Source organism: Schistocerca piceifrons, chromosome 5, assembly GCF_021461385.2.
Source record: "Schistocerca piceifrons isolate TAMUIC-IGC-003096 chromosome 5, iqSchPice1.1, whole genome shotgun sequence".
Classification (NCBI taxonomy): Eukaryota; Metazoa; Arthropoda; class Insecta; order Orthoptera; family Acrididae; genus Schistocerca; species Schistocerca piceifrons.
This window is the reverse complement of record NC_060142.1, coordinates 10,760,117-10,832,205: the sequence shown is the minus strand read 5'-3', so window position 1 is coordinate 10,832,205 and position 72,089 is coordinate 10,760,117.

Sequence of the window (72,089 nt, the reverse complement as noted above, 5' to 3'; positions counted from 1 at the left end):
ATTGCTTTGACACCACTCTGGGCCTAGCACCAGCAGCAGTACCTATGCTCGCTGTCTTCTTACAAATCACCAAGTAAGTCGTGCAGTCGCAATGGACTACTCTGCGTTTGCTGGCACTTTTGGGATCAGGAGCTCACAAGCCCGTATCGAAAACTCGAACGTGAGCTGCTGAGCACTTTCAACTTTTCTCGATGCCTGTCAGGGCATTCCGGGAAGGATGCCCTCGAAATCGTCGGCGTCCCGCGGTATCCCGCCATTAAGTGCACCACAGTGAATTCACACACCCTTCATAAGAGGGCACAGTATTTGGAGACAGTTAGTGTGATATCTCGAGGCGATTCAATCGCATTGTGGTTCAGAACCTTTGTTCAGAGGGTCATACTACGCGATTCCAAAATAATGGAGGAAAGAGGGTCGGCTAGAGCACACAGCCGTGTTCTCCACCTTGACGTATACTCCCTTATCTTTGACCCACTTAATGGGGGTCCAGTTTCATTTCTCATCTGAAAGACACTGCTGCTAAGAAATCATGCATTAACGTCCAGAATCTACATAAGAGAGATGGATATTGCTTCGAAAGGTCGCTTCTGTGTATCAATAGAATTTACCGTACAAATGAAATGCTTATGAGTACCTAAAATACATCTAATGTCCATGGGCATTACAATTTTCAAGGCAAGGCATCTAATTCCCTGTAGAACTCCAGAACCTTAGAAATTTCCAGTGGGAGATCTAGGATGTTGATGATGATAGCAAGTCTGAAGATGGAGAATAATCTGAGCACACTGAGCAAAACAAAGAAGTCGAGCATATTGTTTTTTGACGCCTCTAGTTTTCAAAGTTAATTGATCTGCGCCATTAACCTGTAGATACGTTGCTATTTTCCAAAGGTAATAAGCTACACTACATGTCTATCAAAATCATGTCTCGCCTACTTTTCTCCAAACGCAGTACAAGAAAATGTGCAAGATATTTTTGCCACAGATGTCTGAACTCTTTTACCAAGACTGAGTATCTAGAAATGTATCTGACTGTTTGCTCTAGCCAGGAAACAGTACGTATGAAAATGCCTACCGAGAATAAGAATTCTTACAGTTTACGAATACCCACTACTAGGAGCGATATCCATTCATCACGTGGCTCTTAGCCCCTGTGTCGCGTTTTCAAGATGACCCCACTGTCCCTTACTACCTCCACAGAACGACAATACCGTAAAGGGTAACTCTTTTTTGAGTCATCTGTCTTCTGACTGGTTTGACGTATCCTGCCACGAAATTGCCTCCTATGGCAACCTCTTCATCGTGGAGTACCACTTGCATCCATGTCCTCAATTGTTTTCTGGATGTATTCCGGTCTCTGTCTTCGTCCACAATTTTTACCGTCTACAGCTCCCTCTAGTACCATGGAAGTTTTATCTATTGTCCTACTATTCTACCCCTTCTTTTTGTCAGTGTTTTCCGGATATTTCTTTCCTCACCGATTCTGCTGAGAATCTCCTCATTCCTTACCTTAACAGTCCACCTAATTTTCAACGTTCTTCTGTAGCACCATATCCCAGATGCTTCGAGTCTCCTTTTTTTCGGTTTTCCCACAGTCCAAGTTTCACTACTATACAATGCTTTGGTCTAAACGTACATGGACGGAATTTTTTTCTCAAATTAAGGTAACGCATCAACTTGTATACTCATATGACTCCATTCTCAGCAAATTCTAATCAAACGTCGGCGATAATACTACGAGATAGATGTTCTCCGGTCTCGATAAACTTGCGCTACCCGAAATAACCACATCATCCAGTGAGTCACCAGGTACTGCCATAACAGGTGCGAAGAATGAGTATGTGATGAATGTTTAGCAGGAGTCCGGCATCCGTGATTTAAGAGACTATGCAAGATTATACACGAACACCAATATTCGCGTGCTTGCCGACATTTTCGAGAAATTTGGCAGTGTTTGCGGGGGCACATACTCCCTCGATCCTGCCTTCAATTTCACCGAGCCTGTGCTTTTGTGGGAAACAATGTTACGAAGAACATGTTTTGGAGGTATGTTCTTCATCATGAGCATGGCGACTTGCCCCTGTCTCTGGAGCGCATAGCCCCACAAAATTGTTCTGTCCTTACCTGCTGACAATGCTGGGGAATAAACAGCGATATGTTCTGCAATACAGACATCTCCAGCAATTTCTCAGGCTGGGGACGTAAGTTGTTAGTGTTAGCTGCAGCATCTCCTTCAAACAACGTGTTGGTTCAGTGAGTAAACTTTGATGTAAACACTAAATAGAGGGCTCTCGTGACTTTGAAGAAGAATTTTTATAAGTTAATTAATAATTCAGTTTTCTGATAATCAATGGAAAATGTAAGAAAATATCACGAAATTCATTTAGTTTGCTAGTGGGTTGCGCATTATGGGTCAAGAAATTACATTGATCGGCCAAATTCAAAGTGGGCCACCATCTATAATGAAGCACTAGTCAAATGGTTCAAATGGCTGTGAGCACTATGGGACTTAACTTCTGAGGTCATCAGTCCCCTAGAACTTAAATCTAACTAACCTAAGGACATCACACACATCCAAGCCCGAGGCAGGACTCGAACCTGCGACTGTAGCAGCAGCAGCGCGGTTCCAGACTGTAGCGCCTAGAACCGCTCGACGAAGCACTAGTCACTGTGGAAATGGCCTAGGTTTCAGAGCAGTTCACGAAGCCTGTCTATATTGGCATATGCGTTCTGGACTTCTCCAAACTCCAGATGTGCCACTTTCAGAATGAGTTTGCGAAGCCCAACTTCGCCGAAACCAAATAATTTTATACATACACAGTCAGTTTCATATGCTGGGCGAAAGGCAGCAAAAGAAGTAAATAGCTACAATCACAAAGAATCCGTCAGTTCTGGATATGCGGCCGATAAGCCTATTGGAATGTCACCACAAAACAAGAATGTTATCAGCCTGATGAAAGACGAGGTGAGTGGTTCGCAGACTTTTGTACAACTCAGGTCGAAAATGTTCGCAAGCCGCATAGATGCAGATACTACCCAATGCCAGGGTAAGGGTCTGAATCATGCGACCTCAAAGGCTATCTCCACAAAGGATTACAAGAGATGCCTACTCGAGGGCTTTGGTGCTGCTCCACATACGGCGTGTCAAGCAGTCTTTCTATGGAAAGGCCATGTTGTACATAGGGCACCGCAACTGAAAATAGGTCTGTCGCATCATGACGACAAGAAGTTCATCTCTCGGGATACGACTGACAGCCTACCGTACTCACACTCGTCTTCTTTCTTCCCAGTACCTCTTCATTCTCTCGCTTCTTCTGTTTCTTTCTTCTTCTGTTAAGAAAACTTTGATTTTGATATCGGGCCACCTGTGACCATCCACCAACCCTTTATACTTCTCCCTGTTCTGTACGACTGATTGCAGATTCCTTTCTTTTATTCCTGCAGCCCTCCAGTCATCTCTGACTTCCTTCACCCAGTTGTTTCCCGTACGGCATGTTGCATTACGTATCTTCTTAGTCAACCTCTCCTGCCCAGCAAACCGTAAGCTCCTCTTCCGTGTCTCGGTCGATATGGGTTTTCATACAGTTCCTGTCGTGTTCTGTGTATCCAGACATCCCTATGTTTTTGTGCCCCATATGTCTCTCAAAATTTTCCGCTCCTTCTCCAACAGTATACAAGCTCTCTTACCAAGTGTGATCGTTTCCGATGCGTACAGAGCAGCATTTCTTACAGTTGCTGTCTAACGTCGCAAACTGACATTCCGTGATAGATTTTTCTTGCCATATTTTGTTTTCACCGCATACCGAAGCTTCTGTGTCCTGTCTACTTCGCTACTGTTGCTCTGTATGCCACGTTATCTTCTCCCCCAAATAACGAAAACTTGAATTTCTCAACCACTTGGCCCTCTATCTCCCAGTCAAACTCAGTGTACAATGTCTTGGTCTTCATATATGCAATCTTCAGTCCGACCTTTCCTGCTGTTTCGGCTAGATGTTTAGTGCTGTCTTTGCCTCTTCTTCTGTCTCATTTAAAAGTGATATGTCATCTGGGAATGCCAGGCAGTCCACTGTTGCATTATGTTTGACCTTGTACCCTATTTTCACACCTTGATCTTCATGTTACTCTTTAGTTGTCTCCACTGTCTCACTACTTCGTCCAAAACCAGGTTAAATAAAATTGGTGACAGTCCATCCCCTTTACGGACTTTGAAGCTGTCTGACGGTGTACAGCGATGCCTGATCCTGGCAGAAGTGTCGCTTAACGTTTCCTTTATTATTGCGTGTGTTGTAGCATCCAGTCCTCTACCTTCTATCATATGAAGCAGAGTACTTCTGTTAACTGAATCGTAGGCCTTTTGGAAGTCCACATATGTCACTATTACCTTTTTTTCTTTCCTGTGTCCGTGTTCTGTTATCCTTTTTATTCCAAATATCTCCTATTGTCGGTCCCAGTTGTTCTTCAACTCTGTTCAGCAAGATTCTCGATAAAACCTTGTACGCAATGTTTAAGAAAGAGATGTGCCTATAGTTATCCAGTACTTTCGTCCCCTTTCTTGCGTATACTTGATCTCTTCAGCACAGATTACAGGATTGCCATTTCATCCATGCTTTCCTCCTGGTCTCTACTGCATTCTCACATTCATCCGTCCACCACGTATGCTTCCCTTTCTTGTTGTTAGTAGCCAGTCGCACTGCCTCTTCTTCTATCATGTCTCTCACTCTCTTGCATCATTGTCTGATGCCTGTTACTTCTGCCGTGGTGGGTGCATTCTGTAGACTATCATGACTTTTTTCTTCCCTAGAGCGTAAATGTGTCTGTCGGTGCTTCTGCCTTCAGCTAATCCTTAAAATACCTAGCCATTTCCTCGCACACCTCTTGCTCTCCAATTTTTATTGTGCCATCTTGTCCAAACACGAAGGGTTATTTTGCCTCGAAGCCTTTAATTCCCCTCTTCATTTCTCTGAAAAAGACTTGTGGTTTGTATTTCTCGAAGGCAGCGTTTACTTCTTCAAGTTTCTAATTCCGTCTACTTCTCTTGGCATTTCTGATCGTTTTGCTAGCAATTTTTCTCACATCTTGGAAGTTCGACCAGTCTTCTTGCTTTTTACGGGATTGTCATTTCATCCATGCTTTCATCCTGGTCTCGACTGCGTTCTCACATTCATTCGTCCACCACTCACGCTTCCTTTTCTTGTTGTTAGTAGCCAGTTGCACTGCCTCTTCTTCCATCATATCTCTCACTCTCTTCCAATCACTCTCAACTACCTTTCTATTTGCATACTCTGCTCTGTGTTTTTTCAGAAGATCTAGGTCGATTCTGCGAGTGTTTGTGGTCCTACATTTCCTTGCTCTGTTGGGTATCCATCTGCATTTTATTTCGACAAGGTAGTGACCTGATTCCATCCTGCTATTTTTCCTCACTTTCGTGTTAACAATGTCTCCGTGATTCTTGTCACGGATTGCTACATGGTATAGCTGTTTCTCCGCAATCCGTTTCCAAGGCTAACCCACGTTGTTTTCTTGCTTGCCTTAGCTTTGTAATGGGTGATAATTGTTCTCATCTTGTGTCTCCTACACAGGTCCACTAATCTCTCACCATTCTTGTTTGTTCTCTTGTGGGCTGGATAATCTCCCACAGGACCACTAAAGTTCCTTTCCGTGCCTGTTTGCACATTAAAATGTCCTAGCAAAATAGTGAAATCTCTTTTGTCCACATCTGTCACTACCTTATCCAAAGTGGACCAAAACTGTTTAGTTTCTGCTTTGTCTTTTTTGTTCTTATCATTTGTTGGTGCATGTGCATTTACTATTGCACAGATTTTCTATCCTGTTTTGACTGTCAGACATGACAGCCTCTCGTTTATGCCCTTCTACGCAGTGATACTATTCAGGTATCTCCGATCTACTACAAAATCTGTGCCAAACATAAAAGTTTGTTTTGGTCCCCCAACACCGGGTTTCCCTTTCAGAGTTACATACCCCTCTGATTCCGTCGTGCTTTCGTCTCTGAATCTTGTTTCCTGTAGTGCCAGTACGCCCATCCGAAGCTCTCTCATACTTTCAAGAACTTGCTTTAGCTTGCCCACCTTCATCATTATGATTCCCATTTTAAAAGTCTGGTTCGGTCTAATTTTATGTGCGTGACTTATATTGGATTTCGAGGTACTAGTAGGTCCTCTGTTTTGTTTCACACATGTTGCAGGATCCCCAGAATTCGACAGCCTGCTTGCGTCGACCTCAGTCAACGAGGGATTAGCCTCCTGGGGTGTATTTGTGATTACCACATGCATCATGAGTGCTTCACATGCCGAAGTTTCGACTTTGCCTATCGCATTTGCAGAAGTGTGGCTATAACTGAGATGTTTAGCCCAAGAGGATGTAATCAGGCCGCCCCACCGGAATCAGACGCCTTTTGTGGACACACCATTGGAGTACAGTCGACACTCTGTGATGAGAAGGGTCACCCGCCATGATAACCGTTATATTGGAACAACGTATGAACGAGCACAAAGTACCGTTACCCAAGATGGCGGCCGTGAAATCACAGACACACTCCCAGTGACGTCACGCAAGACGGCGGACGTGACGTAAGAGACACACCCCAGTGACGTCAATCAAGATGGCGGATTTTGGTGGGAAGTTTGAATTTTGGTGGGAAAGTGTCACGTCCCCTCCCCCAGAAAATTGGTGCGAAGATAAAATTCCACAAGATAATGCACCACACCACTCTTATCTCTACTAAGGAAAGAAAATGGTGGAAAATAAGCACCTGTCTTTATTATTTAACCAATTTCAAGCAGGTATGTTCTCCACTGGTACTGGACTCCAACTGACTTAGTACACAGCGCTCGCATCTGTGACGTAATCCAAGGTGGCGGATTTTGGTGGAAAGACACTTGGCCTACCTCTACCAATCTAACCCCCCCCCCCCCCCCCCACCCCCCCCCCCTCCGTAAAAGATGGCGCCAAGTTCAAATTCCAACAGGATAATTCGTCACACCTCTGTTATCTCTAACAAGCAAGGAAAGTGGCGGGAAAAAAGTACTTGTCTTAATTATTTAACCAATTTCAAGCAAGTAAGAAAAGGGGGCACTGTACTTTCAACTACCTAGATCCAACTACTTTTCAAGGTCCAGACCGCCACCTCTTCCCAGGAACCGGCGCCGAGTTTGAATTCTGGCTGTAAAGAAAGGTCAGTTCTGCTTTCGCTACCAACCTAAGAAGATTGTTGCAAACGAAGCCCACCACCACTAACCTAAGCCTCCAGGGCACAACCTCTACCAAGGGGCTGCTGGTAAAAGAACTCAGCCCGCACTAGGCTGACTGAAAGAGGAAGGAGTGTACTTGGTTTATTTGGGGGGTGGGGGGCAATTTATTTAGGGATGGAGTCTATGTATCACAGAACACACGCTCTGACATGCTCCACAGCATACACCTGCAAACGACTCCTACATAACTCATGTATAAGGCTCTACACACACGCTTGCTAATTGTAAACCGTCAAAAATAAAGCACTGCAAAGCCTACAGACATGCGAACCACTCATAAAACATGCAATGCATTTACGTACAGATAGCCAAACACCTCGTAAATTGCCAATATTTATAATCAATGTAAAACACTCTGATTGCTAAACGTCAACTGTCGAAATCATTCACCAGCCTTTATTTAAAGAATTATAGGCAGCACCACCACCCAGTGTATTCGCCACTGAGTCCAGATCCCAACTGACTTAATTCATATTGATGCCACTAGAGGACGCTGTAGTGACGTCAGGTGACGATGCAAGTAGTGCAATCGAAGAAGGTGCCACCTAGTGGGTTCACCACGAGATCCAGACCATTTCGTCGCCGCCTGAGGAAGCCTTCGTGACGCCAGCTTATGACGCAAGTACAGTTATCCACGATGGCGGCAAACAGTGTGTTCTCCACGAGGTCTAGTACTCAGTATCACCAGCAGAGGCCACTGTCGCCCTTTTCGTGACGTAAACCAAGATCGTGAGGGAAAATGGTGGGAAAACAGCCTGATCTTGGCTGCTGGGGGGAGTAAGGAAGGAGTGTACTACATTTATTTTTAAACAACTTATTTTAGGATAGATTACATCTATCTACAAAAAATCCATCCTGATGTGCCTGGAGTCATGTTGCACAGCCCACGGACACGCAACCAACTCCTAATTTCAGTGCACAATAACAAACTGCTCCTAAATAATTCTTCACACTGATGTGTAGACACGCTCAGTACTCGTAAACTGTCCAAATAGAGCATAGCAGAGCCTACAGAGCCACTCGCAAAATACATAGGAGGTAGCGACAAGTGATGCATCCATCAGATGTCAGACCGCACACAGCCCCTACTCAGCTACCGCAAGCATGAGGTGGCGGCACCCCCATTCATACGTAACACATGACAAATTCCTATCTGCTAGAGACCAATGATGACACGATTGCACGTACAGTCGGTGCAGCCGTCAGCTGCCAAACCACACACAGGCCCCACTCCCAGGTTCCGCAAGCATGAGGTGATGGCACCCCCATTCATACGTAACACCTGAGTAATTCCTATCCAAATACGTGTTCACCTACATACACGTGCTGACGTGATTGGGCGAGCTGCAGCCGAACGCAGGCCAAAGTTGTATGTAGGGGCCGTTAATGACCGGGGCCTTATTTACAGAGCGTGCACTCCAAGCAGAGCCGAACGCGTTCGCCGTTCCTCGCTACCCCCACTCTAACTACGGTCCGGCGAAGACGCTGCAGGATTCCGTTCCACAATAGCAGAGCCTCCTTTCTCTTTAGCGGTTCTAATGGACCATACGTCACGTTTGTTTCATGCTTCACTGCGTGTAGCTACATACCATCGCAAACACATCTAGCAACGTTATCAATCTCATACTCAAGTCTCATTGCTATCTAAAATAATAACCAAGTCTAACTCTACTAAATTCCATAGGCCCCCAGAAATAGTTAACGCTCACTGTCTTGTTACCTCAGTTTGTATGCGCCAAAATTCCTGCCCTAACAGAACCTGTTTACCAGAATATTGCAGAATCCAGTCTCTCTATCCCGGACATAACGTGATAGCTTCCTGGCAGAATAAAACTGTGTGCCGGACCGAGACACGAATTCGAGACCTTTGCCTTTCACGGGCAAGTGCTCTACCATCCGAGCTACCCAAGCACGACTCACGCCCCGTCCTCACAGCTTCACTTCCGCCAGTACCTCGCCTCCTACTTTCCAAACTTCACAGAAGCTCTTCTATATACACAGAGAAGCAGAAAAGAGAGCAAACGCTCCCCAAATGTGGAGCTGACAGGATACATTCGAGTACATTACGCTTCCCGATTAGTGCATTTGGACTACGTGTTGGCAGCTGTGTTAAATTTACAGGCAATTTTAGAACCCAGTACGAGCGGTTACGTCGTTATCGCATGGACATATCTGACATAAAATCAATAGAATTGTGGAAAATGTCTAGTGAATAGATATAAATTGATCGGATGTACACTGAAATGCGGGGAAATTGATGAAGTACTTGTGTACGTTCTTTTTCGCGCCGAACAGTTTGTACATGGGATCAAGCATGCGCCAAGAAGAGGAATGCGAGAAAACGTTGACATCGAAACGAAGGGGAATCAGGGAGGTAGTCAATTTTTTCCCGTTGAGTCAGTATCATACTGTATGTCTATTGAAGTATCAGTGATACACGCGAGCTGACTTCTGTATTTCGTACTTTTGAGTAGCACAGAGATCGTTTCACCCCTAAACTTACTTGCATCTGCGAAATAGGAAAACAGAGTGTGGGGAGGAGTTGATCGATTGAGAAAGAGCTGTAACGACGTACGATTTAAAGATTGACTAATTCATTCTAGAGAAGGAGAAGTTGGTGCAGGTCCATTTTTTTTTCTCCAGTGTTCTATCCGGATGCATGAGTCACGTGACATAGCCTGCGTTCTACTCGTTTACAGCTACATGTTCCGTATGTGGTTTAAAGCAGTGTCTACTTGCAATCGTTATTGGCAAACCTGTCGGTCATCAGAGGACTTCCATCTCATGTGTGATGAAACTTGACACATTCCTCTAAACGAATTTTGATTTTATGCGATCCCCCTGTCGCTTCTTGGGTCATAACTAACTTAGCGGTAAGACCTTGTGATGCGCTGCAATCCCTGTGTACAGATATGCCTGACATGTGCTGTTTACAGAGTTAGTGACGCAATGACTTGTAATTTTCACATGTTGTACGCTGCTGCTATGCGTTTATCTGTTTTCTTGTAGGATGTGTCCCTCGCTACTAACTATCATTTTATATATAGGCCTAATGTAGGCAATTTATAATTTCTGAACTGTGATCGGATGTGAACAGTGGACAGTATAGATCTCTGCAAAGCTATATTGTGCCCGTATCATGCAAGGAAAATGTTTTACGATTCGATAAGATAGTTGAGCGTAGAGAAACAGGGAAGAAGAATGTGTGTCTGACAGGTTGGAAACGTATGCGATCTAACATTATAGCCTGTTTTTCAGTGCAGATCGTTGTAGTCTTAAGAGTGCGTGTGTTTATGTCCTCTCTCTTAGGAATACCTTCCAGGTGCGGATCCTAGACTCTAGAACAATACTTTGGAGTTGATAGCTTGGTTGATTTAACTAAAAATGCGTTGAGCTCCATCCGTCTGGGGCTCCATCTCGTATAAAAATCAATCCTTTGTTGTTCTTATTAACTGCCTGCTATTATATGACCGTACTTTGGAATCTGTTACTATACATCGCTAAGGGGTGCTAAGCTCCTCGACATGGTCGCATCTCGAGAAATCTCGTGCACTTGGACGGGTTAGGACTCGGAAAGCTCAATTCATTCACGAGACGTGGAGTGTACAGGTCTTCTTATGGTCGGTTGCAGATTAATTCGGTAACTGTGTTGGTCAATGACAGTGTGAGGATGGTCTTTTACCCTAAGACGGCGAGAATGCTCTGTGACTCCCATACGCTAAGAGATAGATCGTAAATTAAACTTTATGCTCGACCTGATAGAAATATGTAGAGCGCTGTCTCATATACTTTGATGATTTATGTGTTCGAGAATTAATAGTTAATGGACTTACTGCTCAGTCATCTATCGATGTTCGCAATGATACTTGCAACGTGGAGAGGGCATGGTTTAGCTATGATACTCAAATTGGGGAAACATGCTGTCACATCATTTGCCGGTGCTGAACTTAGTGTAAAATTCTTCGCGCTATTAAATCTGTTGCTTAATATTACAGTACATGGACGGTGTCTTTTCCATCACATCCGCACATTGGTTGCCACATAATGATTGAGTGACATGGGTTGTTTGAGTTGGGGAAGAAGTTTTGTGGATGGGTGACAACTTTGGGGGTTGCTAGCAGCTAAACAGCGATCGCGTACATGAGTGAAAAATTACGAATAACTCGAAATGGAACGCAGAGCCATCATCTATTCCGTCACGGTGACATATGAATTTAAATATAGAGGTCATGAATTGCTTTCGGACGGTAGTTTGGAAACTCTCCACAACGCTGGCAAACTCTTCAAGGTTCCTTATGTTGTAAGTGTGTTTTATTTAAAAATCATCCAGTGTTATGCTATCCGCCGTAAGAATATGATTTACACCGTGTGACGTCTAGTTTTCTGTGAGAGGTCGCTGATCAGAGCGTCTTAATGTCAGTTTAGAATCTGACACAGGCCTCGAAGTCGTGGCAGAAAACGAAATGTTTGGCAATGTACAAAAGCGTGTTAGAAAACAGTGTTTGAATCAGTACCAGAGGGAGCGTCTCATACGATAATTCGCTTAGAGTATAGGTGACGAAAGTTTAAAGACGTCTCTGATGTTTTTGTATATTTAATATGATCGTCTCCACTTAGGTAGCTGCGGTTTGAGGTGTCGGACTTGGTGAACTGTTAGGAATGCCTGGATGGTTGCACGCTACGCTATTCTGCGGAAGTATTGTGAAATGTCTTTCTCCGCGCTGGAGGCCCACCGTAGCTACACGTGATTTGCGCCCGCATCGACGGTTAGGTGACTTGTAAGTGGGATGAGCTTTTATAGTTCGTAATTTTTCTGTGTTGTGGTGGGTATAGAATGACGAAGATAGCATGTTGGGGATCTGTAGCACTCGTATCTAGTTTGGGTACGCACCACATTGCACGCATTTCCACCGAATGCTCTAAACACGGTCCTGTTGCAGTAACTCAGCTGTTTCTACACGGGTTGCAGAAGATGTTGGATATGTCTTTCTCCGACTTAAATTGGAACTAACACTTGTGGAAAGCTGTAGAAATGGGTGTGTAGAGGACGTGTAGGGTGTGATTAAAAGGAGGTCGTAATTTTACTGTAGCAGACAGATTCGAGGAAGGTGACTCGTTTAGAGATATGGGAGTGTGTAAAATATGATTGACGCAATTTCTAACATATAGTGTAATGCTAGAGATCTGAGAAGTTAGTGTATATTTTTCTTCTTAGAACCTCAATCAGCACATCATCTACTACTACTGTCTGTCATCGCCTATAACTCAGCGGATATATCGCAGAACGTCTGATATGCTCTCTAGACAGGATGCGTTGAAAAAACTAATGAATTATGTAGTTGCGTGCGGTGTGATGGAGTCGCAAATAGCGCTTGCATACCACGTTCCTCAGCCCAATGACTTTCAAAGTTCATTGAGTTTACCGCGAGGTTGCATCGTTGGCTCTTAATATAAATATTTCTACAGTCACCATCACGGTATTTGTCCGGAAAACATCACCTCATTCAGTGGTAATGTCGTACCTCGATTAGTAAAGCGGTTATAGGTTTTAACATGGATACTTGGGTGCACCTATAGAACGAAGAGCGCTTGTGAGAGACACAAGCAGTAGTTGTTGGGATCGGGATTTTTTCTTTAACATGTGCTCGACTACGTCTATGACACAGTGGTATGACTCGCAGGAAGAACGTAAGAGACTTACACACCCATCGTTGGTTTTCGGTCAGTATCATTTGGTGTCGTATGCATCCAGTTATCGAGGAGGTAATATTATACTTAGTATTAGTCCTGGGTGTGTGATATTTCCACATTTGAGGATCAGGTTTATAATGTATATCTGTGTAAAGGAAATGTCTATGTGCTGTTGTAGGGAGGGTATGGATTTGACTTGGAATACTGTGATAGCGAAAGGAAGAGTATGTCCATTGGTAACGAAGGTTCAGGTATTTCCATAGCCACAGCGGTTAACAGAGTGTATTTCCGATAGTTCGCTCATTGCTGAATACCGTTCAGTTGAGACCTAGATCGTAAGATTTAATTGTAATTATAATGATAGAAGATATATGTGAGGCGTTTTCTAGAATGTGATCGTGTATGCAAAGTCTGTGGTGGAACTGATTCGCGTTCCCACGTTAATGGTAGCGGTCTTCCGAATGCAAAGGCCTGTTGGAGTGTAGGAATGTATGATAGTTAACTTTACCATCTTCTAGACGACCGAATAGCGAACTAAGTATGTGCTAGGCGGCTTTCTGATCAAGTGTAACTTTGAGAAGATGGTGCGTTTGCGGTGGAGCGTTATTCCCTCTGATGTAAATTGTTTGGTCGACTGCTTCTGCACATTTGGTGCCTTTGTTTAGTTGAGGAAATATCGATTGTGGTGTGTTGGACAAACGTTTTCCCGTTCTCTAGACGTGGGAAAACCCTAGTGGGTTTGTATACAAAATTGACCACCTGGAATCTGTTACATGACCGATTTCGGTATTCGAGAGTGCAAATACCATTTTCCTCTATTTGTTTCTAGTTAGTCAATGGTTTACAGCTCGCTTAAGTTTGGTGTTTGTGGAGAAATAATTTACAGTCTGTGTCTTGTGTATTATGTTGCGTTAGCGATCGGGAGGCTACTGCTGTGTGCTTGATATCGAGAAGTACGGCGAAAATTGTAGAATATTATCGTGAAAATATGGTTATTCTTTTAATGGACGAGTCTGGAAATGTCTGCAGAAATGCGAGCAAGAAACCGGAAACAGTAACGCGTTTATGTTGGGGGGAAACGAGCCTGTCTTTCACATCAGTTCTTAGAAAGTAACTTCGGTTCGCTGATGTAAAGGGGATGATTTGCTATGGTGGGGGATATAAATTGTATCTTCAATAGATTGAGACAGTACTTGGTGATATATTCCCTGTTTGGAGATCAGTTTGACGCTCCTATATTCTTGCGAGTATCGTATGTTTTCGATGACCTGTAGTCAACTTTGCGATGTTTAGTTGTCGGTGCAAAATGGTGGTCAGTGTAAAATAGTTTATTACCACTGAATGTAGCATCTGTAGGAAAAAAGAACAGGTGGGGGGTGTGTAGATTGAGGGAACTGTCGGTGCAAAGTAGCAATCTTTGCAAACTAATGACAGAAATCCCCAGAAAGAAAATGCTCGAAGGATTGTGGTGGGATAAAGGAGCACTGAGAACATTTGCGTATGTTGAGAACAGGAAGGCTATCACGTTATGTCTGAGGGAGATTGGATTCGGCGGTATTTTTGTAAACAGGTTCTGTTAGGACAGGAATTTTGGCGCATACAAGCTGAGACAACAAGACAGCGAGCGTTAACTATTTCTGGGGGGCTATGGAATTTAGTAGAGTTAGACTTGGTTATTATTTTGGATAGCAATGTGACTTGAGTATAAGATTGATAACGTTGCTAGATGTGTTGAAAGGGTCCTGTAGCCACCTTTCATTGCCAACTCTCGTAGTGGTCAAGTCGGCAAAGAGGTTTCCGCTACTTGTGAGAAATCCACCTGCGTTAGGTTGGTGGCGGAAATGGCATCCTGGGGTTTTCCGGTCCACGCGGAGCGTGGAAGAGGCTGGAGAAGCGGGAGGAGTCTGCCGCCGGTACGGGAAGCGTCCACAGCTGTGCTCCAGTCGAAGAAGGGTGAGTTGGACTGACCGCGTGGCGTGTTGTCACATAGAGAGGGGAGCTTTTAGCTTTTGGTCACGAATTTCGTCTTATAAAGATTTACTTGCTGGGTTGCAGCAGGGAATGCAAGGCTTTTGTAGACTTTCAGTTTGATTCCCAATGCAGTCTTGACTTTGATCCGTGAGAGGAACGCAGCACAAAGGAGTTGCATATGTTGAAGTGCCCTCGGTTCAGTGTGAATGTTTATGTGCCTACAACTGTGTGTGTATGCTTCTAATCTTTTCCGGATCTTGGTAATTTTTGTGTATTTGTGAATATTCTTTGTCTCATGTGATTAAAATTTGGCCACGGTCCATAGAAATTGTCTCCGCGGACCGAGTGGGCACGCGAGTCTGTTATGAAACGTATAGTATTTCACAAGCAATTGTACATAGTTAGCATGCAACAGCAGTCTATAGATGCACTACATCAATGTTTTAAGGAATAAATAATTTTGCCTTCAATCTTATCTTGTGTACCGATGTTACGTCGCCGTTACCTTCGCCATTTACCTTGTAGTTTTCCTTGTTGGCCCACCTATAGCGTTTCCATGTGCACAGGTGTAGTGATTAGTGTCCCTTTTTTTATCTGAAACAAATGCTCTGGAATAGATCGTGTTTTCACGAATCTTGCTGCAGGCTGCACTTACACATGGCTTACCCTGCTCACGGATTTCGGTAAACCAGAGATCTTCTGATGCGCAGTGAGGATTAGTTATTTTCGGTTGGATGTGCTAATTGGTATATTGTCTTTCTGTGATACAGAATTTATGTGAATTTATGATATAGGTGTCCATTTTATTACATGTTTTATCTTGTATATGTATTACTGTATAGATATTGTGATTTAGTATTCAATTGTGTTACAAGTGTGGGTTGACTCTTGTCCTGTGGCGTGTATCGGTGTCATATAGTAAATCTTGGGTGCTTTGTGGGGACTGTGAGTCCATTAGGAGACTTTGGCATTATTCTTGTTGTATTTTGGAGCACGGAGTAACTATCCTTATGATGGAGACATGTAGCTGTTCAGGGAGCCGCGATCGGAAAAACCTGCCAGACAATAACCCTGAACAAGGACGAGGTCAAAACGTCGAGTCCGACCAGGAACGAAACGCGGAAAACGCAAGTACAAGTGTTGTCCATCTTGAGCCCGCCGTAGTGATTTTGAATCATTCGATAGTTGCAAATTCATTACAGGCTATGCTACGACAATTACTAGACAGTAATAGGAGACATATCGAGGAAGTGAATAAAAAACAAGCAGAAGAAAATAGGAGGCATATCGAGGAAGTGAATAAAAGATTGACTAGTGAAATAGTACAGGGTGTTGGGGAGAAACTGGCGTTCATTGACCAACGCATCTCCGCCTTAGAAGAGGGGCAGCAAGTCATTAGCAAGCAGGTGATGGAGCAAGAAGAAAGGTTCGCTGGGAATATACGTATACTAGCAGAACAATGCCAGAGTGAACAAGCGGCTCTTGTGTCCCGAATAGAGGACACTGCGGCCAAGTGCCCGGTCCACCTCAGCGCGCAGGTAGAAACCCTCAGCCAGGCGATAATAGCTCTCGAGCGAGAGCAAGGGCTTACGCAAACAAAACAAGACACGGCCCACCGAGAGATGCGAGAAGAAATAGCCAGGATCTCAGACGCAGTGGCGCGTAAGTCTGACAATAATAGGGAAACGATTACCTCGTCCTCAGCGGATGCAGACGAAATACGGTCGATAACGAAATGTCCGCGTGGACAGTGTGAAATAAAAATACAACAAAGAGGGGTTACCGAGGGAATATGTGAGCGCATGGCCCGTTTAGAACTTCACCTAAAAGGGTTAAAGGCCCATGAAGTTGAAAGAAATGAACGAAAGGGCCATTATTCCGACGATGATTCCGGGAACGATGGCGAATTTGATCATCGTCATGATCACGGATCTCGTACCAGGTGGGAACGGCGCGGATACCCTCAGGAACGTTCGCCAAGGGAAACTCACGAATTTGACTTTAAACATTTTCTGACCGTGAGGAAGTTTGAAGTCTTCCGTAACTCGGCTACGGGGATTCACCCGCGGGCCTGGTTACAGCAGTTCGAGTTCTCCCTCCCTCCTACGTGGCCCAGTGCGCACAAAATAGAGTACATGTGCGGCTACCTCGAAGGTGAGCCAGCGGCGCGGATGAGGTCAATTGCACGCAATTGCTACACTGTTGGGGAGTTTCGTCAACACTTCCTGTCGATATATTGGTCAGTGGCAGCGCAAAGTCGTGTAAAACACGGACTCATTATGCTACCAGAGTTAAACAGGTCAAAATTCTCCAGCCCTGTGCAGATGTTCGAGCACATGCTGCAGGCGAATGAACATCTTGACGATCCTTATGGACCTGCAGAAATTATTCGTATTTGCCTGGGAAAGTTTCCAATGGAGTTGCGGCACGTTATCCTTGCAGGATGATGTAAGGATGACGTAGAGGGGTTTCGCAATTTCCTTTTAGAGCTTGAGTGCGATGCGAATGGCACCACGCAGAATTACGGTCAGAGCGCCTACGAGCAGCGGCCGCGCGAGCGAAGCCGCAGCCGTAGAGACAGGTGGCAATACAGACGTGACGGGTCGTCTCGGAGTTACAGGGCGCGCGAGCGTTGGCAGCGTCGCGACTCCTCACGGAACGAGGGCCGAATGAACGATGCCAATCGTCATCATTCGCCGAGAGTAAATCAAAGACACCCCCGGGAGTTTTGAAGATACGGTAATGGGCAGAGATTTAGGCGCAATTATAGTGGACCTAGGAACGGTAGTCGTGACCGACCACAGAATAATTATCGAACAAGCAACAACAGGGGTGCTGTAAACAGTACGGTTGGTCCGCCAGTGGGTGTTGACATTCGTCCCGCAAACCCGCGGCACATTCCGACAAATGCCCCTAATTCAAAGGGATCAGTGACTATTGGATGACTCGGTTGGCGCAACTTAATGAGGACCCGTGCTATTGAAGATATTGATGTGCATTTGATAAAGGAAGACGTTATTATGGAAGATTTGTTGAGGGAGGGCCACAGTATTGGTGTGCCCGCGGTGAACCCAGTCGCCTCTGTTTCGTAAAATTACAGTGTATATTTTCCAATGTTTCGATTCACTCTGGTGTGATTGAAATTAAAGTTTATATTTTCTATGAATTGCAAAGGGTCCCCCAATATGTGTGTAGTTATTTCTTCTTGTCAGCAGAAAGGAGTAGTGTTGTGCAGCTTCAAAACATCTGAATGTGAATGATTATGAGGCTCATATGAAGCGTTTCCTATTACAGTAAGATGGCTTTCGTTCTTTGATGACTAAAAAGGTATCGGGTGTGTTGGCGTGGCGAGTCAATGGTCGTAAGGTAATTCTTGATGATAAATTACAGTTGTAATATTATTATTCCCCTTAGGTGAGCATGATTCAGTGAGATTTTTCAAATGTACTGCGATGTTAATGAAGCAACTTGGTGACTTGTAGGTGAAGGACTTGTGTATGAAGGGAGATTAATAGTGTTTGGTTTTCAGAGTTGCCATCTTATAAGATATTTGGAAAGTGTAACTTGCCGTCACATACTACTAGGTACGGTTGAGGACACCAGGGTGTGAAACCCCAGAAGACGTATATGGAAACAGCTTATAAACTCAAGTAGCTTTATATTTAATAGAGAATCAATGCGACTACCTCCAACATGACGGTAGGTGAGGACCCCTGGGGACATGTGGTGAGTAAGTGTGTAATCATTATGAGTATCTTATGATAGCAATAAGTTGGGTACTCATGGCCCTGGACAATGGATTTCTTTTGACAGTATTTTTTTATGTACTTATAGGACGAAGTGTTTATGTGTTTGCTAATAGGATAGGATGATTTTTATTTCCATGTTTATGCCCACTGACCTTTTGCATTAGTCTGATGAATAGATGTTGAAACATTTACCATTCCAGGTGTGACTTGAATGAACCTTCTGTGTCTCATTAATCATAACTTTTATTATGCAATGTCCATAGAAAAGAAGTCTCGGAAATTTTTCACAGATCAGCAAACATGTTCTGCAAACCTTGGAGGAGCAGTCAATGAACAACGATATGGGTATTGGTGTTGAAAGGAATATTTTGTTTATATGTGGGAATTGTAGTCGGGCTATATGGTGATGGTGACTAGTACGAGCTGTGTAGATTGTGTGTGAGAGCGTAGTTAGGAGCAGGTAGAGTTTTGTGTCTGTAGCTAGCAGCGGCGCCAAATCCTATCCAAATCCTGACCAAACCTTGTACAAGACCTACCCTGAATGATTGACAGCAGATGTAATGCTGGAACTATATTTTATAAAAAGGATTTTTTCTTGTTTGTGTGAATATTGGTTATTTAATTTTCTTCATTGTTTTTTTATTAGTAATGTTAAGAAGGCCCTTTTTGTCAAGTTAATTTTGGGCACTATTCCATGTATTGATCAGGAGTGAGAAACTCCGAAGATTTTGTGGTAATCTGTACACATGATATTTTGTAACGATCCCTGTGAGCGCAGTTCTTAAGTGGGTGCAAGGCCGCCTAGGGAGCCTCCGCATCAGAAAGCACAGGGCTTGGTCCACCGGTAGGCGTTGCCGAACCCTGGTATCAACGGCGAAGCAGTGGTGCGGCGAGCGGTCACAGCTGTTTCCCCGTCAGAGGGGAGGGGATGCTGGTCTTCCCCCAGGCGCAGGCTCACACCGGAGCCCGCAGGCGTGTCACCACGGCAGCGCCAGCTGATGGCCGGCGTTCCACCCCATGCGCTAGTCATCTGACAAGCGAAAGGGAAAGTATGACGCACACCAGGCGAGGCCGCCGATCCCTGAGCGCCGCTAGTCCAGACGGCTGCTGCGGTGAGGTAACGCCCACTGCCCGGAGGGACGCGGGTCCCACCACTGACGCATCAGCTGAGACGGTGCAAAGAGGTGATAAGCGGGTCTCAAGCCCGACACCCGCACGAGTTTACGTCGACCTCGATGCGACGCAGAAGAGCGCGTGTCTCTCCATTGACACGACAGGAGACGGGGGCGTGTGTCGGTAAAACACATTCCTCCACAACACACGGGCGACGACCGCCAAGCCGCCTTCTCGATGATGAGGCAGGGCCCACAAGTGGCCATGTCCCGCAAATCTGCAACGCCGAACCATCCCACAGTATGGACGCAGAGGGCTGAAACGGGCACGAGGCAACGTCGCGGGGTGCTGTCTAGGATGAACAACCTGGGTTACAACGGACGTTACAATCAACGCCGCTGCGAACTCCCCAGTTCAGTGTTGTGGTCCCCTAGTAGCTTATCCTCCAAGTCGCCTTTAGAAGAGACGCCCACCCCAGCACCTAAAGAGAATACTCAGTGAAACAACCATGTGGCGAAACTGAAAAATGACAGCGTGTCAACGAGTTGATTTCTGGATGTGTTTTTGTACTCATGTCTTATTTTCCATAGGTGATTATTTACCAGCTGTCATACCATTGGGTTCATTAATGATTTTGTATCACTGTATTTGTTGTGAATATTGTATTTTGCACTTTCACTTGCATGTTTTTATATATGTCAGCACCAGCTGATACTGCTTTGGTTCGTGATAATGATTTTGCATCATTGTATTTGTTTATATATTTATATATATTATGTACCTGTTCACCTATGTCTCTATGTTAACTTTTGATAGTTGGTTAAAGCAATTTTAAAATAATATCTCATGGTTGTGGTCGTAGTAGGTCAGATGACGTGATGTTAGCGTAGTATATCACGCTCAATTTAATTTGTTCTGTTTGCTTTGTGGACCGCATGAGGTCACAATTATTGACTAAGGTCAGATAGAGCTCACTTGGATATAAGAGATTAATCAACTCCTTTGTGCTGCTGTTTACTGTTGCAATTGTTACTCGTTAGGGTATGTTTGTTTCGAAGACTGTTGGCGAATCTCCTAGCATGGCGAGAAAATTCGCGGCACAGTCTTCTCCGGGACGTTTGGGGTGATGAAAGGGTCCTGTAGCCACCTTTCATTGCCAACTCTCGTAGTGGTCAAGTCGGCAAAGAGGTTTCCGCTACTTGTGAGAAATCCACCTGCGTTAGGTTGGTGGCGGAAATGGCATCCTGGGGTTTTCCGGTTCACGCGGAGCGTGGAAGAGGCTGGAGAAGCGGGAAGCAGTCTGCCGCCGGTACGGGAAGCGTACACAGCTGTGCTCCAGTCGAAGAAGGGTGAGTTGGACCGACCGCGTGGCGCGTTGTCACATAGAGAGGGGAGCCTTTAGCTTTTGGTCACGAATTTCGTCTTATAAAGATTTACTTGCTGGGTTGCAGCAGGGAATGCAAGGCTTTTGTAGACTTTCAGTTTGATTCCCAATGCAGTCTTGACTTTGATCCGTGAGAGGAACGCAGCACAAAGGAGTTGCATATGTTGAAGTGCCCTCGGTTCAGTGTGAATGTTTATGTGCCTACAACTGTGTGTGTATGCTTCTAATCTTTTCCGGATCTTGGTATTTTTTGTGTATTTGTGAATATTCTTTGTCTCATGTGATTAAAATTTGGCCACGGTCCATAGAAATTGTCTCCGCGGACCGAGTGGGCACGCGAGTCTGTTATGAAACGTATAGTATTTCACAAGCAATTGTACATAGTTAGCATGCAACAGCAGTCTATAGATGCACCACATCAATGTTTTAAGGAATAAATAATTTTGCCTTCAATCTTATCTTGTGTACCGATGTTACGTCGCCGTTACCTTCGCCATTTACCTTGTAGTTTTCCTTGTTGGCCCACCTATAGCGTTTCCATGTGCACAGGTGTAGTGATTAGTGTCCCTTTTTTTATCTGAAACAAATGCTCTGGAATAGATCGTGTTTTCACGAATCTTGCTGCAGGCTGCACTTACGCATGGTGTTCACGCTCTATTTACTTTACTCAATATTTGATTCACGGGAAGAATGCCTGGATCATATTAATAACTACATCCCATTCTTTATCAATGACTTTACAATGAATGTTCCTTTGTGAGTTTTTCTTATTAATAAATTAAGTAATTTTCCGACTCAGTGCTACCTCTTCTTTGTCGTGTGGCTAGAGTTGGTGGCGACCCTATTTTTATATTGATTTCAGTGTCAAATAGCATTTTCTTATTCAAAGTGCGCGTGCCTCTTTTAACTATCAGGATACATTCAAAGGGCGCTTCATGCTTCTTGCACATAGCGTCCTTTTATTCACGCTACTTGCAGTGTTTGCGATGGTATGTAGCTACACGCAGTGAAGCATGAAACAAACGTGACGTATGGTCCATTAGAACCGCTAAAGAGAAAGGAGGCTCTGCTATTGTGGAACGGAATCCTGCAGCGTCTTCACCGGACCGTAGTTAGAGTGGGGGTAGCGAGGAACGGCGAACGCGTTCGGCTCTGCTTGGAGTGCACGCTCTGTAAATAAGGCCCCGGTCATTAACGGCCCCTACATACAACTTTGGCCTGCGTTCGGCTGCAGCTCGCCCAATCACGTCAGCACGTGTATGTAGGTGAACACGTATTTGGATAGGAATTACTCAGGTGTTACGTATGAATGGGGGTGCCATCACCTCATGCTTGCGGAACCTGGGAGTGGGGCCTGTGTGTGGTTTGGCAGCTGACGGCTGCACCGACTGTACGTGCAATCGTGTCATCATTGGTCTCTAGCAGATAGGAATTTGTCATGTGTTACGTATGAATGGGGGTGCCGCCACCTCATGCTTGCGGTAGCTGAGTAGGGGCTGTGTGCGGTCTGACATCTGATGGATGCATCACTTGTCGCTACCTCCTATGTATTTTGCGAGTGGCTCTGTAGGCTCTGCTATGCTCTATTTGGACAGTTTACGAGTACTGAGCGTGTCTACACATCAGTGTGAAGAATTATTTAGGAGCAGTTTGTTATTGTGCACTGAAATTAGGAGTTGGTTGCGTGTCCGTGGGCCGTGCAACATGACTCCAGGCACATCGGGGTGGATGTTTTGTATGAGTGTGATAGATATAATCTATTCTTAAATAAGTTGTTTGAATATAAATAGAGTGCACTCCATCCTTACTCCTCCCAGCAACCCAGAGCAGGTTGACTCGTTTTCCCACCATTTTCCATCACCACCTTGGTTTACGTCACGAAAACGACGACAACGTCCGATGCATGTGATACTGCAAGCAGAACACACTGTTTGCCGCCATCATGGATAACTGTATTTGAGTCATCAGCTGGTGTCACGGAGGCGTCCTCTGCAGCGACGAAATGTACTAAGCCAGCTGGGGTCTGGAGCTCGTAGTGAATCTACTAGGTGGCGCCTTCTTAGATTACAGTACTCGCATCATCACCTGACGTCACTACAATGTCCTGTAATGGCATCGATATGAACTAAGTCAGTTGGTATCTGGACTCAGTGGTGGTGGTGCTGCCTATAATTCTTTAAATAAAGGCTGGTGAATGATTTCACCAGTTGACGATTAGCAAGCAGAGTGTTTTAGATTGATTATTATTTTGACAATTTACAAGTTCTTTGAGTATCTGGATGTAAATGCATTGCATTATTCACGAGTGGTTCGTATGTCTGTAGGCTTTGCAATGCGTTATTTTTGACGGTTTACAATTAGCAAGCGTGTGTGTAGAACCTTATACATGAGTTATGTAGGAGTAGATTGGAGGTGTATGCTGTGGGGCATGTCAGAAGGTGTGTTCTGTGATACATATACTCCATCCCTAAATAAATTGCCCCCCCCCCCCCCCCCCGCAAATAAACAAAGTACACTCCTTCCTCTTTCAATCAGCCTAGTGCAGGTTGAGTTCTTTTACCAGCAACCCCTAGGATGAGGTTGCACCCTGGATACTTATGTTAGTGGTGGTGAGCTTCGTTTGCAACAATTTTCTTAGGTTGGTAGCGAAAGAAGTGACCTTTCTTTACAGCCAGAATTCAAACTCGGCGCCGGTTCCTAGGAAGAGGTGGTGGTCTGGGCCTTGAAAAGTACACTCCTGGAAATGGAAAAAAGAACACATTGACACCCGTGTGTCAGACCCACCATACTTGCTCCGGACACTGCGAGAGGGCTGTACAAGCAATGATCACACTCACGGCACAGCGGACACACTAGGAACCGCGGTGTTGGCCGTCGAATGGCGCTAGCTGCGCAGCATTTGTGCACCGCCGCCGTCGGTGTCAGCCAGTTTGCCGTGCCATACGGAGCTCCATCGCAGTCTTTAACACTGGTAGCATGCCGCGACAGCGTGGACGTGAACCGTATGTGCAGTTGACGGACTTTGAGGGAGGGCGTATAGCGGGCGTGCGGGAGGCCGGGTGGACGTACCGCCGAATTGCTCAACACGTGGGGCGTGAGGTCTCCACAGTACATCGATGTTGTCGCCAGTGGTCGGCGGAAGGTGCACGTGCCCTTCGACCTGGGACCGGACCGCAGCGACGCACGGATGCACGCCAAGACCGTAGGATCCTACGCAGTGCCGTAGGGGACCGCACCGCCACTTCCCAGCAAATTAGGGACACTGTTGCTCCTGGGGTATCGGCGAGGGCCATTCGCAACCGTCTCCATGAAGCTGGGCTACGGTCCCGCACACCGTTAGGCCGTCTTCCGCTCACGCCCCAACATCGTGCAGCCCGCCTCCAGTGGTGTCGCGACAGGCGTGAATGGAGGGACGAATGGAGACGTGTCGTCTTCAGCGATGAGAGTCGCTTCTGCCTTGGTGCCAATGATGGTCGTATGCGTGTTTGGCGCCGTGCAGGTGAGCGCCACAATCAGGACTGCATACGACCGAGGCACACAGGGCCGACACCCGGCATCATGGTGTGGGGAGCGATCTCCTACACTGGCCGTACACCACTGGTGATCGTCGAGGGGACACTGAATAGTGCACGGTATATCCAAACCGTCATCGAACCCATCGTTCTACCATTCCTAGACCGGCAAGGGAACTTGCTGTTCCAACAGGACAATGCACGTCCGCATGTATCCCGTGCTACCCAACGTGCTCTAGAAGGTGTAAGTCAACTACCCTGGCCAGCAAGATCTCCGGATCTGTCCCCCATTGAGCATGTTTGGGACTGGATGAAGCGTCGTCTCACGCGGTCTGCACGTCCAGCACGAACGCTGGTCCAACTGAGGCGCCAGGTGGAAATGGCATGGCAAGCCATTCCACAGGACTACATCCAGCATCTCTAAGATCGTCTCCATGGGAGAATAGCAGCCTGCATTGCTGCGAAAGGTGGATATACACTGTACTAGTGCCGACATTGTGCATGCTCTATTGCCTGTGTCTATGTGCCTGTGGTTCTGTCAGTGTGATCATGTGATGTATCTGACCCCAGGAATGTGTCAATAAAGTTTCCCCTTCCTGGGACAATGAATTCACGGTGTTCTTACTTCAATTTCCAGGAGTGTAGTTGAAACTAGGTAGTTGAAAGTATAGTGACCCCTTTTCTTACCTGCTTGAAATTAGTTAAATAATAAAGGCAAGTACTTTTTCCCTTTTTCCCACCATTTTCCTTGCTTATTAGAGATAACAGATGTGTGATGAATTATCTTGTTGGAATTTGAACTTGGTGCCATTTTTTTGGGGAGGGGTTAGGTTAACGGAGGTTGGCCAAGTGTCCTATCTTCCCACCAAAATTAGCCATCGTGGATTACGTCGCAGATGAGAGCACCCTCCAGTGGTGGCGCTGTGTCCTAAGTCAGGCTTTGGTTGCAGCAGCTTTTCGTGAAGTACCCCCCAGATAAGACAGTGAGACAAACATCCTGCTGCCGCTGATCACTGCACACTGGTCTGAGGGGTTTCTTCCACCGAACGTAGCACACACTCCTCCATGTTAGGTGTGCGGGCTGTGCGGGGCCTTCCACTGTCAGTGTTCCGAGGTGCAAGGGTACCTGTGTCCCTTAGAGGCAGGAAAAGTCTGCCAAATAGCTTATCACTGGGCACTCTGCACCGTGGGTATTTTTCTATGTCGAGGGCATTAGCTTGCAGGCTACACCAATTTTATAAATGATGGCAGAATATCATATCCACCGTGTCACTTACCAAATAGTAGGGTTCCATTGATAAGAAGTGGTGGAAGAGAAAAAATATAGATGTGTTACTCCATTCGTTCGTGCAAACAGCGCAATAACAGTAACCACATAAGTGAATTCGCAATTGGGAGAAGGTAAAACACCACGATACATATCCATGGTTTGTAAGCACTGTGCAATAAGGCACACAAACACGAGTCAAACCATACAAGTGACTGCAGACCACTTAACGGTAGGCAGAGTACTGTGAGTAAGACATCATAATACCTGCCAACACATTTGACGGATCAGCAATCCAACGACTGTGCTAATATCTGGAACCAAGCATCGCGTAGCTATTCCTATAAACACGTATTTATTTCGGGAAGTATGTGTTTCCAGACCCATGTTTACTGGACTTACGACACTTTTTTTTAACACCTTGTATATGTAAGAAACAGTAGCTGTGTAAATACACCGACAAAACAAAGGTAAATTATTCTATACACGAAAAATTATTTGTAAAAATGAATTGTGTGTATAACAAAGGAATTTATAAGTAAAACAAAGACATGTTACCAAACAAGAACAAATTAATGTAAAAACGTATTGTATAAACAACATTACTAGTAATAAATTATTAGTTAATTTCTTTTATCATTAGGCTGGCCGGTGTGGCCGTGCAGTTCTAGGCGCTTCAGTCTGGAACCGCGTGACCGCTACGGTCGCAGGTTCGAATCCTGCCTCAGGCATGGATGTGTGTGATGTCCTTAGGTTAGTTAGGTTTCGGTAGTTCTAAGTTCTAGGGGACTGATGACCACAGATGTTAAGTACCATAGTGCTCAGAGCCAATTGAACCATTTTTTTGTTATATCATTGTTATTATTTTCCAGTTCTACCACTGTAGAACTGTTGTTTATAACAAACCTAAACCTCTCCCCATGATGCACAGATCTCAAATGAAGACGCCTATACAACTGAAGTAGTTACAAAAGATGACAAAGCGGAGTGAAATGCTTGAACTTTATAGGTTCAGGTGGAAGGGGAGGTCTCTCCCGCCATTTTAATGTGCTCCCATTGGTACCGGGCTGTACTGGCAATTTTATATAATGTTACCAGTACAGAGTTACACCATCACCTTGTCCACTTGCCTGAGGTGTGTAGATAGGGCAGGGTTTTCCCCTGAATGATCTTGAACAATTGCTGGCGGTTTCCTGGGGGAAGGGGAGTGTGGGGTAACCTTGAATATAAGCCTCTCAAGTGTGTAACCTGGCACTGGGTGTCATATCTCTCGAGACCTACGTCATCTGGAACTGCACTGATAACTCACTGTTTATCACTGGAAATGTGTCACCTTAAACCATGTATCTTTAAATAGTGTCCCTCTAAATTCTGTTACCTACAGGCAAGTGTTCTGTTAAATATAGAACTCTCCCTTGTACCAAACTGATGAATCACACTTTTTTGAAATTGTTTCAAAAACTCGTACTTAGAAACGTATAGAAAACTCTTTCACTATTATACAAAATGATACAAATGGGTCTGAGCACTATGCGATTTAACTTCTGAGGTCATCAGTCGCCTAGAACTTAGAACTAATTAAACCTAGCTAACCTAAGGTCATCACACACATCCATGCCCGAAGCAGGATTCGAACCTGCGACCGTAGCGGTCACTCGGTTCCAGACTGTAGCGACTAGAACCGCTCGGCCACACCGGCCGGTACACTATTATACATCTCGAGATGGTATTAAGCATACAAGGTGCATATGAAGGCAACGAGGAAAAAAAGAAACTGTTCGCCGAGTAGAGAAACGTAACATACTGGCTGACAGTAACTTTAAAAGCGCAGATTTATTGAAACAGCTGTCGCACTACAAACTAAAATATCCAGTTTGCCTTGTGGATGAAACGCGAAAGAAAAAGGACGAACATAAAGTTCACAGTTTGTAACCCTATCATTGCTATTACATTCGAATAAAACTCATGTGGGGACAGGTCAAACAACATATTATCATAGAAAGTAAAAAAAATTGCACTAACTGTAGTTTTAGTTGAAAAAGTGACGCCCAGAGACGCGATACGTAGTGAAACGTGTGAAAGTTAGTAAGCAATCGCGCTAGTGTTGTTGTCCTAAGTATAAATTGACAGAACATTCAAAATGGTGTGTTGTTATGCTGACTGACTTGGAATACGAGCACCAGTCCAACCGTGACTCCAGAACCCAAGACTTCTAACATGGAGTGCAAGATGGCGATCACGGGCTACTGGCAGAGCTCTGTGACGTCGCAATCCAGTTGAGACCTCTCTGGCTGTTTACATAACTGTGCGGAATTCTGGCTACTGACTCAGAGCTGGAATATTGGCTATGGTTCTATTCTGCTCAGACCTGTCGAGCTATTTATAACAGTGTGGAGTTCCGTCATGCTGGCACGAACTTGAGATACTGGGATAGATTCCGCGACATCGGAATTCACATTCGGGAATACTGGAACTACGATGTTTGGGACGAAGGACGTTTGTGCAGGTGCAGCCCTTTGACAAGTTTTCCCTGGCCGCTAATCACTGAGTGGTGCGCGTGCAACTCTTCTACTAAGCCGAAGTTTGGTTCTTTCCACTTTATATCATTAACACTACACCATGCGCGAAGGGCTCTCCCTCAGAGATGTGTGGCAACTTATAGAATTCCTGTATGCTGCTTCTCCTAACTTCAATTCCTCTAACTCGCCCAGGAGTCACACCAGTGGCAGTTCTGCACGAAGAGATGTCACACGTGTACTGTCGATTCAACCACGTCACACAAGGAGTGGGATAGCAATACACCCAAACCCCTCACCCTAAGTTTAACTTCGCATGTGCTTTGTTTAAAACTACTACAGAGTGTAGGACAATAACAATTCATCTTTGTTTAAATAAACAAATACCAGGCCAGCGAGAAGTCCTCTTCCTGTGATCTCAAAGTTCGTGATGGAGAAGTCCGTCCACGGCCGCTAAGAGCTGTGTCATTGTGCACCACTGCTGATGTCAGAAGACAGGGCAAAAGGGACGCAGGACGCAGGATCTGCCGCACTGTCTAAGACGTGAGGGTGCTCACTTAAAATGGCAGGAAACATAAAAAAGATTGTACTTTAATCCATGTGGCAGTTATGGGGTAACAGCGGTCAGAATGAGAGGAATGCAGGCATTGAGAAACACCAGAGGGTTGATCCAGCCAAGTCTACCCCATAAGGAATGTACTGGGATGGTCACTACTGAGAAGTACAAGAGAGTTGCTCAGCCAAGTCTACACAATAGGACTGAGAGAGGGATGCTGGGACTGATAGTGAGAAGGACCAATAACGTTTAACCCCCCCCCCCCCCTCCACACACACACACACACACACATACATACATACCATCTGGATGGAAATTGAAAATCAAGAGCTGCACATTCATCCTCCTAACAGTGGATGCTTGTGCGTAGGCTCTGCAGCTAGGACAAAAAAAATTGCTACTGTGTTTGTACATTTCATAACATAAATGTGTGTGGGACAGATGGCAGTAGTAACATAACCAACCACCACATAGACGATTTCTTTCTGTACTGCTATTTCATTCATCCGATCCCATATGGGTGGGGAGTGGACTGTCAGCAGTATAATATTCCACTCTTCAGCCGAGACCATTCACAGAGACTTAACAAAGATGACAGAAAAAAGGTGAGGACTGTTTACACACTAAATTAAAAAGATTAATGATGGAGAGCAAAAAGTACAAAAAATATGCAATTTAAAAAATACCGTCGCAAATACTTCTATGTAAAAAACACTGGAGCAGACTTTCACTTAACATCTGAAGGACCTGCATTGGTTGAAAAATATCGTCGGAGGAGATAATATGTTCCACAGAGATTGAGGGATGTGAGTAAAGAGATAGAGGTCTGTTAGGTGGAGAAACCGTGGTGATTCTGTGTAGGAGATGAAGCAGATAGTGGGAATACAGACAGTGGGAAGGACAGAGGGAGAGAATGAATAATGGTGTGTGGTGAGGGTAGTGGTACAAGAAGAAAGGCATAGGGGTGGATGGAGAGGGAAAAGGAGAGAACAGCCCTGATGTGGATTGGGGTAGGTAGGAAAGGGTTAAAGTTGGTAGGAAGGATAAATATTGGGCGGATCTCATTGTGTGGGAGAGGGAGCTGATTGAATTTTCTTTGAGATAGGATGTGGAGTGTGTATAGGTGTAGTGATGGAGGGATGCGTTTGTGAAGACATGTCAGTATACCAGGGTTGGTGGAGATAGGATGCGGAGTGTGTATAGGTGTAGTGATGGAGGGATGCGTTTGTGAAGACATGTCAGTATACCAGGGTTGGTGGAGATAGGATGCGGAGTGTGTATAGGTGTAGTGATGGAGGGATGCGTTTGTGAAGACATGTCAGTATACCAGGGTTGGTGGAGATAGAATGCGGAGTGTGTATAGGTGTAGTGATGGAGGGATGCGTTTGTGAAGACATGTCAGTATACCAGGGTTGGTGGAGATAGGATGCGGAGTGTGTATAGGTGTAGTGATGGAGGGATGCGTTTGTGAAGACATGTCAGTATACCAGGGTTGGTGGAGATAGGATGCGGAGTGTGTATAGGTGTAGTGATGGAGGGATGCGTTTGTGAAGACATGTCAGTATACCAGGGTTGGTGGAGATAGGATGCGGAGTGTGTATAGGTGTAGTGATGGAGGGATGCGTTTGTGAAGACATGTCAGTATACCAGGGTTGGTGGAGATAGGATGCAGAGTGTGTATAGGTGTAGTGATGGAGGGATGCGTTTGTGAAGACATGTCAGTATACCAGGGTTGGTGGAGATAGGATGCGGAGTGTGTATAGGTGTAGTGATGGAGGGATGCGTTTGTGAAGACATGTCAGTATACCAGGGTTGGTGGAGATAGGATGCGGAGTGTGTATAGGTGTAGTGATGGAGGGATGCGTTTGTGAAGACATGTCAGTATACCAGGGTTGGTGGAGATAGGATGCGGAGTGTGTATAGGTGTAGTGATGGAGGGATGCGTTTGTGAAGACATGTCAGTATACCAGGGTTGGTGGAGATAGGATGCGGAGTGTGTATAGGTGTAGTGATGGAGGGATGCCTTTGTGAAGGCCAGAGGCGAGACAATGGGGTTCTTGGAACCGGGTTTACAAATAGTATAGGAGAAGTGGTGATGTTCAATGTGACGAGGTGGTGTGGAAAACTAATAAAATGGTGGAGGAGCCATGTGAGGGAAGGCAAGCGGATGTGGAAAGCGAGACAGAGTACATTTGAGAATCTGGAGAGACTTGTAGAACCTTTGTGGTGCTGATATCCGTCCGACATTTGCATAGCAGAGGACGGCTCAGATCATGATTTTGTAGATGAGGAAAACAGTGGAGGGGTGTAATCACCAAGTTTGCCCTGTTAGTAGTTTTAGTCTGTTGTGGCCTTCGTGTTGGACAGTTAGTAGGAGAGGTATCCACATTAGTTGCCAGTCGGGGCTTAGTCCAAGATATTTTAGTGTGTTAGTTAACTGGATAGGACGGTAGTAAATGTCGATGTAGGAGATGCAGGTGGATCGTACTATACTTACTGCTCGGTTATTGGAGTGGTCGATCTCGAGGAGCCATCGGTTACACCAGGAGGTAAAAACTGGCTGAGGCGGATTCGGAGGATTTGTTGGGATTTCTGGAAGTAAGCTGGAAGCTAAGGAAACCGGTGTCGTCAGCATAACCGAAGGAGGCTAACTGGTGGAGGTGGAGAGGGGGAGAGGGGAGAGGGGAGAGGGGAGAGGGGAGAGGGGAGAGGGGAGAGAGGAGAGAGGAGAGACGATGGGCCTAGGGACACTCCTGCAGTGGGGTCGGTACAATTAATAGTGACAAAGACTGGGCGATTAGATAAGAAGGATGAAATAAGGCGGACAAAGTTTATTTGAATTGCGCATATCTGGGGTTTGGAAAGGACACGTAGACGAAAAACACGTCCGAGAAGCATCGACATTTGAGAATGAAACGTGCTTATATGTACTGGAAACTTCAACCTCACCGATCCAAACGTGTCAGATACATATGGCAGGGAAGCGCGATACTTTCTGTGAGAGTAATTCGGTACGCCATCCTTGTACATTACGTAAAACTACTACCACCGACAGAGTGCAGTGCCAATTACTGGTAGAAGACTTTGACACTGGCCAGCGACACAGTACGTGTTGCCAGTTCCGCCTGTCGGAAGGAGCGCGATCGCTGTGGTCGGGGTTGGCGGGACAGCAGGGCGCCGCCTGCGCTCCGGCTCTGCTGAGAGGGAGGGAGGGAGGGACGCGACTGCCGGGGTGGGGAGGGGAGGGGAGGACAGTGCTCTGAAGCCTCCGACAGACGTTCCCACTGGATTTCCAAGTCTGACGTTGAAATACCGCGAACAAAGCGGTATCGCTTCTACACAAGTCATGAAACATGTGAGACTTACTGACAGTTCTCAAAAAATGGGAATGGCTGCTGAGTAGGATATCAATATACATTAAAGCCTCCATTCCGTGTTACACTAGAAGAAAATGTTCCTAATGGCGTTGACACATTTAGAATTTGTCACACAAAAGGTAGAGTCCAACCTTTATCGCACATTATTTTACAATAAGAGTTATACTTTAGAAAATCAAAGAACTATCCTACCGTTAACTGTGTAAGCTTTCCACGATCGTATTTGTTTGGCGGGAGGTGGGACTTTTGCTTAATGGCAGCGTATATTTTTGAGGAGGTTACATAGAAAATGCATATTAAAATTTTCAGTCATTTGACGGAAAGATGAGATCCTAATTTCATCTTTCTGTTCGGACATGCCTATGCGAGATAGTAGCTCTTCGATCCTACTTATTAAAAAGTAATTCACAGGCGTGTGGGCATTTATTTCGCGAAACAGTAATACTAGAATTCACATACTCCACAGCTGAGACAGAAAAGCGATCCACATGTCACGTATATACCTCGTTAAGGTATCGTTACTCAATGTACCGTGTATGACTTTCCAGAGACGTTACGGTCAACTATTTTCGAAATGACATCCGATTACGGTTCGGAAATTATTGTACGTTCCCATAAATTCCAGTTAAACGATCGTCAGCGTGGTAAACGTATGTGAGGAAGACACCAACATCTTACGAGAGTCTTAGTTCCTTACCTTCGTATCGACAACATTTCATCATGAAAAACGGCCACCAGCGTGAGGCACCAGGCCGCATTGCACCCTGTACTTAGGAACAGCCGCGAGTCGGTGACACACGCACGACAGCATAATCGAAGAGCAGCGAAGACCCCTCCACAGTGATCAATATCGCAGAGTACGAGTCTTACAGGTTCGCCACAACTGAATGCTTAAAGTTACTTGCCAGAGGCACATACCGTTGCCCCATTGTTCCGTATGCAGGTGAAACAGCAAAAGACCAATCCACCCCTCTCTCCCCATCTCTCAATCTCCGTGTCGAGAATATTAAGGGACGATCATTCATCCACCTGATGACGGACTGTTCCCTGGTGATAGGCCGCAGCGCTCCACCGACCACAAGTAGGGAAGGCTAACTTTGTATTCCAACAAGTACTTGACAACGTAGTCGAAGAGCATTTGAGATATGACCACCATAGATTAAGGTCTTTCCACAATGATGCACATTACAGACTAGACGTCTCATAGGTTCACCACAATACATCGCTTAAAGTTACTTGCTAGAGACACATATTCGATCTCCCATTGATCCGTAAGCACCTGGGATAGCGAAAGTGACCGACAAACAGTGATATAAGATGTTCAAAAAATGTTGTACGCAGGCTTACTACCTATCGAGAGTATTCTGGAGCAAGGTAGCATCAAAGTCTTTAACGCCACACACATCGCGCAGCAGAAACTCCACATCACACCTCTCATTTATGACGAATTGCGAGGGCATTTGTACAGGAAACGTGTTCTAACGGTTCCTGCAGATGTGTGGGTTGCTTTGGCTCAGTGCCGCACCAGTAGGAGATTGTGTAGATTCAAACAGAAGGTCCCACGGTGAACTCAGATTGCAACGGCTTTCCAACTGACTGAAGGATTCTCAGCCAGCTGAATCATAGCGACCTACAAAATCTTCTTTTTCAACCAACACCGGTATTCGCAGTGGACACACCTCGCTGTGATGGAAATTCATATTGATGCTGGCAGAACGTTAAACTTCAACCATGTGAACGCAGAATGTGATATGATGTCTAGATGGCACCGCATTTTAAGTGAATCCTCTCATAAATTACAAGTGTTTATGTTGTACATAGGACATGTAACCTATTCTTCAAGAGCTGCTTGAGTTTTTCCGATCTGTAGCTGCTCGGATTGAAGGAACATACCGAAGCAAATGAGAGGCGGGCTGCTAAATTAGTTACCGGCCGCTCCGAACAACACCTAAGTGTTGCGGAGATGCTTCGGGAACTCAGATGGGAATCCCAGGAGGGAAGGCGACGTTCTTTTCGAGAAACACTACTGAGAAAATTTAGAGAACCGGCATTTGAAGCTGACTGCCGAACGATTCTACTGCCGTCAACGTACACTGCGCGTAAGCACCACGTCGATGAGATGCGAGAAATTAGGACTCATACGGTGGCACGTAGACAGCCGTTTTTCCCTCTCTCTGTTTGCGAGGGGAACAGGAAAGGAGATGACTGGTGCTGGTACATGGTACCCTCCACCATGCACCGTAAGGTGGCTTACGGAGTGCCTGTGTAGCTGTAGATGTAGATGTAAGATGTCCAGTAGATTTTTATCCGCTACTCGCCTGTACCGTCCAGGCTTACTACGTGCTATGAATTTCTAACATGTTATTCTCGTCTGACATTCGAACATATTAAATCACGGAATTTTCCGTAACGCCACCCTGGAGGTACTGACATCAATGGTTCTAAATTTAGAGGCCTTTACGTCTTTGATGACGTCAGAATCCAGTATGGCTGATCTGGGGATATGAATGCAGTCCAAAATAGTTGTTCCAATTCTCGTGGGGTTGTAACTGTCCACTCCCCACCACTTAGCCTCAGTGTCGGCTTACTAAGCATGAAGCAAACCCACTAACGTACTCAGAGGTTGATTATCACCATCGCGACACCACTTCCATACACAAGAAACTGACTCACATGTAAACTCACTTGAAAGTATTAAACCTTTCGTTTCCCTCCATGTTTACTATTCGCTATGCGTAAATATGCGTTTTTCACGGTTGTCTTTTAATTTCCCCCTCAGTTCAACAGCTCGATGATGCAGACCATGCAGTGCCTGATACAACTGAGCAGCAGCAGCAGATAGCAGACACACTCCCTGATGCAGCTCCCAACGTGCCGGAATAGAAATCCAGTACAGTCGAACAGCAGAAATCAAGTCAGCACGCAGACAAGCTCCGTGCTGAGTTAAAATCAAATCAGCATGAGAACTCCTTCCAGACTTGGAGTTTCCACTACCAGCGCCACACTGTCAGGTCGCAGACAAGTTCCCTGATACGGACCCCGATATAACGAAGCTGGACGCGGAATTGTTTCCATTCTTCCACTTTTCATTACAACCGATATCTACACCACTTGTCGAGCCTCAGCTAAGTCGTTACTGAGTGCCGTTGTCCAATACTGCTTATCAGCAGACCACCAATGGATCGAAGCGCGTCGACGTTGGTTTAACACCTGATACAGACTCCGAAGTTGTATTGGAAGCACAGAATGTCCAGCGAGGTACAAAGATGTAGTTCAGTATTATGGAGTGGGATCAACTGAAATAGATCGAGGGCTGAATGACAACCGAGAACAAACCACTCCTCTGAGACAACAACAGTGTATCCACCGTCGAAATGTTCTGTGATAATACGATGAAGTTAACATCTCAAGACGTGACACAATGTATATATTTATAGCATCCAAGTGTCACGAACGTGGGTGGTCTATATGATGCAATACGAACTACTATGGAGAGACTCAGTCCATGGTGAAGGTGTGTTAAACCATTCTCCCATGGTACTGCCAAGTATATATGGAACATAAACCTCATGATGAGGATGAGGAGCTATGTGTATGTGCGCGATAGCTAAGTCTGATAGTATTGCTGCTATAAACAGAAATTCCATACAAGTGGAGTTTACAGACGGAATTTCTAAGTATAGTAGTTGTGGCGAATTTTATTACGCAGTAAAATTTACTGACGAACCAACTTTCAGTCCGAGTCAGTGCAATGGCATTCATCTACATCTACGTGGATACTCTGCAAATCACATTTAAGTGCCTGGCAGAGGGTTCATCGAACCACCTTCAAATTCTCTGTTATTCCAATCTCGTATAGCGCGCGGAAAGAATGAACACCTATATCTTTCCGTACTAGCTCTGATTTCCCTTATTTTATCGTGGTGATCGTTCCTCCCTATGTAGGTCGGCGTCAACAAAATATTTTCCCTTTCGGACGAGAAAGTTGGTGATTGGAATTTCGTGAGAAGATTCCTTCGCAACGAAAAACGCCTTTCTTTTAATGATATCCAGCCCAAATCCTGTATCATTTCTGTGACACTCTCTCCCATATTTCACGAAAATACGGAACGTGCTGCCTTCCTTTGAACTTTTTCGATGTATTCCGTCAGTCCTATCTGGTAAGGATCCCACGACGTGCAGCAGTGTTCTAAAAGAGGACGGACAAGCGTAGTGTGGGCAGTCTCCTTAGTAGGTCTGTTACATTTTCTAAGTGTCCTGCCAATAAATCGCAGTCTTTGGTTAGTCTTCCCCACAACAGTTTCTACGCATTTCTTCCAATTTAAGTAGTTCGTAATTGTAATTCCTAGGTATTTAGTTGAATTTACGGCCTTTAGATGTCACTGATTTATCGCGTAACCGAAGTTTAACGAAGTCCTTTTAGCACTCATGTCGGAAAGAACAGACACGAAGCATTTATGTACTTGATTCGCCTGTATGGGCAACGAATCCACTTTCTCCAATAAGGATGCACAAATACGTCCGACCGCCTGTGGGAATTTCTCAGGACACGGACAAGAACTGTGGACTGGTGGCGCTAGATGGGAGTGTCGGTAGGTCGACAGTCGTGCCGAGATATTTGTGATAAGCATCGTGTTGTGGACGGCACAATGGTCAACGGAACTGGCAAGTAAGCAAGATATCATGGGTTCTGATCTGGCGCATATTTTCACCCGTCGTCGCTGATTGCGCAAAATGTCCCAAATGTCCCAGTGCAGCTGAGATCGATAATCCTTTCCCTTTCATGTTCTTTCTCTACCCTCCAGTGCATTCAGTGAACTAGTATATCGTCTCCTCTATCTCAACATTCGCTCCATCCCTGCCAACAAATACCTGTTCATTAATACCCTATCTCAGCACCGGGACAATTCCTTCATCCTTAATGAAATCCTCTTCCAATCTCACCATGTTGTCCGCTACTCCCTATCTCCTTTCTCACACCGACAAATCCCTTCCCCTCGCCCGACGCGGGGTCATTATCAGCCACCTCAAGCATCTCCCTGTCCGGCCACAACCCCTACTCAGTGACCCGTCTTAACACCTTCTCCTCAGCATCTTTTTTTCCGTCCCTCACCATCACCTGTGCCACTGTCTATATCTGTCCCGCAGCACCTCCCCCCTATGAGTTCATTTCCCATGTTGACTGTACATTCTCCACCTATGCGATCGCCACTGACCTCAACATCCACAGCTGTGACCCTGCCACCCTTCGGCGGTGGCATCAGCTCCTTCCCTCCCCCCATGGTGACCTTGTACCTCTCCCAAAACACACCTGTCCTGAAAGTAACTCCATCCTCACTTCCCCCAATCTCGTTGGCTGTATCGCCATGGATGTTCTGGATCCCATTGGTAGTGACCACCATCCCACTGATATCACCCATGCCTCTTCCTTCTCACCGTCTCCTCTGCCTGTGGCCCCCCTGCAGCCCCCCACCCAGCTGCCCATCCAAAATCCGTCCACGACTACTGCCACACCAACTAGGATGCCTACCGGGAATCCAGTGCCTTACTGGTTGAAAGCCAACGCCTCACCCCTTCACCATCCCACTGAAATCACTCATGCCTCTTCCTTCCTTCAGAAGACTGTCACTGACACTGTGGAGCTCCATGTTCCTACCAAACTCATCCAACCCCACCGCCCTATGCTTTCTCCACAGGCGGTCCTTCTCCTTCATGAATCTCACAGGCTCTACTGCTCCTTCCTTGGCAGCCATGATCGAGATACACTCATCTGTAACCGGCAATGACAGCGACACATCTGGAACATCCTTACAGCAAAGAAACGATGGGACTAGCTCCAGATATGTACACACCTCAACTCCACTCTCCTTGTCAACTCCTCCAAGTACCAGTCAGCCGTCCACCGCCTTACTAGTAGCCATCCCACCTCATGTTACCCTATTCTCCAAGACAATCGCCCCTTCCCTGACAACCTCAGTAAGGCTAACCATTTTGCTTCCCTCCTATTCAAGGCCATCTCCGTTCCTGACGATCCTCCCTCTTCCCCACCATCCTTCACTGCACCGATACCTCAGTCCCACCGCTCACCCGTAGTTTCCAGTGCTTGAATTGGTTATCCCCTTCAGACATCAATATTCTCATCACCACACATGACATCACCCTCATCCACTCCAAACGCAACACCGCCCCTGGTCACGATGGTGTCACCTCTCGCCACTTCAAGCAATCCCCCCACCCTTCATGGTTGTCCTTTCTATGCTGTACAACGTCCGCCTCTCCATTGGCTTTTACCCTGACCTGTGGAAGACGTCTTGTGTCCTTCTGTACCCTAAACCCAACAAACCCCCCTCTGACACCTCCTCCTATCGTCTCATCTGCCTTACTCCATGTTCAGTAAGGTCTTTGAGATCATCCTCTCCCGCCATATTCACCACCACCTTGACCAGCTCCACATGCTTCCCCTTACCCAATGTGGCTTCCAGCCCTCCTTCGTAGCTGACAACCAGCTCCTTAACCTTAACCATCTTCTTTCCCTCCAACTTTACTCCCATCGCTCCACTATCTTTGTTTCCCTTGCCCTCCAGAAAGACCTTTTCTGGTATTCTGGGCTCCTCTTCAAAGTCCAGACATATGCTCTCCCTATCAATTTCGTCCATCTTGTTGCTTCCTTCCTCTCCCATCGTCCCTCCTATGACACTATCCACAATTGCAACACCTGTACTTTTTATCCCTCTGTGGCGTGCCACAAGGCTCAGTCTGAGTTGGTGCAGCCCGGGCGAGGGTAGTCAGTTGGTCAGCCGGCTCAGTATGGGCAGTCAGCGTCTGTCTGTCGTCCGGAGAACTAGTATGTGTTAGGCCGCCAATCTGCTCGAGTTTGTTCAGGCAATGGGCATTGGCGGTTGGATCGATCGATTGGTCGGTCGCGCACTGAGACACAAGATGACTTGTCTGTCTTGAGCGTCGGCGTATGTGAGGTCGCCATGTCAGTCCAGTGGGCCGCGCCGTATAGCAAGGGGTAGTGGCTTCGCGGCCGACACGAAAGTAACAGGTGCCAACCCACGACATCGGTCTGGCCGTGGCGAGCTGCGACGCCGTGAGATGGGAGATCGGCGCGCCTTCCTGCGTCGGTTGAAGCGGCTGGCAGGTCTTCGCCAGAAGTCGCAGTTATTAAAAGTTACGTGATTCGTGATATGTTGTTTCAGTTACTTGTTAAATTCCACTTGTTCTCTTGGTCAGTCTCTCGTCCCCAGATTGCTCGTTTGTCTCTCGTTCGCATTTGTTAGGCAGTTAGTGTCTATCTGTCTGTCAGTCTGCCATACGTCAATAGCTGCCTCTGTCATGTTTGTCAGATTCGGTGTTATCCAATTTATAAAATTAAGGTGTAAGGCCGAATTCCTGAAATATATTTTATCTTGCCTATCATCTTGCGAGGCGGCATATGTGTAGTATAGAGCATGTTGTACATTTCATGTAAGTCTGAATTTCATGGGTTTTATTTAAATAGTCATTTTTATAAAGTTGCCACCCTTCCACCGTAAGAGTCCTTTTAAAAACACATTGCACTTTCGGTGGCAAATAATTTCTTAGTGTGTTTGTACCATTTCCATCCTTCTTACAGAGGGTATAGTTAATGTGTTTGTGTGAGTTGTTAAAATTTTTAGTTGCAGATTTGCACCCGTGTAGTCTTTCGGAGGTTGTTGTGAGCGGTCGTGACTACGGCCTTGTTGAAAGGGAGCGGCAAGCTTCTCAGCCCAAAGGCTCATACTGTCAGTATTGTTCTTTCTGCCTCTAAATAAAATTGTAACTTGATATTTCGAGGGTGCTTTTCTGCTTACAAATTTTAAATCTGTTTTGAAAAGGCTTTTATGAATAAAATTCCCATTTGTTAAAGGTAATTTCATATTCATCAGTTACTTCCTGGCAACTACTTCCACGCTCACCTAGTGTGATTAAATGTGTTAATATTCTTGATGAATCGCTAGTAAATAAAGTAAATTCTTTAAGAAAAGATTTTGAAAGTAAATTCACGGGTTATCTTGCTCTGTGTGATTTTTATCCAATTGTCGACTTTTAATTTGTGTTTGCCTCCAGTGTTTTTTAAGTGCACTTAGAATTGCCAGCTCTGTTAGTTTACCTTTATGTCGACTTTTTAACTGTCCCCCAGTACATGTCCCGTATTAGTGTATACTTTAACTCCCATCGTCTCCATTTACAGTGTTTTTATGTCCCCCTCTTTGTCCCCCCTTTTTTATGTAAGATTCCCATATGGGGCAAGGGAATGAAATTACAATAAAGAAAAAAAAATTCAGTAAACTAGGAGTATGTGTTATAAATCACAGTGATTGAGAAGTCGCAGGTATCATAATAACAACTTTACATAATCTAGCTGCGATTACAGTCACAACTACGAGTCACAAGTAGCCTTTAACATTCAACACTATGTGCCATCTGTTGGTCGAATTTCGTTCTTCTTCTTGTGAACCCCCCTTTTTTTTCCTTTATTGAATTTCGATTGCCCCCCTACCCCACCAGAGGGGGGGGTGGGGGGAGGGGGGCTGTCAGCAGCTTAATACGCCGCTCTACAGCCGATATAAGAGTTAAAAGAAAAATATAATGGGAAGATAACAAACAATATAATAAAGGTGATAAAACGGTGACTTCGTTAAAAATAGTAAAGTGGCGGAAAAGTGCAGAAGTTAAAATAGAAATCCACGGTGTTGATGATGCTAACGAAGACATACAGTAAGTACACAGGCACAATTAAAAAACGGCGCACACTGCACTGAACACTCAAACACTGCACCAGAAATTAGAGACGAAAATAACTCACCACAGCCTATGGAAGATGGGGGGATGGGGGGGGGGGGAGAACCCGGATAGATGAGAGGAAAAAAGGGTGGGGAAAACAAAAAGGGGGGAGCCGAAGAAGGGAGAGGACACAGAAAAAAGGGGGGAGGCAGGGCGGACGCGAGTAGGAGTGGGGAAGGCCATGGAGAGGAAAGGAAAAGGATCTGGGGGAGATGTGAACCTCTTGTCTAGCTGCGATTTCAGTGACAAGTCGCAAGCAGAAGTCGGTCTAGCAGCGATTTCAGTGACAAATCGCAAGTAGAAGTCCAAGTAGCAACAAAAAAGCGCAGTTAACATTATATGCCTTATGCGATCAGTTGTTCTGCTTCGTACTTCGTTCTGAGAGTCTTGTGTCTCTCGATATGGATGTATTACATATTTATCGCAGAAGAAATGAACCAAGGAGCTAATTTGCTCTAAAAAAAATTTTATACTCGGTTGAGAACTGGTGTAGCCGAGGAATGTAAAGGCCGAATAAAGGTTTTGCCAATAAACAGACCTATAGTGTAGACTGAAAGTTTCGTGACTTGTTTAAAGACATTCTCCGTCATAAAAGCTAAAGCTGCACTGTAATAGATAAGTCTCCGATGTGTATTTTGATGCGTATTACACACATACATCGTACATAAACTACTAAAAATGCAATCTGGTGTCCACTATGTAACTTTTACCAAATATTTAACAGCTGTATTCACAAGATGGATATTTTCCCGACAGTACAATACACACTTAAACTTTTGTCTGCATTCTCAAATACTGTATTAGTAGTATTCCCATTGTCAACTTGTAACTGTAAGATCAGTGCCTTCCACTGTTTTCACTTGCACATCATCAATCTCAAAACACACAATCTACCAACCTAACCTAGACCTTGGGCTGCGGTACAGGTCAGTCTGTCATCACAACCAACAATCAAGGTGGCAGGGGTGGACGGATCAGTATCACAGCATCACAGTAAGTCTTCATCATTAAATACATGATAGAAAATGTTAGGGTTTTGGATGAAAGGTGAGAATGGAATTTTCATTATTCACTCACTATAGTTTACATTCATTTATCGTCCCTTTCACATCGCATAATGGTTTCAATGACACGCTGTACCAATACTCAGTTTGCACACTTATGTTATCAATTATGGTTGTTTCACACTGCGAATTCTTGAAGAGTCGTTTTGAATATTCATGACTATCTCTTCTAGATATGGATGGGTACATAGAGCAACCAGTAATCGAAATGGGAACTGTGTCTCGAAAATCACGAGGATTATTAAAATTTTATATTGCTACTAATTACTGGCAATATAATTTATGTTATACAACTGCTAATACTTCTGGTACAGAAAGCACCTGAGTGGGGGGAGGTTTCACATTTTTCATAAACGATGCCCCTTTGTTCATTCAGAAACTTACTTCTGATGAAGACGGTATAAAGACGCTGTGGCAACTTTCCAGTTCTGCTGTCACTGATATATTGAAATATCGCTATATCGAGTGACAAAATATGGTTCAGGTACGGTGAACGAAACAACGTGGTTAGAATCCGTATTCTATACATGAACTCTTATGGCACTGTGTTGTAACTGGGTTTTCTTCTTTTGATGCTAGTCAATTGTCAGGATGAGCATTACTGCAAAGGGCATTTGATTCTAAAGCATTATGACAGGATGAACAACACTAAATAAACTACTTTTCTCTCTTAACAACATGTGGGCAGGGCCGGTTCTTCCTTGGCTAGTGTATGAGGTAGATTGAAACAGCATTTTTACATAAGACAACTTTTATTGAAAGTTTTGTACAACGGTTTCCTTACTGGATTATTCTGGCTGGGAGAGCAGCAGCTGTGTCATCTGCGAAGCCTTCTGCTGCGGCAGCGGCGGCGTCTGATTAGGCCTGGCGGTGTGTATCTCGTGTCGCCGTCTCGCCCGGTTGACTGGAGACGCGCATCGCGAGATGGCTCCTTTAATTATTGAGAACTGAGTTGTGAATATGATGGTGATACCTTGGATGTGGCGTCGCAGTGTTTCTCTTCTCTATGAGGCTTCGTGTGACAGCGGAGCGGCGCGGCGGGGAAGGCCAGTGTCCCGGACTCGAACAACGGACTCCAGCTTGCCAGTCTTCGGCTGTCAGATCTTCATCACCAGCTCACAGGTGACTGCTGATGTGAGGCCGTTTCCTTCCCGTCCTCACGAGACACTTGGGTATGTAAAAATCAGTCTTCAAATACCTTCGAACTTCTGTCTTCTGGCGGCGAGGCTGCTGCTTGCTATTCCTTTACAGCGGCGGACTTGGTGCTTCTGTGTACGATGTAGTCTCTTCCTGCATGACGGCCTTCAGCCTCGAAACTGAACTGAAACCTACTCTGTCAGGCCCACTGCGTCTTGCGTATTTATTTACTTCATTTCACTGGAGGTGAACGACTTCACGGTCATTGCCTCTTCTGTCACGTTGAAAAGCTTCTCGAAGAATCTTCTTAACGTCGGTCATTGGCTCTAGGAATGTAGGCGAGGGCCTTTGATCACATGTGACAATTGAGAAACACGTGAGCCTGTCGGGCGATGCCCTGACGGTTGAATCGACAGCTGCTGCTTATGTGGGGAGGGCGCTGGCTTCTCCCGATGTGCTGACTTGCAAGCGCCGGCGGTTGCCACTGCTGCTCTGCTCGCTGTTTGCCAGTGTGTAAGTCTTCTAAACTAAACTAAGTTTTTCATTTATTTTCTAATTTCTACTTCACTTCACAATGATTTCACTAATTTATTTACCTATCTCAAGTACCACTCAACAGTGTGGTAGTTTGTGTTATGATTCTGACCATCACACTATCAATATTTTCACACTTGTTTCATTAATTCCAAGTGAAGCCAAAGGAAGAAACATAGGTATGTTTAATACTGATTGTTTTATTACATGGCACCTGGTTTGTCCTGCAACACTATGCTAAAAAAACAGGGTGCAGCATAGAACTTTTGACTGATGCTGCAATGCTTCTATTTTTTGAGCGCTTGATCAGTGGGGGACTTTGTCAATGCATCCCCAGGCATGCCAAGGCAAATAACCCATGGATGGGTGTTGTGTTTAACACATCCCTTGATTTGAGTTACATTACGTACTTAGATGCGAACAACTTATACGAGCACACCATGATGCAGCCACTGCTAGTTGGTGGGTTTCGATGGGTGTCCGAAGGCAAAGTGAAGGGATTAGGTGGAAAAATAATGGATCTTGCAGCTGATTCTGATGTAGTGTATGTACTTGAGGCAGACCTCACATAACTTGGCGTTATGTCCAGAGCAACAGATTCCGTGAGGAAGCACCATCCCTAAACTGTTCGCTACTGTTGGAGATAAGCAGAGGTATATTATTCATTATCATAATCTCCAGCAGTGACTTAGCTTAGGGATGCAGCTTGTTAGAATCACCCCGACTATCTCCTTCAAGCAATCCCCATGGTTGAAGGAGTATATTGAACTAAATATCAAAAAGAGGGTGGTCGCGACTAGTGTTATTGAAATAGATTTATATAAATCAATGAGTAATTCTATTTTCAGGAAAATTATGCAGAATATAAGAAATGAACGCGATATTTCGATTATAACCGCATGGGATGGGCGTTATAGTGTGAGAAAGTGTATCGCCATGACAAATTTTAAGCGTGTCACCATCTTCAATGAAAACTTTGTTGATGTGGAGATGTCGAAGGTTTCAGTAGAGTTTATGAAGCCTATTCATTTTGGGACATATATACTGGATATCTCCAAATTCTACATGTACCACTATCACTACAAGTTTGCGAGACCTTATTTCATAGAACCAAAATTGTTCTATATGGATACTACTGGATGAAGATCTGAGATCCATATGAAGTAATTAGGTGCCAAGGTAAAAAATTCGAGAGTTCTTCTTATGAGACCAATAATCCTTACGGTATTGTTCCTAAGAACAAGAAGGTTATTGGGCATATGAAAGACGAGGCAAATGGTTTACCGATTGTAGAGTTTGTGGGATTGAGGTCCAAAATGTATGCATATCGTACAATAGATGGGTGTACACAGAGGCGGGCAAAGGGTGTTCGACGTGTGGCATCTCACGCATCTAGTTTATATAAGCACTATGTGCTGAAAACAAGTTAAAAATAAATACTTTTAATTTTCTTATGAATAAGCACCATGTTCTGGGAAAAAGATATTGTCACTTTATTTAGATATATAACTACAATGTGTTGCAAAAAAATTATTATTGTCTCTCTTTTGTGATTCATGTGTATGTGTGCATAAATAGAGTAGTGTTTAAGCTTCACCTAACGCTAGCCTTCCAGTCTAACTAGTCTGAATTCCATCCAGATCAATTTTTTTTTAGTACGGCTGTTTGGGTTGGACACTTTAGAGCCACCCAATTAATTGTTATTATTATTAAAGTATTTCAGCTGTCTGTGGTGGAAAATGTCTAGAGCCACCCAGTTCAAAAATATTTAGAGCTACTCAGTTAAGTTGAAACCATCCAATTAAATGTTGTTATTAATGTATTTCATGGGAAATGTCTAGTTCAAACATATGTCTCGTTAAGTTGGAGGCAGCCATTTAATGAAGTATTTCACAGAAAATGTCTAGTTCAAAAAAATATTTAGAGCTATCTACTTAAGTAGGAGAACGTTAACTCACAGAGCAGCTCGATTCAATATAGTCTGTTTGGGTGGAATTTCATTAGTAGTAGTAGTAATTAGCATGTAAGTTAGTCTATACCTCTGCTTTAGTTTTAAGAAAGGCTCTATAAGGGAAAAAAAACAGTCCCTTGGAGGACTCTCCAACATGTGTTGGATTCTAGTCATAAGTTATAAGTATCTCTGCGTTGAACCACATCAAGAATTGAACTGTATCTCAAGAACTATACATATTGCACATCACTAACTAAATTGTAATCTCAAGAACTGAATTGAATTGAATAAATGAAAAACATTCGTCACTGTGCATCGCTGTTGTTATTTTTTGAAAAACCTAATCATTAATTTTTTGCTAAAACATATCTTTGAACATTCTGCAGTCGCCTACAAGTCATAGTGCCTTTAACACACAATTTCAGAGAATTAACTGCAGGCAAGGGCACAGGAATGCGGAAGCCTACCTATTAATAGCACAGGCGCCACTAGTCCCTTGTTGACAGTGCAGAAAGCTGTGGTAAGTAGGTTGCACACTTTCAGTGGACTGCAGGTATAGATGGAAACAGGTATAGTATCTTGGTTAAACTTACATGCTAAGGACGTAGATGTCAAAAAAATGTGTACACGGATTGTTAGGAAAAAAATGATTTCTTTTCATTAATCCAACTTAAAAGTAATTTTACATTTTCATAAGCACATACAACAAAACTTTTTTTATACATGTTCTTGAGTCGATGGAGAGAAGGACACCCATAGAATTCCCAGTCCTGAATAGCAGCAAACTTAGAGATTCGATGCATCCATGAGATCTTCTTCTTCCCCTTCACGTACATGGTGGTATCCATGTGATAGGATAATTTAAGCGCAGTCACCACATCTTTATAGGGTATTCCAGGATCATCCCAGTGAATTCCATGGTAGAAATGTGTTAATGTCTTTGTACTCTTCCATGTCTTAGCACACCTCACATGCTTGAAAGACCTTGGTGATGCAATGTTTGCTGAGAATGTCTCTATTATTCCAGCATCTTATGTGTACGCTACAAATGCAACATCTTTAAATATGAACTGTCTATGCTCACCATCATAGAAACCCTGAGCATCCGCAATGATGTTCACACCTTGAGATGTCATTCTGAAATGCTGTAGGTATGGTGCAGCACCTATTCATTTATACAGCTCATTGCACAACACCAGTAAGCCGGCAGTAGTTGATCACACGGTCATGTACAACTAGAGCATCTGCAGCAGTGTGTTCTGGGAAATTTGTCGATGGTTCAAATTCAATTGGCATAGCTGTAGATCCAGTCTATTACGATGATCAGTGAAAGCTCCTTGAACTTACGCAGACTGAGTAGGTACCCTCCTCCCTCACCTTTGGCAAATTTCATAGTAAGAAGCACGAAACCTTGCATACATGTCATACACTAGACTTTATACATTTTGATTCCACTGCAGATGTAAATTGTAATACGGGTAGAATTCTGAATTGAGGTATACTTTGGCACTAGTTAACTTGCAGTTCTGTCTGTCTGAAACGCAAGTATGATGAATCTAGGTGTCTCTAGATGGGAGGAGGTTTTAATAGCCCATGTTTGTCTGCTCGCAGTTGGTAACACTGGGTAATCGAAAACCTCCCATGAACGAAATGTTAGTGACAGAAATGTACCTGAATTCAGGACTTTTAAAAGCTTCAAACATTCCTCGTCTGATACACTGATGTGAGGCATTTTTCATATTATCTTGCTGATTGTGATCAAATTCTCGTCTTTAGCTCCTTGAATGTATGAGTTATTGTCCATCGCACTCCGCACCAGAATGAGTCCCTGTTTAGCATTCATAATAATTTCTCTCGTGTCCTCAAAGTATTCCATAAGCATTTTTAGAGGTATGCATGCAGTAAATCGTTCGTACTGTGCAACTGTTCTATCCTCTGGATCGTCTATGGACCATCCCATATTTTCTAAACTATGCAAATCCGTTGATGATGCAGAGAAGTATGTTTTAAGGGTTGATGTTATTCCGACATTGCATGTACAGTCGATCTCAGACCCATGAGTTCATAGCGTACCTCTTGGAACAGGAATGCTAAAGCCTTACGTGTAAGCGTGGATCCCTCTGTATCGCTGCCGTCAGTTTTCTTGAATGACCCCACTAGATATATGAAACACTTGCATGGAAGTGTGAGTACGTGTTGGTGCTGGATGACAATCCTAATTTCATCGTTCTTGTTAAGTGTGGTTGAAGCTAAGGTTTATTGGAGAAATATTCCCAATGTATAATTCTCTCATCATACTCTACTGGACTAGACTGGTAGTGTTTCGTTTCTCACCGTTTAAGCGCTCCATCTATTTTAGTTACTACATAATAGTTTTCAGTTTCATATATCAGTCCAGTTATTTTGTTTTGTTTCTTCTTTTGTCAAGAACAATGCACAGTTCAGTAACAGGAGAGCCATTAGCCACTGGGATTATGTCTTCTACCTCCACAATGTTTTCAGGTTGTAAAAAGGGGACAGACGATCCTTCGTGAGGGCAGTACGTAAGGAAGTAAGGAATATTATAAAATCACGTGATTTAGAAGCAAGAAGGAAAGTAAAACAAGGTTATCTACTTGCTGCCTCTTATGCTGACGTATCTCTACGATCTGTTGCAAAAAGCCGAAAAGGCTTACTTTCCACAGATATGACCTCTTTCTGCTTCTGCCGGCCGCGGTGGTCTCGCGGTTCTAGGCGCGCAGTCCGGAACCGTGCGACTGCTACGGTCGCAGGTTCGAATCCTGCCTCGGGCATGGATGTGTGTGCTGTCCTTAGGTTAGTTATGTTTAAGTAGTTCTAAGTTCTAGGGGACTGATGGCCACAGCAGTTGAGTCCCATAGTGCTCAGAGCCATTTGAACCAATCTTTCTGCTTCTAGTAAAAAGCGTCCAAGATACGAAGTACGTAAGTTTAACTATCGTTACTTGGATATGGATGTAATAAGAGATATTATACTATGTACACACATTTCCACTGCAAGCTAGAAACTAGTCGAAAAGCAGTCACAAGTAACAATGTTTCAATTGGCTCGCTGTGATGACAAAAAGCACTTCAGTTGTTGTATGCACATTATCAGTATTAATAAACTGCTCATACAAATGAAAAAAATGGTCGGTATTATTACGGAAGTAGGAATATCCTAAAAGAGTGTGGCGATTAAGTTTATTTAATTTGTTGAAAAGTACTGCTGACAAAGACAGATTTACTTTCATGACAATGTTTTTCAAACTCCAGCTCACAAGGCACACGTGGTTAGCTTCTGCATTCCTGTCTCGAGCATCATCCTCCGCTGATGACACTTCACTGACCATTGTGTTGTGCGATAGATCAACTGTTTATTTTTCTCAGTAACAACTATTTTATTCGCGATCACACATTGTCAGTTTGGCAAGCCGTAGGTGAGTAACCAGCATTCGGCATGTGCCTATCATTCCGCCTGAAGGAACGCTCGTCGTTATTTTAATACTGCTCAGATTAGGAGAAGGAATAAAATCCTTTGGTAAGTTTCCATTCCAGTCGCTCAGTGATAAAAATACGATGGGTTACGGGGATTCAACCAAATTTCCAACAGAATTGGCAATTAATTTTTGTGTGAGTTGTTAATCTTTTCTCATTCGAAGAAGCATCACCATTTATTAGTAACTGCCACATTTCTCTTGTTGACAGGTTTAACTGTACTTCCTTTGTCAAAACGCAGTGTAATTTGCACAAAGTCATCTCACAGCAGCTATTGCGACAGAATTCTGAAACAGAGTGCCTCAGTAAACAAGTAATTGTCAGTCACAGAGCTCAATACCTTACGAAAAAACTCATAGTGTGGTTTGCAGTACTATGAGAGAAGAAATGTAATGTTTATTTTCATACTAGGAAACTCTTGTTTCGCTAGCTGTCGATAACTTAAAAAGTACAGTCACTGGAGTGAAAAAAATAAAAAGGGAAGTATTAGTACTGATATATCGCCATAGATAAGAAAGTTCCTTGTGTGTACGAATTGGCAAAATACGCTCCCTCTTGTGTGCCGTCATTCGTCAAATTTCCGTTTCGATGTATCGAGCGGTTTGGGAGATATGAGAGATGTGAGATTCTCGTGGGCGCCAGATCAGAAGTGAGCGCGCTACATGGGATCCATTTTCTCGATATCAGAGGCAGATAGAGACCTCCTCCCTAGTCTAAACAAAAATTCATCATGTTAGCTAAATTTTATATGCAGTGGCGCATGGTGTAATACGCACCAAACACAAAATCATAGCGACCCATATTTTTCATTGCAAACTTTTCGAATTTTGTGTAGCGTCTTATTAAAATGTGTATATCACAATAAGTATGACCATTAGCGAGATGATGAGAACTTGGCCACGAAGCTGACATATAACGCTACAAGCTAGGTAAAAATTGAATATTTTTAATGAATAGTTTGTGTAAAATCGTTTGAGAAAGATTACAGTATGCGCGCGCTTCGTTTCTGTCAGCGCAGAGCGCCGTCAAACGGCGCGTGCAAACACGTGGACCCGCGCGACACGTGCGGGACGTGGGCGTCGCGCTGTAGCGTCGCGTCGCGTCGCGCCTCACGTGCTACACGCGTCTCAGTTTAGGCACGCACTGGCATGCGTAGTTGGTTAGAGTCTGGGAAACACGGGTGGAACATCTGAAACCAACTATGATGAGTGTGAAACAATCCCACAGATGATCATATGTTTCCAAGTTCCGGGCAATTTGACACCTAGAACGCACAACTATTGTACAAAAGCGACAGCCTAATGTCCTTTTTAACAAATGTTTGCAGTCAGTTGTATGCAGTTTTAGATACATATCGGCAAGACGAAAAATTGTAAGATAAATTCTAATCACTATTCAGATTTCCAGAAGGGATAACATTTTGTAAAGCCCACTTTTCTGAACAATGTATATTAAGAAAATGTGCACAATTTTTTATTTCAAGTACGTCAGAGACTGGAACACACCGTCTGTAATAGAAGAATAAAAGTGCTTCAAAAATGAAACTGTAGTACTTAATTTTTGTTTGCAATAGTTGCTTTCGTCCCTGTTTCCTGTCTGCGATACTCGTCTCTTTAGCCGCAGTGTAAATGAATTCGGGCCTGCGACTAAAAGAGCTACGCTGCACGCCAAAATGGCCGACAGATGTGCTGCCGGCTGACGGGAGAACGGCAATCTGGTGGTACTTTGTGTTGCAGGAGCTGCTGGCGCGGCCGGCTCGTTTCTGTGGTTCGGGTCGGCGCTGGGGCCGGCTCGTGGGAAACGTAGGACGGCTTCACTCTGTCCATAGTGACAGAGGTACGTTTCCCGTTTGGGAGGATGTCCAGTGCGCGGTCTCCTCTTCTGACAACCTGGTGCGTTTCGGTGTAGGGCGGTCGGAGAGCAGGTTTCGTGCCGTCACTACGTAGCATCACGTGAGAGCACGAGCAGAGGTCGTCGTGCACGACCAGCGGGCCGGTGCCGTGCCTGCATGGCTGTGGGTGGCGTATCTTGTGGGTGTGCTCTCTGAGACGCCCAACGAGCGTAGGATCCACTTCCCGCCTCGGAGCTGCTTCCAGGAAATCTCAGGTTAGCCTCAGCGCTTCCTCATACACTAGGTCGGCCGAGGAGCCGCCCAGGCCGGATGTGCATTTGTTTCGGAGTCGCAGTAGGACGATCGGTATGGCCTCAGTCCAAGTGGCACGGCAAATCGGGGCCGCTCGGAGGGTGCGGTGCCATCATTGCACCAGTCCACTTCGTACCGCAAAGTACTGACAGTTTTGCTAACATTTCGGACTATAATTGTCTACTTCTGACGGTGGTGACGTGGAGCGGGCAGCCAGACCGCGATCTTCCAGCCGAGTGAATCTGTCGACGATGGTGACCAGGTAGCGTCGGATGTTTGAAGGCGGCAGCGGCCCGACGAAGTCAATGTGAACGCGTGTGAATGGCACTGTGACGTCGGGCAAATTACCTAGTGGCACACGTACGTGTCTGTTGGCACCGGAGACGACACTCGGCCCACTCTCCTCCACCTTGCTGCTACGCTCCCGGCCACACGAGGCGACCTGGAACCAGACGGAGAGCGGATCTCGTACCTGGGTGGCTCAGGCTGTCTAGGGATTCGAATGCTTGCCGTCACAAGTTCGTAGGCAGGGCCGTGGACACGTCGCAATAAGGACAGCTGGCGGACAGCCCCTGTTTTGACCGGCAGTGGTAGCGAGCCTGAAGGAGTGATGCGGTGGCCTAGCACGTCAACTTCTGACTTCCCAAGATAAGCTTCGCGACGTTCAGCACAATTCCGCACTCGGTCGTTGAAAAACCTCGACGAGACGCTGGCGATGTTCTTCTGGAGAGGCTGACCAGACCACAACGTCTTCGAGGTAAGCGAAAGAGAACGACAGGCCTCGCAGCACTGAATCGACGGACCTTTGCCACGTTTGCGCCGCATTCCGGAGACCGAAAGTCATAAATTTCCTTTCAAATAAGCCAAATTGGGTAATAATGATAGTCTTCGAAATTATCTTGGCTGGTGAGCGGAATCTGGTGTAATCTAGTACATACACTATATGAGACGTGCGACACACGCTCAACGATACTTCAACTCAATAAAGACGAGGCAATAACTACCAGTCAAACACAAACTCTGGCTTGTAATTTCCAACAGATTTTATTTAAGAATACCCCAGAATGATATACGTAATTGCCCTGGAATTTGAAACATTACTAAACAGACAAAATGTCTACAGGCGTCAAAGCCCACCCCAAACAATAAATAACTTTAAAAGCCTCTTCACATAAATCTTAAGAACCGTAAAAACAATAAATGGTTTGCCGAGAAAAACTCTTACAGAAGCAGGAAACGTTTTAGGACATAACACCATAAACAACTCATAATTCTTCTCTCTGAATACGATATTAAAAACCCAGAACAATGAAAGGCGTCTATCAGGTATTACAAAATTTCAGTGACAAGTCATGGTACAACAGAGGTGCGCGGAAGCTAGAACGCAGATCGAGCCTGAATGAAAGCTGAAAGGAACGGTGAAGAAGGAAAGACGGACGCCTCGGTGTCAGCAGGCACAAATAATAAAACACTCAACTTAAATTCGCCAAAGAACTGGAGTCTATCGATAAACAGAGCGACCGCGCTATTTGTTACAGTTCAAACTGACCGCTGCCAAGGCGTCGTCCCCCAGTTAAACGACCAGCTACAACGGACGACGCGCACCGCTGATTACACCACCGAAAGGACAACGTAAAACCACACAGCAACTAGGCAGTGTCAGGAGCAACACAATACTTAAAACACTAGAAAAATTTCAAAACGGGAATACGGGCACAAGGGACCCACAAGCCATCCACAATCAGCACTTCCTAATGACATGAAATAGTGATGCACACAAATTCATCATCATATGTCGTTATGCTCATTGCTGAGCGTCTTGACCCCACGAAGCAAGCGTCTCCATCCCGGACAGTTGCCAGCTTCTCTTAGTGCCTGCTGACGAGGTAGACCGGAGATCTCGATTTGATCGATCCATCTCCTCGCTGCTCTTCCTCTTGATCCCATAAATTACTGCCACAAAATTTTTCGATCAGACACAATTATATTGTGTGTACTTCTACTCAGTGCCACGGTTCTGCAGCATACTGTACATAACAGCATTTCAGACAGCATTGGCTACATTGTGACAAAGCTGTCGCTATTCGCTGTTGTAAATTAATAATTAAAATGTTCACAATTTTATGATGTTGAAAATACTGAAGTTTATAACTATTCCACTGGCTCTGACCTTCCTCTATTTACAACTTCATCAATGACGAACGAGAATTTAATAGTGAAAAGGAGTCGCTAATTGAAACAATACAAACACTCGGTTATCTTCTCCTGGTAATAGTAACAATAATAAACTTGTCTGATTTTCTCATCAGACGCCGTACACGCTGGCCGGCCGCGCGCACTCGCACCAGCCCGCCCACAGCCGGACTGCCCGCGTGACAGAAAGAGGCAGAGCGACCGCCGACAACCAGGCTGCACGCCGGCCGACCGAAGCCAGCCCTCTCCGCACAGCGAACGTGCGCCGAAATAGCCGAAAAGCGACCAAAGGGGGGGGCCGCGGCCGCGCGATACAGACTCGATCGCAGAGATCTTAGATGAATAGAGACAAGCGACTGGCGCCACGCATCATACACACGAGCGCCACTCGGCGCGTAGTTGAAGACGTGGAGCGGAGGTGTCGGCTAGCTGTCAGCTCGTGCGCGGGCGTGCAGAGCTCTGCAGTCCCCACGAGGCCGGCACGCACCGCCCTTTTTCGGGACGAGGTGTAGCGGTGGAGGCCATGAGCTGCCAGACGGACGCACGATGCCCACTTCGATCGTGTTATCGAACTCGGCCTCGGCTATCTTCAAACGGTCCGGCGCCGTTCGTCGCGGTCGGCGGCAGATCGGCAGTCGTGTGAAGTTAGCATCCCTTTTTCGAGAAATATATATTTTTTTCAGAGTGCTTGATAGATATGCCATAGTTCTATAGTTCTTTGCACAAAATTTCAATAGTTCTGCAGAATTTGGCGAAGAAAACAACGATACCCGAAAAAATTTTCGTATCGAAAACATTCTTTGTTAATGTTCACAAAAAGTAAATTCGTACTACAGTTCTGTGGACAGTTCAGAACAAAACACCAAGAGTTCTATCGAAAATTTTTTGTGCAGCTAAAATTTTACGAGACAATTGCAATTTAAGGAGGAAACCTTTTCACTTACTGTGAAGTTAGCACCCTTTTTTTCAGAAATATATATTCTTCCCTCTTCCCTCCCCTCTCCTCCCCGCCCCCCATGAACCATAGACCTTGCCGTTGGTGGCGAGGCTTGTGTGCCTCAGCGATACAGATAGCCGTACCGTAGGTGCAACCACAACGGAGGGGTATCTGTTGAGAGGCCAGACAAACGTGTGGTTCCTGAAGAGGGGCAGCAGCCTTTTCAATAGTTGCAGGGGCAACAGTCTGGATGATTGGCTGATCTGGCCTTACAACACTAACCAAAACGGCCTTGCTGTGCTGGTATTGCTAACGGCTGAAAGCAAGGGGAAACTACGGCCTTAATTTTTCCCGAGGGCGTGCAGCTTTACTGTATGGATAAATGATGATGGCGTCCTCTTGGGTAAAATATTCCGGAGGTAAAATAGTCCGCCCATTCGGATCTCCGGGCGCGGACTACTCAAGCGGACGTCGTTACCAAGAGAAAGAAAACTAGCGTTCTACGAATCGAAGCGTGGAATGTCAGATCCCTTAATCGGGCAGGTAGATTAGAAAATTTAAAAAGGAAAATGGATAGGTTAAAGTTAGATATAGTGGGAATTAGCGTAGTTCGGTGGCAGGAGGAACAAGACTTTTGGTCAGGTGAATGCAGGGTTATAAATACAAAATCAAATAGGGGTAATACAGGGATAGGTTTAATAATGAATTAATAATAGGAGTTCGGGTAAGCTACTACAAACAGCATAGTGAACGCATTATTGTGGCCAAGATAGACACGAAGCCCAAGCCTGCGACAGTAGTACAAGTCTATATGCCAACTAGTTCTGCAGCTGACGAAGAAATTGATGAAATGTATGATGAGATAAAAGAAATTATTCAGATAGTGAGGGGAGACGAAAATTTAATATTCATGGGTGACTGGAATTCGGGAGTAGGAAAAGAGAGAGAAGGAAACTTACTAGGTGAATATGGATTGGGGGGAAGAAATGAAAGAGGAAGCCGCCTTGTAGAATTTTGCACAGAGCATAACTTAATCATAGCTAACACTTGGTTCAAGAATCATAAAAAAGGTTGTATACATGGAAGAATCCTGGAGATACTAGAAGGTATCAGATAGATTATATAATGGAAAGACAGAGATTTAGGAACCAGGTTTTAAATTGTAGGACATTTCCAGGGGCAGATGTGGACTCTGACCACAATCTATTGCTTATGAACTGTAGATTAAAACTGAAGAAACTGCAAAAAGGTGGGAATTTAAGGAGATGGGACCTGGATAAACTGACTAAACCAGAGGTTGTACAGAGTTTCAGGAACAGCATAAGGAAACAACTGACAAGAATGTGGGAAAGAAATAAAGTAGAAGAAGAATGGGTAGCATTGAGGGATGAAGTAGTGAAGGCAGCAGAGGATCAGTTAGGTAAAAAGACGAGGGCTAGTAGAAATCCTTGGGCGACAGAAGAAATACTGAATTTAATTGATGAAAGGAGAAAATATAAAAATGCAGTAAATGAAGCAGGCAAAAAGGAATACAAACGTCTCAAAAATGAGATCGACAGGAAGTGCAAAATGGCTAAGCAGGCATGGCTAGAGGACAAATGTAAGGATATAGAGGCTTATCTCACTAGGGGTAAGATAGATACTGCCTACAGGAAAATTAAAAAGACCTTGGAGAAAAGAGAACCACTCGTATGAACATCAAGAGCTCAGATGGAAACCCAGTTCTAAGCAGAGAAGGGAATGCAGAAATGTGGAAGGAGTATATAGAGGGACTATACAAGGGCAATATACTTGAGAGCAGTGTTATAGAAAGGGAAGAGGAAATAGATGAAGATGAAATGGGAGAAACGATACTGCGTGGAGAGTTTGACAGAGCACTGAAAGACCTGAGTCGAAACAAGGCCCCGGGAATAGACAACATTCCATTACAACTACTGACAGTCTTGGGAGAACCAGTCCTGGCAAAACTCTACCATCTGGTGAGCAAAATGTATGAGACAGGCGAAATAGCCTCAGACTTCAAGAAGAATATAATAATTCCAATCCCAAAGAAAGCAGGCGCTGACAGATGTGAAAATTACCGAACTATCAGTTTAATAAGGCACGGCTGCAAAATACTAACGCGAATTCTTTACAAACGAATGGAAAAAGTGGTAGAAGCCGACCTCGGGGAAGATCAGTTGGGATTCCGTAGAAATGTTGAAACACGTGAGGCAATACTGACCCTACGACTTATCTTAGAAAATAGATTAAGGAAAGACAAACCTACGTTTCTAGAATTTGTAGACTTAGAGAAAGCGTTTGACAGTGTTGACTGGAATACTCTCTTTCAAATTCTGAATGTGGCAGGGGTAAAATACAGGGAGAGAAAGGCTATTTACAACTTGTACAGAAAGCAGCTGGCAGTTATAAGCTTCGAGGGACATGAAAGGAAGCAGTGGTTGGGAAGGGAGTGAGACTGGGTTGTAGCCTATCCCCAATGTTATTCAATCTGTATATTGAACAAGCAGTGAAGGAAACAAAAGAAAAATTCGGAGTTGGTATTAAAATCCATGGAGAAGAAATAAAAACTTTGAGGTTCACCGATGACATTGTAATTCTGTCAGAGACAGCAAAGGACTTGGAAGAGCAATTGAACGGAATGGACAGTGTCTTGAAGGGAGGATATAAGATGAACATCAACAAAAGCAAAACGAGGATAATGGAATGTAGTCGAATTAAGTGGGGTGATGCTGAGGGAATTAGATTAGGAAATGAGACACTTAAAGTAGTAAAGGAGTTTAGCTATTTGGGGAGCAAAATAACTGATATTGGTCGAAGTAGAGAGGATATAAAATGTAGACTAGCAGTGGCAAGGAAAGCGTTTCTGATGAAGAGAAAATTGTTAACATCGAGTATAGATTTGAGTGTCAGGAATTCGTTGCTGACAGTATTTGTATGGAAGTGAAACATGGACGATAAACAGTTTGGACAAGAAGAGAATAGAAGCTTTCGAAATGTGGTGCTACAGAAGAATGCTGAAGATTAGATGGGTTGATCACATAACTAATGAGGAGGTATTGAATAGGATTGGGGAGAAGAGGAGTTTGTGGCACAACCTGACTAGAAGAAGGGATCGGTTGGTAGGACACGTTCTGAGGCATCAAGGGATCACCCTATTTAGTATTAGAGGGCAGTGTGGAGGGTAAAAATCGTAGAGGGAGACCAAGAGATGAATACACTAAGCAGATTCAGAAGGGTGTAGGCTGCGGTATTTACTGGGAGATGAAGAAGCTTGCACAGGATAGAGTAGCATGGAGAACTGCATCAAACCAGTCTCAGGACTGAAGACCACAACAACATATTCTTTTCAGAGTTCTTGATGGATATGCCGTAGGCGAATATAGCAAACACCAATATGCGGTTCCTGTACTATAAAAATATGTCCCTCAACAGCATAACAAAAACTAAATAGCGATCAACAGTCATGCGGCAAACCTTTAAAGTTCGGTCGGGCATCGCGTCATAAAAGTCAGGACGGTTTGTATTCTGTATTAAACGAAGCCGCCGGCGGCAACAATGTCATTTGCAAGAATGAAAAAGTTGCATTGTCAGCTACTTATAAATCAGTAATTAGTGTGCTGTTCTTGGTGACGTCTGAAGTGTGCGCAGTAGGAGGCCATATTAGCACAATGCCGAAGGAGAAGAACAGTAAGGCTTATTTACTTCGACAGTGGATTGTGGAAATCCTATTCTAACAACAGATGGAAATGTTTTTTTGCCAAGTGTGTGAGATGCACGTTAAGTTCTATTTTTGCTTTCTCAAAGTTAAAAATCAATGTGATTTTCGAATTAGTTTTTTACTTAATGAAAATAAACTCACTTCATTTTTTAAACCATTGTTATAGGTGCCCTGAGATAAAAAAATCCAGATTATACAATATTTACAAACAGCTGCTCATAGAAATGCTGCTAATATCTCCAACATCTAGACAACCTTACCAGCAGCATTTTCTGCAAGCAGAAGTGGAAATAATGGCAATGACAATTTTTCGAAAGATCTCTGCTAAGCTTTAGTTTCAGCCAATATCCCTTTCAATAAATTAAATAATGTAGAATTTCGAGGGTTTCTCAAAAAATATACCAAACGAAAAGTTCATGTTTAATCAACAATAAGGAAAATCTATCTTGGCAAAGTTTACAAAGAGGTAAGTTTAAACATTTATTTAATGAAATTAGGTTGCATGTCAGCTACCCCCATATCCCCCACCCTCCATTCACGTTTCATTGAAACTTTTCAATTTTTAAGAATTTTAAATGTATTACACTAAAATATTTTAAAATCGAAACATAAAATTTCGTATGGCCTGTAGTGTCAACGAGTTTACGATCAAGAAACATTTTTAATATATTTTGTTATTCTTATCCCCCCCTCCCCTCCATTTTACACTTGTGTTCCCCCCACCCCCCCCCCCCACCCCCACCCAAAAAAAAGTGAGACCCATATTACCATGGCTGTTCTTTACAAATTTTCAATAAAGTAATTCTTTTGAGGTAATACAAGAGATCAGAGATGATATTGGGGATTCAAGCGTGTGGTTATCTGTAGATGAAACCACTGACTCATGTCGGAGATATATTGCCAACGTTGTCGTCGGATAAATGGCGGAATCTGAAGAATTTTCTCCAGAGTACTGGAAAAAACAGACAATTCTACTATTGCTAGGGTTGCTCATGATTCAGTACACGTTTTGTGGTCCGCTAAAGAAAACGAGGAAAAACTCCTGGTGATAGTTACAGATGCTGCAGCATATATGATTAGGCTGCTAAAGCTTTGCAGGTATTTTATCCCAAGGCAGTTCACATAACTTCATTAGCACATGCTCTTCACCGACTGACTGAAGAAATTCGAGCGTATATTCCAGAAGTAAATGCCTTAATTTCCTCTGTGAAAAAAGTGTTTGTGAAATGATGCCAGGTATTCGTTTACCCCCACAGGCCATCATCACGAGGTGGGGACCATGGATAGAAGCAGCTCCATATGACAGTGAGCATTTAGTAGACGTAAAAAGGGTGCCGGACGTGATGGACAGAAACGAAGCAGCAAGTATCCCAGCTGCAATTGTTGCTTGCAATGAGGAGAGTCTCCAGAGTAAATTTGTGTTTATTAGGACCCATTTCAGTAAACTCTCAGCCACAATCACACGTTTGGAAGAAAAATCAATGCCTCTATTTTATGACCTTGAGGTCTACGAAACAGCTGTCTTCGGAGACATACCAGGAGAAATAGGAAAGTGTCTTCGCAACAGAATTGAGAAAACTGAAGCAAGGAATCCAGGTTTAATGTTTCTTCGGGATGTGAATAAGGTGTTACAAGGAGAATATGAAAAACAGCTTAATGGTTATTCTGTAAGTGACATAGCCTCTTTTGGTACTGTCCTGTGACTTTGTGTGATGTAGAGAGAGCTTTCTCTTTGTATAAAAACATTTTAAGTTACAGAAGGAAATCATTTCTTCCAGAAAACTGTGAAAAATATTTAGTTGTTTATTGCAATAAAAGCAACTGATGCTAAAATAGACTAAGAGAAAGAAACAAACAGACAGTAATAAATATTAACTTTGTTAATTAATGTTTTAAGAATAATTCTATAATCAGATTACTTTAGGAGGATTAAAAGGTGAGAGAAAGTTGAAATAATGAATATTTATTATGCATCTTTTAAAGTTTTTAGAGTATATTTATCAGAATCTTAATGCATAGATTCATGCATATATTCAAACTTTTCAGTGCATATAAATCCGAGCACTAGTTATAACTTCATGCAAGAGGCTGTATATGCAACAAATGGAAGTCTAAAGACTATCAAAAACTGCAAGAAATGTAAAGGAGAAGCAGTCGAGGAAATGGAATTCGGATGCTACTTGATGATGGATACTAGTATAAAAATTTGTCCACTAACTGAAGAGCAGTTTCCTCCAAATCAAAGGAAGAAATTTGTGTTGCAAACGATCACGAAAGAAATCGTAGTCAACAATCAAGAGTACACTCTCGTTGGTGCCATTCATTATAATAATTCCATCGAACACTACGCGACATACATCTTTGATGGAACCTGCTATAAGCAATATAAAGTTGTATAGCGAGTTTCAAAATAAACGATAATTTCTCCACACCTGTTCATGTATGTCAAGACAGGAAAATTTTTACTAGTACTTTGAAATTTAATAATGCAAGACTGTCAGTAGATTCATGAATGAAACTTTTATCAAACAATTAATATATTGTGAGCTCTAGGTAAAAAAAAAAAGGTAAATCTGTGGAATACATGTTTTTCTTACATACTGAATTACATGCAATTGTTATTCTAGGTTCAATTTACATACACACTATTCGAAATAAAAAATAAAAAACTAATGTTATTCTTTGAATTATTACATTGTTGAAACAGTAAACCAGTAATATTTACAAGTTTCATGTTTTGATTAGTTTAAAAAAAATGTATTTTAAGAATCATTTTTTTCTCCTAAGAATTTAAGAACATAGTATGACATATTCCAGCTTAAAATATTTAATCCATTGTTGAATGATGTGGTTTAGTGTGTAGGCAAGCACTATATTATTATTCATCCATATCTTTGTTGTAAGGGGCTCATTAGCGGTTCATTACTATTCGTTAGCGCACTTGAGATGATGTAATTTCGATGGATTGCTCACGTGCTGCCTGCGATATGGAATGTCTATGCTACAACAGAATCGCAGGACAGAGCAGTGTTGGCAGCAAGTCGAGTTTAGTAGCTCGCAGATAGCAGTCATATTTTGTAGCTCGCACAGAGCACTTGAGTTCTGGAGTTCGGACAGGGCAGTCGAGCGGCTGATTTGTGTTGGGGCAGTCATGCAGAACGAGCAGTGTAGTATAAGGTAATATATATATATATATATATATATATATATATATATATATATATATATATGTATATGTATGTATGTATGTATGTATACAGGGTGAGTCACCTAACATTACCGCTGGATATATTTCGTAACCCACATCAAATACTGACGAATCGATTCCACAGACTGAACGTGAGGAGAGGGGCTAGTGTAATTGGTTAATACAAACCATAAAAAATGCACGGTAGTATGTTTTTTAACACAAACTTACGTTTTTTAAAATGGAACCCCGTTAGTTTTGTTAGCACATCTGAACATATAAACAAATACGTAATCCGTGCCGTTTATTGCATTATAAAATGTTAATTACATCCGGAGATATTGTAACCTAAAGTTGGCGCTTGAGTACCACTCCTCCTCTGTTCGATCGTGTGTATCGGAGAGCACTGAATTACGTAGGGATCCAAAGGGGGCGGTGATGGACCTTAGGTACAGAAGAGACTGGAACAGCACATTACGTCCACATGCTAACACCTTTTTATTGGTGTTTTTCACTGACGCACATGTACATTACCATGAGGGGTGAGGTACACGTACACACGTGGTTTCCGTTTTCAATTACGGAGTGGAATAGAGTGTGTCCCGACATGTCAGGCCAATAGATGTTCAATGTGGTGGCCATAATTTGCTGCACACAATTGCAATCTCTGTCGAATGTCGTACACGCCGCAGTACATCTGCCACAATACGTTGTTTCATATCCTCTGGGGTTGTAGGCACATCATGGTACACATTCTGCTTTAACGTACCCCACAGAAAGAAGTCGAGAGGTGTAAGATCAGGAGAACGGGCTGGCCAATTTATGCGTCCTCCACGTCCTATGAAACGCCCGTCGAACATCCTGTCAAGGGTCAGCCCAGTGTTAATTGCGGAATGTGCAGGTGCACCATCATGCTGATACCACATACGTCGACACGTATCCAGTGGGACATTTTCGAGCAACGTTGGCAGATCATTCTGTAGAAACGCGATGTATGTTGCAGCTGTTTGAAGAAGTGAGGATCAATGAGGTGGTCGCCAATGATTCCGCACCATACATTTACAGTCCACGGTCGTTGTCGCTCTACCAGCGAGGATTGTCCACGGACCAGTAATGCATGTTCCGTAGATTCACTACCCCGTGGTTTGTGAAACCCGCTTCATCGGTAAACAGGTAGAACTGCAACGCATTCTCTGTTAATGCACATTGACAGAATTGCACTCGATGATTAAAGTCATCACCATGTAATTGCTGATGTAGCGACACATGAAACGGGTGAAAGCGGTGACGATGCAATATGCGCATGACACTACTTTGACTCAGTCCAGCGGCTCTCGCAATGTCCCGTGTACTCATGTGTGGGTTCATGGCAACAGCAGCTAACACACCAACTACACCCGCTTCTCCTGTGACGGGCCTGTTACGGACCCGTTTGCGTGCTACGAACGTACCTGTTGCATACAATTGGCGGTAGATGTTTTGCAATGTGCGGCCCGTTGGCTGCTCTCTGTCCGGGTACCGTTCTGCATACAACCTGCAGGCTTCAGCTGCATTTCGTCGACACTCGCCATAGATGAGGATCATCTCCGCCTTTTCAGAGTTCGAATACACGATGGTCACAGTTCCTACAACACTACACTATCACAGACGTCTGATAACACGGTGTACTACAGTTGGTCTGCGTGCGGAGACGAATTCCGAATAACAATAGCAGCAAGCGCTACATGCGGACACTGCGACAGCTAGATCAAACCACAACAGTGCACTAGCGCCACACTCGTAAACACGGTCGTCATCGTAAACATGTCCTTGCAGATGCTGCTCGCCGACCGTGGCCCGTGTTAGTTACAACACGCAACTGAACGTCGGAAGTTTCAAGCGTCAACTTTAGGTTACAATATCTCCGGATGTAATTAACATTTTATAATGCAACAAACGGCACGGATTACGTATTTGTTTATATGTTCAGATGTGCTAACAAAATTAACGTGGTTCCACTTAAAAAAACGTAGGTTTGTGTTAAAAAACATACTTCCGTGCATTTTTTGTATGGTTTGTATTAAACAATTACACTATATATATATATATATATATATATATATAGTTCTTTGTTGCTGCCCGCATATGTTAATTGCCACAATTGATTTAACCACAATTACAATGTTAAAGTCCCATGTAATTCTTTGCAGAAATGTTTCAATAATAACTTTTGTTCTGAAGAAAACTTTTGCCAGTCATTTATCTGAATTTAAAGATTTTACGAATTCTTCCCATGCATACTCATGTAGATTAAGCAAAAGAAAATCAGTTGTTTTCCTACAAATGAAAATCTAGTGGCCAGCATTGCACTGGAATGTGACAAAAATTTCTTATAGGCGCAGATATGTAGATAGCGTTACCTGGCGACATCATTGTGAGGTAACAATTTTTCAGTTTATGCAGGATGATGTCACAGGGCCATGAGACAGCGCTGCTGACATCAAAACTTATTAATCTCGATATGCAGTCAGTCTTTAATGGAAGGTCGCATTATAACTTGAAATTTGGAAAGAAATTTTTCTATTGGGAACTTAAACGGGATTTTTCTGTTGGGAGATTATACCAAATGTGAATATTATAATTATATTTTTTCTGTTGGGAGGTTAAATTGTTTATGTAGCTTTAATAATGGATGAGATACTGGTAACAATATCTCTGTTTGCAAACACATTGATTACAGAAAATTGAAATTAAAGATTTGTATGTATTTTCTTATCAATCATGACATTTCAAACCATTCCTGCTCCATAATACTGTTGATTCCTTTCGTGTCCTTTTTATTTTCTTTAGTTTTACTTCTTTTCTTTGTTATTCTGGCCTCCATTTTCATGCTTTCAGCAACTTTTTCAATTTCTGTGACATGTTGCCTGTCCGCTCATAGCAGCACAATTTTCATGTTGTTCCTAGTTTTGATGCCTGGTCTGCCCATTGTTTTTAATCTGCTTTTTACTCCATCATTAAAACATATTATGACATCCATTCCACCGATGTGAAAAGCTGAAATACGAACAAAAACAGATTTCGGTTAGTGCTCCCAAATGCAACTGTTGAAACGCATTCTGATTTTGCTTTATGCCATGTAAACATTTTTCCTGCACATATGACAGTCGACAGTTTCTTCAAAGACATTACATAAACGAGTTTCTACGGAAATTGCGGCGCCCGCATTTAACAAAATCATATTTAAGCACGAGAATGACGAGGTACTGTACATGAAGTGTATATTTTTAGAATCGGTAAGAACCAGAAGAATTTTATTACGCAAAACAGTAATTTTTTTGACTCTCATGACATCCAGGACCCACTTAGATCTAAATATATGCCCAGGACCCTCGTGGTTGAAAGTTAGTTGGCAACATCAACAGACTCTAGGTATCTGAAATAAGTGACATTTCAACACGAAAAGTAGTATACTTCGCATATTTTCATACGCTTATGTCATATGGTATTATTTTTTGGGGTAATTCTTCTGATTCAAAAAGGGTATTTTTGGCTCAAAAACGGGCTGTTCGAGCTATGTATGGTGTAAGTTCGAAAACCTCTTGTCGACCCCTATTCAATAGTCTGGGAATTTTGACATTGCCCTCACAGTATGTATTTTCTTTAATGTCGTTTGTTGTTAGCAATATTAGCTTATTCCCAAGAGTTAGCAGCTTTCACTCAGTTAATACTAGGCAGAAATCAAATCTGCATGTGGAATGCACTTCCTTGACTCTTGTGCAGAAAGGAGTGCAGTATTCTGCTGCATCCATTTTCAATAAGCTACCACAAGAACTCAAAAATCTTAGCAGTAGCCCAAACACTTTTAAGTCTAAACTGAAGAGTTTCCTCATGGCTCACTCCTTCTATTCTGTCGAGGAGCTCCTGGAAGAGATAAAAAATTAAGCAAATTCCAGTGTTACATTCTTGATTTTCTTTATTTAAACTAACGACTTGTTTCATTTTATGTGTTTCTACAATCGTGTTATAATTTCATGTATTGACTCGTTCCATGACCATGGAGACTTCTCCTAAATGTGGTCCCACGGAACAATAAATAAATAAATAAATAAATAAATAAATGTGATGTGTGTAACAAGTAAATTTGAAGTTGCTATCGTTTATATTATTGCAAACATTTGTTCTAGTTAGAAAATAAGTGTGGAAGTTTGATGAGCTACACTACAGCGAGAGTCAAAAGTCTTTACAATGTATAGTAACATAAGTATATTTAAATGAGTATACTGTACAAACGAACTAAGTAGTATGTTAAAATCCTGATTCAGTACATGACTGATAGAGGTGGTGTTATATTGAGGGGATACAGTATTAACGTTAATAAGGAGTTCTAAATTTGTAAAGAAGAATCTCGTTTACTTGGCCCTCACTAATTCGGATTTCCAGTTTATCCGGATTCATATTTTGTATCCCTCGGTCTTTTTCTCTTTTTTTTCTTATAGCACGAAGATGTGTAGTCGGTGGGGTACATAGGCTGCTTATCACTAGGCTGGTAATTTAGTCTAGTACCGAATGATGAAGCTCAAATTGTGTGAATGACATTGTTTCTCAAGTATTGTACATTAATATTGGGGCCCATCAAGTAAGTTGCATAGTAACGACGCCAACAGTTCTCCCACCACAGCTCATTGTATCTCTGGTGCGCTTCTCGAGAGGTGTGACACAATCTGGTTAGTGGCGCATGTGAATGTATCCGCTCTCTCATCCATCTGTTTGTTTTGCACTGACGATCCTTCTCTCTTTGAATCATCTGAGCATACACATCCCACGCTTCCACCTGCAGTTACTGTAATGTCAGTGTTAAGAAGCTGTACCGGCAATTGTACATTGCTAAACGTTTAGACTTTTTGTATTTAGTGGAATATTTCCGGACTATCCTGATTTTAGGTAATCTGGATTACATCCGGTCCCACCTTGTCCGGATAAAAGAGCTTCTTGTGTATTTCACTGCACATTGTACCACTGATTATGCCTCACATAATTCCAAAATTAAAGTGAGAATTCACGATCCGTTCTCATAGCTGTACTTCCGGCAACACCTCATCTCCTGCGTTCCAAACTTGCCCTACGAAACTTGCGGAAGTGGCACTCCTGGAAGAAATGATAATGTGAAGATATTGCTTCGTCACAGACTGGGGTTAGAGACCCGGTCCGGCGCACACTTTATATCTGCCAGCAAGTTTCACATCGGTGCACACCCACTGCAGAGTGAGCAGACAGTCTACTTCAAAACTATTGACACCATAAAAATGTTATGAGAGTTTTTAAAAGAACTCTTTCGGTGCTATCCAAAACTGTCAACAAAAGGGTTGAGGCAGTTTGTTATAATGTAGACCAAGTGGCTCTCTCGTAAATGATATTATCTCATTAACTGTCCCCCAAAAAAAATTTATTACAGTTTTCGGGAACACTCTTATGGTCCTATTAAGAAATGTCATCAGACCTTTTGTACGAATTTATTACTTTTACTTAACAAAAGTGAGTCCCACATTAAAGAAATTATCTCATATAATGTTATCGTCACAAAAAATGTTATTATAGTTTCCGGTAGAACTCTGTGGGTGCTATCCAGAACTGCCAACAGAACTGCTATACAAATTTATTGTTTTCCAATCTGACAAATTATTTTTTTACTATACCAAAATTTTGACGTGTTATTGTTTCATTCCCGAAATTCTGCTGAACTATTCGTGCTTTGAACAGGGAATTCTAGAACTATTGCAAACATATTAAGAACTATGAAAAAATGTATATTTCTCGTAAAAGAGGTACAAACTTCACGGGAAATGCTCATAAGCATTCTTTATTAAATGCAGTTAGTTCGCAAACAATTACCTGCACAAAGTATGTTACTAGCATTCGCGATAGAACTCACAATGCTATCCACAGCTTTCATCAGATCTGTTGTACGAATAGATTTTTTTTTTTTTCTTGTAGTGTAAGTGAGCCGCACGATTAATAAATTATCTTACACGTATTATCACCACAAAAAAATGTTATTACGATTATCGATAGAAGTCTTAGGGGTGTTATCCAGAACTGCTCATCAAAACTGTTGTACGAATTTCTATGGAGAAAGTGAGTCTAACATTAAAGCAATTAGCGTATAAACTAACATCGCCACAAAAAGACGTTATTAGGATTTTCGATAGAACTCATGGTGTTGTGTTCAGAACTGTCCTCAGAACTGTTGTACTAATTTGCATTTTGCGGAAATTGACAAAGAACGTTTTTGATACGAAAATTTTTTCGAGTATTGTTGTTTTCTTCGCTAAATTCTGCAGAACTATTGAAATTTTGTTCAAAGAACTCCAGAACTATGGCATTTCTATCAAGAACTCTGAAAAAAAATGTATTTCTGAAAAAAAGGGTGCCAGCTTCACAGTAGGAGCTCTTATGGCATTCCTAATTAAGTTGCAATGACCTCATAAACTATTACCTGCACAAAAGAATGCTGCTAGGATTTTCGATAAAACTCTCCACATGGTGCCCAGAACCGTCATCAGAACCGTTGTACGAATATATACACTACTGGCCATTAAAATTGCTACACCGCAAAGATGACGTGCTACAGACGCGAAATTTAACCGACAGGAAGAAGATGCTGTGATATGCAAATGATCAGCTTTTCAGAGTATTCACACAAGGTTGGCGCCGGTGGCGACACAAACAACGTGCTGACATGAGGAAAGTTTCCAAACGGTTTCTCATACACAAACAGCAGTTGACCAGCGTTGCCTGGTGAAACGTTATTGTGATGCCTCGTGTAAGGAGGAGAAAAGCGTACCATCTCGTTTCCGACTTTGATAAAGGTCGGATTGTAGCCTATCGCGACTGCGGTTTATCGTATCCTGAGATTGCTGCTCACGTTGGTCGAGAGCCAATGACTGTTAGCAGAATATGGAATCAAATGGTTCAAATGGCTCTGAGCACTATGGGACTTAACATCTATGTTCATCAGTCCCCTAGAACTTAGAACTACTTAAACCTAACTAACCTAAGGACATCACAGAACACCCAGTCATCACGAGGCAGAGAAAATCCCCGACCCCGCCGGGAATCGAACCCGGGCGCGGGAAGCGAGAACGGTACCGCACGACCACGAGCTGCGGAAAATATGGAATCGGTGGGTTCAGGAGGGTAATACGGAACGCCGTGCTGGATCCCAACGGCCTCGTATCACTAGCAGTCGAGATGACAGGCATCTTATCCGCATGGCTGTAACGGATCGCGCAACCACAGAGACAACAGAAGGGGACGTTTGCAAGACAACAACCATCTACACGAACAGTTCGACGACGTTTGCAGCAGCATGGACAATCAGCTCGGAGACCATGGCTGTGATTACCCTTGACGCTGCATCACAGACAGGAGCGCCTGCGATGGTGTACTCAACGACGAACCTGGGTGCACGAAAGGCAAAACGTCATTTTTTCGGATGAACCAGGTTCTGTTTACAACATCATGATGGTTGCATCCATGTCTGGCGACATCGCGGTGAACGCACATTGGAAGCGTGTATTCGTTATCGCCATACTGGCGTATCACCTGGCGTGATGGTATGGGGTGCCATTGGTTACACGTCTCGGTCACCTCTTTTTCGCACTGACGGCACTTTGAACAGTGGACGTTACATTTCAGATGTTTTACGAACGGTGACTCTACCCTTCATTTGATCCCTGCAAAACCCTACATTTCAACAGAATAATGCACGACCGCATATTTGCAGGTCCTGTATGGGCCTTTCTGGATACAGAAAATGTTCGACTGCTGCCCTGGCCAGCACATTCTCCAGATCTCTAACCAATTGAAAACGTCTGGTCAATGGTGACCAAGCAACTGGCTCATCACAATACGCCAGTCACTACTCTTGATGAACTGTGGTATCGTGTTGAAGCTGCATGGGCAGCTGTACCTGTACCTGCCATCCAAGCTCTGTTTGACTCAATGCCCAGGCTTATCAAGGCCGTTATTACGGCCAGAGGTGGTTGTTCTGGGAACTGATTTCTCAGTATCTATGCACCAAAATTGTGTGAAAATGTAAACACATGTCAGTTCTAATATAATATATTTGTCCAATGAATACCCATTACAATGTAATGTCGGACACACTTTCTCTACAGAAAATATATACACTACTGGCCATTAAAATTGCTACACCAAGAAGAAATGCAGATGATAAACGGGTATTCATTGGACAAATATATTATATTAGAACTGACATGTGTTTACATTTTCACACAATTTTGGTGCATAGATACTGAGAAATCAGTTCCCAGAACAACCACCTCTGGCCATAATAACGGCCTTGATAAGCCTGGGCATTGAGTCAAACAGAGCTTGGATGGCAGGTACAGGTATATATATATATATATATATATATATATATATATATATATATATATATATAATGACTTTTGAACATTATTAAGGTAAATACATTGTTTGCTCTCCATTAAAATGTTTCATTTGCTAACTATGCCTATCAGTAGTTAGTGCCTTCAGTATTTAAAATCTTTTATTCAGCTGGCAGTATTGACGCATGCTGTATTGCAGTAGTTTGAGTAACGAAGATTTTTGTGAGGTAAGTGATTCATAAAAGGTGTAGGTTATTGTTAGTCAGGGCCATTCTTTTGTAGGGATTATTGAAAGTCAGACTGCATTGTGCTGAACAAATATTGTGTGTCAATTTAGTGATGATCAGAATAAGTAAAGAGAGAGATGTCTGAGTACAGTCAGTTTTGCTCAGCTGTTTGAAAATCAAATAATGTTAGAAGTTTATCAGCAGAATAATTTATAAATTTTTCTAAGGGGATGTTTCATATGGCGACCCTGCCAGGATACCTCACTGGAATCTTCTGATTTTGTCTTGTAGTTTCTGTAATTAGTGTAGCTATTGTATATTGCTAGAGTGTAATTGTAGAGAGAATTTACTTTGTAGTTGTAGTTTTTCATTGTTGTACAGTTAAACAGTTGTGGCATGCGTGTAGATTTGCACCAAGTATTTCGCAGTTGCGGTTGCAATTAACTAGATATTATTTTCAGTGCTATGTTAATGTGCTTTCTTATTTCGTTCTTCAAATTGTGCTTTTCTGTGTTATCGTGTGAAATATTGTGACAATAATGGCGTGTGAAAAACGTAATACTAGGCTCCAAAGTAAACTGAGAAATGACAGTGAAGACGAGAGTAGTTTGTTAGCGCCACCGTGTAATGAATTAACTAATGTTCAACATAGTAATTTAGTAATTGTGCATAGGGGAATGTATCAGGCAATAAATAATCATGTAGCCAGTTAAACAGCTAGAGAAGAGGGTAGTATTGTCGATCGGTCGGTCAGCAACAGCTCGCCACAGGGATCCGAAATGACAGGACACAATTTTGCAAAACCATAGATTCAGATTTTGCGTCATCACCCGTTTCTCAGTCAAGTCAAGACACATTGTCTGCTTTTCAAAATGCGAATGTTGTCGGTGCAAATACAGTTCTGAAAAGTACAGAGGAACATGTTTCAGACACCAGTGCATTAATATTACAATTAATGCAACAAATGGGACAACAGCTTCAAAAGTTAGACAAAATGGAACAAAATCAGAGACAAACACAGCAACAGCTTCAAAAGTTAGATGCAATGGAACAAAATCAAAAACAGTCACAGCAACAAATGGAACAAAATCAGAAACCAATTAAAGAAACACTTCAACAAACACGTGAAAACGTAACTACTGAGTTACATAACATCGAATCGAAATGCCATAAAGTCTGTAATGACGTAAAAACACAATTTTGTAAGTATTTTCAACCTATTTTTTCGAGGCATGAAAATGCATAATCACGAAGCAGCCATAAAAGAACTGCAACCTGTTGTTCATGAAAATCACTAGACCTTGTGGTCTAAAATTGACTCAGTTGCATCTACCGATTCGGTTACGCAACTTGCAAAAACTCAGGAAAACCTAAAGGATAGAGTAGATACTCTGAAAATTGGTTCAGAAAGACACATGGAGGAAATTAGTTCATTATCAGAGAAAGTAGTCGAACTTTCGGATCAGCTAAATAATTTATCTATGAAGGTAGATGGTAATCTGAATGACACAAGACCGGTAGTCTTTAATGACACAGAAGAGTACGAACAAATTAGGATATTCAAACAAAATCAGGATCAAATTAATATTCAACACAAAAGAGAAATCCAGGAAGTACAAGATCAGTTGGCACATGTAATACAGGAATCACTTATTTCAGAGGAGACTCGCGCTCCAACACGGGAAGAGGGCCTTAGAAATAAGGAAAAGCCACAACATAATAACACAGGGTATTTGGGAAATTATGAAAGAAATTGGCGCACCGAATTTTGAGATGGAACCGCCGATACGACGTAACAATGTCCGATACGCGACTCGCCGACACGATGACTTTGACTGTAAGCTGTTCATTACTACATGTAAATTCAAAAAATATAAGAATTCTGGCAACAACATTC